The 72,089-nt window shown below is 37.7% G+C and overlaps 1 protein-coding gene across 4 annotated transcripts; it reads left to right on the top strand.

Moving 5' to 3' along the window:
* Positions 1-29,268: 29,268 nt before the first annotated feature.
* On the top strand, positions 29,269-61,972 carry LOC145981639 (uncharacterized). Of its 4 annotated transcripts, none has more exons than XM_083115027.1 (5): positions 29,269-29,550; positions 39,615-39,858; positions 41,689-41,850; positions 44,181-44,593; positions 59,226-61,972. In XM_083115027.1, exons 4-5 carry the CDS (start codon positions 44,211-44,213, stop codon positions 61,222-61,224), a joined length of 2,382 nt encoding a protein of 793 aa, XP_082971153.1. In that variant the 5' UTR covers positions 29,269-29,550; positions 39,615-39,858; positions 41,689-41,850; positions 44,181-44,210; the 3' UTR covers positions 61,225-61,972. The 4 variants fall into 4 exon arrangements, with proteins under 4 accessions (XP_082971153.1, XP_082971155.1, XP_082971156.1 ...); XM_083115029.1 differs by having other exon boundaries at positions 39,590-39,858; XM_083115030.1 differs by lacking the exon at positions 41,689-41,850.
* Positions 61,973-72,089: the final 10,117 nt, after the last annotated feature.

Here is a 72,089-nt window from a genome sequence, read left to right as displayed (position 1 = left end):
AACAGCCTCATATTAATGGGTGCATGTGGGCAATCCTGGAGGGCAAAAGCGGCCGGAGTGTGATGCTGATCACTTCGCCTCCAAAATGACCTTTCCCCCACATCCCGTAAATCTGCCTTCATGGCACTGTGTTATATGCACTTGGAACTTTACCTTTACCTAGGTTTTTAGTGCGAAATCTTTTAAGTTTGCAACCACCACTCGAGGCTGCTGTGGATTTTGAGAAGAGGGTCGCAAATGAAAGAAGGGTCTGTTTGGGCGAGAAATTTTATGACGATTGTCGCCAGTATGGTTGGAACAGGGCCGTGGAAAACAATGGCAGTGACTACCTACGGATCGTTTTGCGCAAGGATGAATGGAAGAGAGCTCTTGGGGTAGCAGATAGTTGCCAGATTTAAGGTATTCTGAGGAAATTTCAGTAGGAAGATACAGGGACACGAGGCTAATGTCTGGGCAAATTCGTTCCGGACAACGTGCGACGAATTAGGATTTTTCGAGGGGGAATCTTACAGATTCATTCATGTAATAGAAGCTGTTTTGGGTTTCCAAAGAAAATGCTTTATTCCGAATAAATAAATATTTGCAATTGATTAGATATTTTGTTTATATTTTTTCGAGACTTTCGAGACGAGACGAGACTTTTCAGGAGCCGTCGCGTCCCGTGTCGTGTCTCGTCTCGAAAACGAGACGAGGCAGGTGGTCAGTCTCGTCCCGTCTCGAATTTTAAAAAGCCTGTCCCGTCTCGTGGGCAACACTACAGAAATGAATGCATTTTTTTTAAAACCAAAGAGACACGACAAACTACACGTGTCGCTTGTCGCTCGCGTGTCACTTGGATACAGTCATTTTTCCAACATCATGCATAGTGTCGCTTCGTTGTGTTGTTCGCTCAACTGCGGTAAATATTTTGCCTTGGGAAGAATTTACACCGAAGCGACAGGCGGCACGTGTCGCTTGGGTACGAACCAATCAATAGCAACGTTTCACACAGTAGCTGATGACAGGCCGCACAAACCTGCATTCGGTTGGTGAAATCCTCAAGCGACACATGTCGCCTGTCGCTTTGGTGTGAATTCTCCCTTGGACTAAAGGGGCAGGCCCATGTCGCTTGCCACTCCGGTGTGAATTCTCAAGCGCTCGCGTGTCACATACCACTTGATTGATTGATTGATTTTAGTTTATTTTACTTCGCGTTTTGTGCCTCTTGGCTAATTTGCGAAGATGGGGATGAGTGATGAAATGATGAAATTGATGAATGGACATTCACAAACAACCAAGGGCCTCCCCCATGGCGCAGTGGTAGCGTCATTGCCTTGTAATCAAGGGGTCCCGGGTTCGATACCCGGTGGAGGCACAAGTGGTTCGGATCCCACTTTAAACTGTAGATCCAGTCCCGATTAGCCTTACTGTGCATAGAGTGGACTTAAAACACCAACTCAAACTCAAACAAACAACCAAGCCCGACCAGGATTCGAACCCGGGACCCTTGGCGTCGCAACGAGATTTGCTAACCATTCGGCCACAGGGTCGGGCACATAGCACTTGAGAACGAGCCAATCAACAGCAACGTTTCACGCTGTAAAGGCGTGACAGGTCGCACAAAGCCTGCCTTTGATTGGTGAAATCCTTAAGCTACACATGCCGCGTGTCGCTTCGGTGTAAAATCTCCCTAAAAGCAAGTATTCACCGTGCATGCGCTACAAACAGACCGGGGCGAGACGATATATGTTATTGGGAAAACGGACCAGTCTGAGTGACACATGGAAGCTTGCCGTGTCGTTTCCGGTCGAAAAGTGTCATTCTGAGGGTTTGCTTCAAAGCGCCATGTGTTTGTCGCTTCGGTATGAATAGATACAATTTCATATCGAAACAACAAGTGATAAGTACCGCTTTGAGGATTTCACCAATGCAAGCTTCTGAGGCTGGATGAACCCCAAAGTCGCTTCATGCAGGGACAAAGCCGGAAAAATTTCCGACCTTAGATCACACACATAAGGGATCGAACTCTGTCTCGTAACAATCAGACGCCCTCCCGGCCTCTATTGACATAGCTAATCCATAATTATTTCTACCACTTTTGGTTAATCGCAACGATGAGTGATAATTGGCTGAAATTGGTGAAGAACACTCATGGCCAGACCAAGACACGGGAACTTCGGTGGCGAGATCGAAAGTCGACCATTTAACGCTTTTGATTGTAATATGAAGACAATTTTGCTAGTATTATTACATGTGATATAATTGAGAACTCTTCCCGAAATATATTTCTAGATAAGCACCTACACGTCTATGCCATGCCCCAGAAATAAAGTAATAATAATAAATTTAATAATAATAAATTTTCTATATTCAGCGGGCGAGGTTCAGCCAAGGGCTGCTCTGCCACCTAACCCTTGTCAATATGATAATACATATAAGATTAGATAAACTTATGGAGCAGTAAACTAAACGTAATAATAAAAAAACAGATACAAAAAATGAAGAAAAAAATACATAGGAATTAGTTGCATACAAAAAAGTAACTAGAAATACAAAAGACAATAGTAATAATAATACAATTCCTTATAGTGAGTAAACGATATAATCAGTAAAAAATTACTTGTAACTATTGGAAAATATTGACAACTCATCGTTGTTTTCAAATGAGTTTTTCAAGGCAGAGGGAAAGCTTGCGTCCGCGATGACGTCACAAATTTACAATCCCGGCTCCTCGCGGAAAAGAGGCTGTTAAGAACAGACCTCTTCAAGGGGAGTAGGAGAAAGTCTTCATGGACATTGGCATCAAGTAACAGTTTCTCGTAGTGAAATGTTGCGTATTCTGGAGTATTCAGTTGTTGACGATTATCATTTTTATTTGATATCAAAATATATCATAAACCCACCTAAACACTGTGATTATAATACCTAAAGCGCAGAAAATAATACAAAATAAAAATATGTTCCCATTGTAAAATAATTATAATTTTAAATGCATTCCTTATGAGGGGTCAAAATATCCCCTTTCCGCTGTTCTACGGGGTATCAAATCCTTCGCCGTTCTAGTGTTAAAAACATTTTATACCTCTTTCAATTTTATACTACCTGGCACTATCATTGTGTCAGATGCCTGGAGAGTCTATAACCGTATAAACGAAATTGGAGGCGGCGTCTCCGAACATCAGGTTGTGGTCCACCAGGAAAACTTTGTAGACCCCAATGATGCACAGGTTCACACACAAAATGTTGAGAACATGTGGATGAGAGCAAAAAGTATACTTAGATGCCATTTTGGTACCTCTGAAGCCCTGTTTCCCTCATACTTGCATGAATTTATCTGGAGAAACCAGTTCCCACACACTAGCATTTTCAGTGAATTTTTAATATGTGTTAATAATAATCAGTACCCAGTGTAACGCCCGATTGTATAAAACAGTTGATCCTCGATTAGCCAGTAAAATTGATCTGCAGTCACGCTGAACTCTGATTTTGTGTTGAACTGATATTAAGTCCCTGCGATCAAAGTTGATCCGCGATTTTTCTCCGGTCAGCAGACATTGACCGTAGTTCAGCTGTTGTAACATGGCTGTACTAACGAATATTTGCTTGTAAAATGTGTTGCAAGTGGACGTATGCGGCAAGACGGGAGAATCAATTCATAAAATCCTGTTTCCATAATAATAAAGAAGAAGCATGAACAACGAGGTGAACATTGATAAATATTTCTTCCATTCTTCTTTCTTTCCATATATCGTGTATCATTGTTATTTACTGTTTAAAATACCATGTATTTTTTCCTTTAAATTTGCCTTAAATGACTGCAATAGCATATTGTAACATTGTTTAATTGCACGATCAGAGAAAAGTAACTCGAGAACAATCTAGTGTTGATACAAACCGATAATAGACCCGCTTACATTTTCTTGTTGATATATCTTTGCAAAACTTGCGTTGGGATGAAGAGGGAGTATAAAAATATTACCATTTCGCTTTACTGCATCCAGCCAAGTGTTATTGCAATTCAATGTTGTCCGCAGAATGGAACAGATCATGTAACTTTGGTTGTAGTGTATATATTATTATTATTATTATTATTATTTATGTGTTCAGCACAGGATACATTTCCCAATTATGTTGAACATAATACACTGTGAATAAATAACAAGAGAGAGGAGAAAAAATAATACATGAAAGTATGACCGTCTATGTACACAATATTTACATAAATTTATAAACTTATTGTTGTGATTATCTTTTTTTCAGCACACTACGTGAGTCTGTGAACATGTCGAAGCTTTATGAACCGAGCACGTTGCATTTTAATTGGTAAAGCTTTCTCTCCTCCCGATATATAAATGATACATATTTTACTTCAAATATTATTTGTTTTGTGCAAAATTTACATCCGAGAGGACAAGCGCCACTGTTGTTTCAATATTTCTTTCCATTCGGGAAAATGCAAACACATTTTACATTTCACAACGTAGGCTATTCAAGTGCAAGGAAAATTCCGTATATTACTACTTAGAGGAACTAATGGTCCACCTGTAGCCTAACATGTTGTCGTGTAATCACAAAATAAATATAATAAACATCTCCGTACATGAACAATAGCTCCAAATCCGAGTATAAGAAAGTTGTTATATATCTCTTTTTAGTATTTAAAATAAATACATATTTATTAAAAAATTCTATTTATGCAAGCATATTTTCTCCTCTTTGTGCATTCGCAGAAACATTAAGCAACGTGAAACTGAAAATTGGAAGACAATATATTTTACGATTCCAGATGACATTTGTTTAATGTTTGTATAATAATGTAATGCTGTTTAAATGCAGATGTATAAGTTGAAAATTGGAAGACAATAAATTTTAGGATTCCAGGTAAAAAAAAAAATCTTTATATAATAATTAGGGGTGTGCGAGACCGAATTTTCTGGGTCGGGACGGGATGGGGACGGGAAATATTTGAAATTTCCCGAATATCTGAAAATCCCGAAATTTACACATCATTTTCACCTTAGTTGATTGTTTTCTCACTTCTCGTACACTATTTAAAATGACCATTCGGTATTTCTCGACTGCTCAGGATCCAGAAAAGTCTGGATCGGGACGGGAATTTTTTTCGCGATTCCAGTCCCGACTTTTCGGAATCTCGCACATTCCTCAAATGATGTAAATGCTGTGTGCGGGATCCCGAAAAGTTGGGACCCGGATATCGGGGAAAAATCTCCCGTCCCGATCCCGAATTCGGGAAATGATTTCCCGACTTTTCGTTAACCTAATCAGTCGAGAAATACCGAATGGTCGTTTTAAAATGAAGTGTGAAAATTATCGGAAATTGTTAGTTTTTATTCCAGAAATGCGAAAACAATGACTTAAGATAAAAATGACGTGTACAGTGGGATCCATGAGTATTACCTTGCAAATTGTCCATCACCATGTTCGTGCACTTTTTTTGACACAATAAAAGCTTCAATAATTTTAAAAAAACTCAAAACAAGCTGTACATAAAAATCCATCGCTTAAAAACACACAGGTTTTAAAAAAATAATAATGAAAATAGTCATGGACAATTTGCACGGTAATACTCATGGATCCCACTGTACAATTCGAGATTTACAGAAGTTCTGGAAATTTAGACCACTTCCTTTCCGGAAAATTTCCCGACTATGTCCGGAAATGACGATTTTTTCCCATCCCGAATGCAAGGAATGTTGGGATTTTAAAAATTCCCGTCCTGACCCCAAAAAATCTTTCCCTCACACGCCTAATGACAGCGAAGATGCTAAAAAGGAGAGAACTGGCAACGTTGGAGATCTTCCACCTCGCAAAACGTGAATTTCCGAGCAAAAATCTGCAACAACAAATACCCATGATACCGGTAGATATTGGAATGTGCAATTGCTCATTAATATGCGTGCTGCCACCTACACACCCCTAATGCCATCGAAGACGCTACAAAGAGAACTGGCAACGTTGTAGATCTTCCGCCTCACAAAATGCAAAGAGAATGGGATTGTATGAGAGGGTAATGTCCGCTCAAATGTGGAAATCGCACGTCGTCTGCTAGGAGGGGAAGTGAGGGGAAGTGGGGATCTCAGCGACACTAGCGCGCTCTCGTTCATCTCCCCCAACTAACGTAGCGCTCCACTGTTGACAATTGAAGGCGGCGTTGCGTTAGTGTTTAAATTTGAAGTTGATGAGTAACCGTCTCTTGGCTTTGTTCGGGTCGGACGTTGACTTCTCGTTGTGGTCGGTGTTTAGGTTCTGTTTTGTTTGTTTTTTTGGCTGTTTTTCGCGAAATACAACGAACAGCTATGCCCCGTACGAGCGATCTACGCGTTTGTCTGATTTGCGGGCGAAATGAGCGAGATCTGAAGGTTTCGCTTTTCAGAATTCCCAAGGATCCAGACAGGTATGTAGAATAAAACTTACCGCACGTTAAGTTAATGTAGTTAGAATATTCTTAGTTTGTCAATAAATAACATTATTGACAAAGGCAAATGCAATTACATATGAGTATGTGTGTAATAGATTGTAAACATTCTACTTTGGTCCACCGTCAGGTTTCACGTGATTCCGCACTTTCCTGAAGCTTAATTGGAGTCGGGTATTCGAGAGTCTACCTAGAATTACTTCGATATTTTTTTTTTACTACTTCACTACTATAGACCTCAGAAAATTAAATTATATGTACAAATTTATAGTGGTTAGAATGTGTTCTCAAACGCTATGTGCACAATGAGTCGATAAATTTATATTTTTGGTACTTGGACACATTTATTTATTTTTACAGAAGAAACTACTTACCGTAATAAGTTCCTGTAGCATTGTCGAACATCGGGAAGGTGTTTTGTGTGATGTGGGAATGTTTCATAGTTGAAATTCATGTTGTTCGTTGAAAATTAATTTTCCGACGTGGATAGGTTAGTTCTGTTAGGTTAGGAAACATAGTTAAAATTTGGTGTCGTGTTAGTATCAGGATCTAGAAATTGGAAATAATTGTGAACCATTGGCGCTAGCCCCACGAACCATTGGCGCGTGGTTAGGTTAGTTCGTCTCAGGCAAGCGAAAAGGCCTATCAGAAAGACGTACTGGTAATGTGAGAAATTGCAATTAATTTCATCAAAACAACGTTGATACACCTTCAGGAATGTTCCGCGAAGCAGATACGTAAGTACGATTGTCAAAAATTGACGAAACTAAAAAATGAGAGGTGTCCGAGGGATAGTAAATTTTTACCGATTAGGGAAAAATAGTGAGCAGGCATATCTTTCTTTTGCATATATATCAACTTTCAGTGAAGTGAGAAATGAAGCGCATTTCTGCACATTATCAGATGTTGTTATTTTAAATTTTGATTTATTACTCCAGTATAATAATATACATTATATCAACAACCTAATTTTACAAATTCCAAAATCTGCAGATCTTGAATTCTCTATATGTACACGTGTAAGTCTAATCTAACATAGTTAGAATGCATATGTGATGTTTTTTGTGTGTGTACATGGAATGCAGTATGGTATATGGAACTATCAATTCTGAAAGTAGGTAATCTAAACTTCTGTTTTTATATTGCAGATGTTCCCAGTGGTTGAACGTAGTTGGGAGACCAGACCTGGAAGTGCACAATGTGGAAAAGTACTTCATTTGTGCACTGCATTTCCAGGACTGGTGCTTTACCTCTACGTTCAAAAACAGGCTCATATTGTCTGCCGTACCCACTTTGAGCCCAGAAGTGGAGTTCTGCCCCCCGGTGAAGCGGCAAAAAACCAGTGATGGTGGTTCGTTGATGACTACACCCAGTGCTTTTGGGGGTGGTGTATGCTTAGCAAGCACCACCTCAACCCCAGTGATTCCAAAGGTGGTGTCTGCATAGCAGACACCAGCCTAACCCCGGTGACTACAACCAGTGATTCCAAAGGTGGTGTCTGCATAGCCAGCCCAACCCCAGTGCCAACCAGTGATTTTGAAGGTGTTGTCTGCCTGGCAGGCACCACCACAACCCCAGTGCCAACCAGTGATTGTGAAGGTGGTGTCTGCATAGCAGGCGCCAGCCCAATCCCAGTGACAACCAGTGATTTTGAAGGTGGTGTCTGCCCAGCAGGCACCACCACAACCCCAGTGATTTTGAAGGTGGTGTCTGCCTAGCAGGCACCACCACAACCCCGGTAACTGTTCCCAGTGTTGCTACCCCAGTGACTACTAAAGGTAGTGAGTTTGAAGGTAAGGTAGAAGTGACACCGAAAACAAAAAAAATTAGAAGATTAAGAGTAACAGTTAGCAAACTAAAGAGGAAACTTATAAGTGCAAATGCTCCAAAAACAAACAGCAGGAAATTTGTTTTGGAGCAACTTAAAAATATGGTCCCAGTGAATTTATATAGCTTTATAGAAAAACAAATTTGCGTAAGTGCTAGGTCTCCTAGAGGTAGAAGGTGGACCTTAAAAGGTAAGTCATTAGCTTTAAGTGTGTATCTCCATGGCCCTGCTGCCTACAAAGCTTTATCCAAAATAATTATACTTCCCAGTAAGAGGACATTGATGAAGTCAATGTCTAGTCTCACCCAACGTCCCGGTTTTTGCCCAGTACTTCTGAAAACTATGTCCCTAGTTGCAAAGAAGTTACCGCAGAGGGACAGAATGTGCGTGCTGTCATTTGACGAAATGGCCATTAAAACCAGTGTTGTGTATAATCAGAAGTATGATGTTATAGATGGATATGAAAATTATGGCCCATCTGTAATGTCTGATCATGAACCAAAGTTAGCATCCAATGCACTTGTGTTCATGGTGAGGGGCCTTTGTAGTAACTGGAAGCAACCAATAGGCTATTTCTTCAGTGGTAATGGTGCTCCCGCTTCAGCTCTACAAGCTCTCTTAAAGGAAGCATGCTCAAAGATTGCTGAAGCTGGATTAACATTAGTGGCTGTTGTCTGTGATCAAGGTGTCCACAATCAAAGGCTATTTAGAGACTTAAATGTGACTCCAGATCATCCATTTTTTGAGTATGAGGGTCGAAAAATTTTTGCCATGCATGATCCGCCACACCTGCTGAAATCCGTAAGGAACAATTTCCAAAAGTACAAGGTACTCTTTGGAGAAGGGCAAGAGAAGTCTGCTTCATGGAGCTTCATTAGGAAGCTCTATGAAGTAGACTCAAAGCTAAAATATCGCACTTGTCCCAAGCTTTCAAAGCGCCATATTGATGTCAGTGGGTTTGCGGCCATGCGTGTCTCCTTGGCATCACAGGTCTTCAGCCATTCTGTGGCTGCAGGTCTGTGCCTGTTAACATCAATTGGCGAATTACCCTCAGAAGCTGCCTTCACGGCAGAGTTTTGTGCAGAAATGGATGATTTGTGGGACTCATTCAATAGCCATTCGTTAAACAATGTCAAAGTTTTGGGGCGGGCAGTGACAGATAGGTCACCACATGTGGAATTTTGGAAATCAAAGTGTGAATGGATACAAAAATGGCAGTTTGTTAAGGCAGATGGCAGTAGACTTACTCCACCCTGTAAAAAAGGGTGGTTATTGACACTGAATGCTATCATTCAGTTGTGGGAGGGTTTGAGAAGTGAAGGTCTCAAGTTCTTGATGACAAAACGGCTCAACCAGGATTGTCTTGAGAATACCTTTTCTACTGTAAGAAGAAAAGGTGGAAACAATGACAATCCTGATTGTTTGCAATTTCAGTCCTCCATGAGGGCTGTTGTTGCACACAATTTGTTAAGGCATTCTGATTCATCAAATTGTGAGGCTGATTCAGATGTCCTTTTGGCTTCTATGTGTCAGAATGAGTTTCGTGAAGTTGCAGGTACATTGTTTCCAAATGTTCAACGAGCAGGAGGGAATAATGGAACTGCTGCTAATGATGCTGGTTCTGAGGCTGGGTTTTGTCAGGACATTCTTGTAGATATCCCTCCCGTAGCTGACATTGATCGCAGTCTTCCTGAACAAAATGCCGTTGTGTATATTGCTGGATACCTTGTACGCAAGACAGCAACAATAACTAAGGAATGTCCTACTTGCCTCCAGCTATTAACAGGCCCTAAAGATGATTTGCTTTTGAGTGGTATGTTGATAGATTTTAAGGAATTTGATGGTTGCAAGTTGAAGTATCCATCATTGGCTCTGTGTGATACTATTAGTAAATTCTCTGAAAGGGCACAACAATCAGAGCATGTGCTAAAGCAGCAAGGCGTTGGCAGGACATTATATACCATCCTTGCCGCAATTGCAATTCCATGGCTGGATGGTCATACCTGTCATAACATCAAGCATTATTTAATAGGTGTATTTATTAGGGTTTTTATTTATAAGTGTGTCAAAGACATCAATGAGCGAATTAAGTGCACGTCACGTAAAAGGGGTGAGACTAATCAGTTGAAACACGTTAAACATGTTTAACATGTGAAACCAGTGAGTGGCCAGTTATGTTTTTTGTTAGTTGTTGTTGTTATTGTTGTGTTTTTTGTTAGTTTTTGTTGTTATTGTTTTTTTCTTAGTTTTTGTTGTTATTGTTGTTGGTAGTGGTGGTTTTGTGTGTGTGTGTGTCCAGAAAGTATAGATGTGTGTGCATGTTTTTTTATGGTAATTAATATTGATTGATTGAATTGTTGTTTTAAGTCCCCTTTGTGCATAGAAAGGCTAATTGGGACTGGACCTACAGTTTAAAGTGGGATCCAAACTACTGTGCCATGTACCTCTACTGGGAATCGAACCCGGGACCCCTTGATTAAAAGGCGACAACGTTACCATTACACCATTGAAGAGGCCCGGTAATTAATATTAAAATTATGGTGGATATGCTGTGCTTCTACCAGGGTTGTGCAGTTAACGTGTAAAGAAAGGTTTTCTACATGATATGTAAATTATATGTAATATACTTATATAACGTAAACTAGAATCAAACATAAAAATTAAAAGAGAACATAGTTTTTGTGATGGTTATTGTTATGCATGCCAGTGGCAAGAAAAAAAGAAAAAGGAAGGCATAAAGAAACTTCCCTTCCAATTTTGTACATGCTCTTATATTTGAATTTTACAAACTGCTATATTCACATCATAATTTGCCTGTGCAAGTCTATAATACTATATGCAACTAAAACTTTAAAGTCAAATCCAAATAAATTGTCATTAATCTTTATGTTATGTTATAAATACAAGTATTAGTGCAAGACGTACATATCAACAGTTTTCTGAATTAAAAATATGAGAAAAACAGTTCTGTTTTTCTTTTAAATATCTGTTAGTGAGGGTGAAATTTTCAATGCGGATTTTAGTTTTATGCATTGTATGAATATACTAGATATCTTAAATGATTACAGTATACCAAACTACCCCCCCGTATCACATGTTATCTGGCCATTTTTGCTTTTTAAGATTTATTTTATTACATATATACAGGTTGTTTCCATAACCTTAATTCAAACTGGCAAAGTGGACGGAGGCTGACACAAGTACCAATGTGAGATAAGGGACCCTGGTCTGGAAATGCCTCATTTAAAAGTTATAAGGCAAAACTAGTTTGGGCTGCTTATGACAGTTGAATAAGACAACTGAAAGATGCAGCTTGTAGATTTAATACGGGCATTACTACAGTGTCATATCACTCTACGACGAAAATGTTAGAATAGGTATTCAAAATGGCTTCGATGCAGACACGACAGCATCATAAGAAGCTCTGATGCATCCTTTCTAAAATGGAGTCGTTCTGATGATATTACAGGCAACAAGGATCCTTGCCAGGTGTGGATGCAAGTGGTCTCCCTTGGTGTATAGTGCTACGATACACTGTAGTAATGTCTGTATTAAATCTACAAGCCACATCTTTCAGTTGTCCTTCTACTGTCATATATATATATATATATATATTCAATATTTCAACCCCCTTTTTTGTGGTTTTGGATAAGCATTTACATTCAATAACTCCTTCTGCAAAAATATTTGGTTTCTCAGTCATTTTTTTTTTTTTTTTTTGAGAGTGCATTGCATGGTTGTTCATGTGGTTACCAGTTGAGCCTTCTTCAGGAAAGCCATTCCAACAGATAATTATAATTACTTTTCATCCAAACTCACTTTATAAGAATAACCTGAGCGCAACAGCTCATTGAGGACCCTGACCTACCTACCGGCTGCTAGCCTCACTCCCACCTGATTATACTCACTCGCCTGCCAGCAGTGGTGGTGGTTGGGTCCCAAAACTGGGGGCAAAGACAGTACATTTCCCTTTGTAGATAAGATTTAGCATAGTGCTGGGGCAAAAACCACTTACGGAGTGATATGTGCTCAGCATGACACACCTCTGCCATTGTTGTAGATTTTCATGACCAGGTTATGCTACTCTTTAGTAACTGCCCAATTTCCTCATGCCAACTGGTCCCATACACAGGCTGAAACCTCAGGAGAAAAGTTGTTACGCTTCCTCCAGGAGACTCCAATCTGCATGTATCTCCCATAGCCAGAGCCCAAAGCATATTGCCAGCACAACCACGGTGCGGGACAAAAAGCTCACATTAATAAATAAATTACATGTTTAAGGTCAGATTTTAAAATGTGTAGCTTGATTTTAGTTGAATTCATGGCTCCGCAAAAAAAAAAAAAATTGCCTGATGCCAGAATTATTTTTAGTTTTGTCTACCCCTGTTAGCAATACATTTTAATATATGGCCTGCTCTGCCATATCACTGCAGAATTCAACGTTCACTTAGCAGCAGTACAAAAATTTATAATGGCATGTTCATTAACCTGATGCAATGGTACATGTGATACAGATTTTTCCATTTCCGTAAGGGAAGACAAAATAAAGCAAAGTATTTATTAGAACTGAATTTGAAGTGAAGATTTCCATGTGCCATGGCAAGCAGGTCCAGCCTGTTCTGAGTCTAAAAATCATGAGTGTTTCTCATTATACATGACATGCAAGTAATTAAGTAATTTCGGTTCATATGAAGTGACAAGTTATGAAAATTGCAGTAAAAATATAATTTTAAGACTCCACTATGGAAAAAAGTACTGTTTCACAATACATTGTGACGCCCATAAACTCTACAGAAGGGGGAGGGGGTGTAGTTTGGTATCCTGGGCCTTTTATCAGCATATAGAATGTGTTTTGGCCAATTTGTGTTTGTGTATGTTCACAGAGGAAGCTTATTGTGAAAAATAAGGTAAATAAAACAATATGTTTTGTATATGTTTGGCCAGCTGCATTTTGTGAGGCACTGTGACAAATTACAATTGTGGTGTCTTTTTACTTTCCTTTTTGGGATGTAATGCATGATCCTTAGTTCTTGCTTATTTATTTTTATAGTGTTAGTATTTTCACCTCATATTCTCTGCATGTTTTTTATCCCAATTACAGGGTTACAAGATTTTCAAAATGTTGTAAGATTTGTGCTTTTATTATCATGGTGTGTCTTTGTGATATATACATTTTTTAGAATCTTCATTTAAACAGGTTTTAGATTATAAGTGCAATGATGGGATTATTTAACGTACATGAAATAATAATTTTCCCAGGTAAGAACATGTATGTTTCTGCAGTATCTTCTCTCATTTTAAGCAGATAAGCCATAGACTTAAATTTCTTTTATTTCCAATAAGAACACATTTTCTCATAATAAAATATGCACAACATATTTGGTTGCACAACTTCTGCAATACTTAACATTATCAGGAGGTAACATTACTGCTATAAATTGAAAATGGTGTTTTATTCATGGTTCTTTTTTATTGTGTACAAAGAGACACTGTTACTTTTTCATTTTGTCTAATAATAAATTACATGGTTTTTCATTACATATTTTTGTACTGTATAATTTGGAGACAATAATGAATTTTTTAATATCTATCTCTGTTTCTGTTATCCTTACTTGCCTGTTGTTATTACATTGCACCACAAAATACCTGCAATAGTTGTAATGAAAAGCATTAGTATTGCTGGAGGTGCATGCATATCAAGAGTCTTGTGGTGTTCCTTGGTGGCTGAGTGTTGTGTAGAAGTGGTCCGATTCGTCAAAAAATGCTTTAGTTTATCATGTAGTAATGGTTACATGGTCAATTTATCATCAGGTAATATATATATATTTTTAACTGTCTACATAGTTCAATTAGAGTTGAATTGTTGGACTTTTATGATTGTCTCTGCCCCAGGATAACGCATTTGTCTCTAACTTGATGTCTAACACAGGATGTTCACTGACTGCTGAACAGTTGATATATGTGGTTATAATGTAAAAGTTTGGCATAAACAGAGTGCCTTTATCAGTGGCAGAAACTCCACCTTGTCTTGTGGCCTAGATAACACTTGTTTTTGGTTGTAAAGTGCCTAGGAGGATTATTTTTCTAGTGGCCTTAGTTTCTCCATTTCAGAGAAATTTGTGGTTGACACTTGGAGTAATCAACTTGAAAATTTACATTAACAGTGTTAAACACAACATGAACAGTGGTTAAAAGTCCAACAAATCAACATGACTGGATCAGCTTCAAATAAGTTCTATTTATTTCAATTATTGATTGAATTTTATTATTTTTATTTATTATTATTATTATTACTATCCATGTCTGTGTTCAGAACACTCAACATGTACATCCACAAGTAGAAAATGAAAGATTATTGCATTTACATCTTCACTGATTTACTAAAAACGCCATGATTTATTTGGGATAGATGAAATTGTTCATTGATAGATACTTACACATTTACAGTAATTAATGTGTCATGAAAGGATTTTGCTGCTCTTAATGTTTAGTTTTGAATGCATTCTTGTTTTATTTTACGAAAACTTATCCGCTATTGCGTGGGGGGTATGATATTTTTATTATTTGTGTTGAAAATTATAGCTATATTATGTTCTAAGGTCCTATGGAGGGGGGGGGGGGTGTTCAACACCCATGACTTGCATATCATTTGGTAAAATATTTCGGTTCAAGTTTCATAGATCGGAGACACATTTAAATATATATATATATATATATTTTGTGTTTTGCCTAGTTCGTACTTACCAATTGTGTATTGCGAAACATAGCTCAAGGTGCCATTATGCTTTTTACACAAAGACACACACTTTTTCTACTAAAATAACACATTTTTCTACTAAAATAACACATTTTTCTAAGTGCTGCCGAACACATGTAAAGGTGCGATATCGCTTACTTTGCGAATGATATCGCGTCTTTTGTTTTCAAATATCAGTGTTTCCAACCTTCTTCACCGAAAAATACATACTATCGTGTTAGTCACGTTTGCAAATTGTACATTATGCACGGGTAGCTGACGGATAGCCCCACGAAGGTTAGGTTAGGTTTGGTTAGGCAAGCATAGTTTAAAAAAAAGGGGGGGTTGGAAACACTGACGGGGGTTACGTCATCCAACGTATGGAGCATCCGGTTCACGTAGGAAAGCAATGGCAAATGTGCATCGGTGAGATATTTCTATTGAAAAATACATGATTTCCCTGTGAAATAGATTCCACGATGAAAGAAAATACCTCGACTAACGTTGGAAACCTTAAAGAAAATCATTTCCATACGTAGTTTCTCCTGTAAAAATTAAGAAATGTGTCTCCAATGTATGAAACTGTTACCAATATTTCTTGCATGAACACCAAGATAAATTAGCATTCCAAAAATTATTAGTTATTATTAAAGTTAAATGACGTAATAAGAATCATCTTAAGTCGACAGCATTTCAGCAGATGCTCTACACTGAAACAAGTAAGTTTCTTTCTCTTTTTTGTCTTATTTTCAGGAAAAAATTGTGTTTACATTTTTATTTAAAATTACGATAGTCTGTAATGAAAAAAAATTATAAAAAACTGAATTAAAGGACACATCAATTTTTGTTAATCTCCTAAGACGTGTACATATTGCTTGCGGTGGATACCAAAATAAATTAGAATTTCGAAAATGCATGGATGCATATAAAAATCATCTTTAGTTGGTATCACTTCAGAAGATGCTCTACACTGGAACAAGTAATTTTTCTCCTTTTTTACGTGCTACTTTAAGGAAAAGGTTTGGTTTACTTTTTTATTTCTGTACTGAAAATCACAATTGCGAAGTTTTTTACACACTTTTTCTACTAAAATAACACATTTTTCTACTAAAATAACACATTTTTCTAAGTGCTGCCGAACACATGTAACGGTGCGATATCGCTTACTTTGCGAATGATATCGCGTCTTTTGTTTTCAAATATCAGTGTTTCCAACCTTCTTCACCGAAAAATACATACTATCGTGTTAGTCACGTTTGCAAATTGTACATTATGCACGGGTAGCTGACGGATAGCCCCACGAAGGTTAGGTTAGGTTTGGTTAGGCAAGCATAGTTTAAAAAAAAAGGGGGGTTGGAAACACTGACGGGGGTTACGTCATCCAACGTATGGAGCATTTGGTTCACGTAGGAAAGCAATGGCAAATGTGCATCGGTGAGATATTTCTATTGAAAAATACATGATTTCCCTGTGAAATAGATTCCACGATGAAAGAAAATACCTCGACTAACGTTGGAAACCTTAAAGAAAATCATTTCCATACGTAGTTTCTCCTGTAAAAATTAAGAAATGTGTCTCCAATGTATGAAACTGTTACCAATATTTCTTGCATGAACACCAAGATAAATTAGCATTCCAAAAATTATTAGTTATTATTAAAGTTAAATGACGTAATAAGAATCATCTTAAGTCGACAGCATTTCAGCAGATGCTCTACACTGAAACAAGTAAGTTTCTTTCTCTTTTTTGTCTTATTTTCAGGAAAAAATTGTGTTTACATTTTTATTTAAAATTACGATAGTCTGTAATGAAAAAAAATTATAAAAAACTGAATTAAAGGACACATCAATTTTTGTTAATCTCCTAAGACGTGTACATATTGCTTGCGGTGGATACCAAAATAAATTAGAATTTCGAAAATGCATGGATGCATATAAAAATCATCTTTAGTTGGTATCACTTCAGAAGATGCTCTACACTGGAACAAGTAATTTTTCTCCTTTTTTACGTGCTACTTTAAGGAAAAGGTTTGGTTTACTTTTTTATTTCTGTACTGAAAATCACAATTGCGAAGTTTTTTACACACTTTTTCTACTAAAATAACACATTTTTCTACTAAAATAACACATTTTTCTAAGTGCTGCCGAACACATGTAACGGTGCGATATCGCTTACTTTGCGAATGATATCGCGTCTTTTGTTTTCAAATATCAGTGTTTCCAACCTTCTTCACCGAAAAATACATACTATCGTGTTAGTCACGTTTGCAAATTGTACATTATGCACGGGTAGCTGACGGATAGCCCCACGAAGGTTAGGTTAGGTTTGGTTAGGCAAGCATAGTTTAAAAAAAAAGGGGGGTTGGAAACACTGACGGGGGTTACGTCATCCAACGTATGGAGCATCCGGTTCACGTAGGAAAGCAATGGCAAATGTGCATCGGTGAGATATTTCTATTGAAAAATACATGATTTCCCTGTGAAATAGATTCCACGATGAAAGAAAATACCTCGACTAACGTTGGAAACCTTAAAGAAAATCATTTCCATACGTAGTTTCTCCTGTAAAAATTAAGAAATGTGTCTCCAATGTATGAAACTGTTACCAATATTTCTTGCATGAACACCAAGATAAATTAGCATTCCAAAAATTATTAGTTATTATTAAAGTTAAATGACGTAATAAGAATCATCTTAAGTCGACAGCATTTCAGCAGATGCTCTACACTGAAACAAGTAAGTTTCTTTCTCTTTTTTGTCTTATTTTCAGGAAAAAATTGTGTTTACATTTTTATTTAAAATTACGATAGTCTGTAATGAAAAAAAATTATAAAAAACTGAATTAAAGGACACATCAATTTTTGTTAATCTCCTAAGACGTGTACATATTGCTTGCGGTGGATACCAAAATAAATTAGAATTTCGAAAATGCATGGATGCATATAAAAATCATCTTTAGTTGGTATCACTTCAGAAGATGCTCTACACTGGAACAAGTAATTTTTCTCCTTTTTTACGTGCTACTTTAAGGAAAAGGTTTGGTTTACTTTTTTATTTCTGTACTGAAAATCACAATTGCGAAGTTTTTTTGTACGATTTAAGCAAATGCATTTTATACTCGCATTACCATTTTTAATATTTTTAACGAATGTGGTCGAAATTCCTGGAAATTATGAACTGCTAACTACAAGGAATATCAAATTACCAGAACTATCGTCTGCATTTGTTGCAATATTATAACTGGTTCTGCAAGATTGCTTACGTGAACTTAACTGCGTTGGTTCTCAATATGCGCGTTGCAACATATTGGCAGACCGCGTTGCTTCCGGCGTTGCTATGGTAACCGCAGTAGTTCGGGGGAGATGCCGGTGGCGGCAGCACACGTTCTATGCTTGTTCCTTGATTGGCCGGTTTGATTTTATATTTCTCGTTCCTGATTGGTTTCTCTTGTAAGTCGGCTGCTGAAAAGTTTCTATTTCATCTCTCTTGTAATCCCATTCTCTTTGACAAAATGCATGGATCCCGCGCCTGCGTATTAATACAACCCAATGGACATTTCCACTCAATTTTTTTTACAACAATTTTAAAAACTACACCCTGGAAAAATGACCCCTGCAAGTTCTCGCGTTTCTCTGCGTCCAGTTTAAGGCAGAAACGAGACTTCCAAAGTTGGGAAGCTAGCGTTGCGCTGAAAACACGCCGCCGCCATGTTACTACGTCACTCCTTAGGGAGAGCTCGTTTGTCGTCTGCTTCGAGCGTCCAGTTCCGGATGGGTAGCCCACGGTGAGCGAACACGTGCAGCAGTTTTACAAATCTGTCCCTATTTAAATAATGGAAGATAGGAGAAAGGAAAGCTATGCTTTGTAATGATCATTCTTCTATGAAATATCCGTGCTGCTCACGTGCAAGATTAATGAAAGTGTTCAGCTGCGTGTGTGTTCTCAGGCCATGCGAAAAATATTGCTTATAAAATTGGTTGCTGACACGACACTCAAAAATATTTTTTAAACTTATATTTATCGATATTTACCGTAACCTATGTAGTGCAAAATAGGAATTTTCACATTCTTAAGCCTATTTAACTTTCTTTTCCATAAAGCAATTTCAGTTTGTGTTTCATTTCTGTTGCGCAAATTATGATCAAACATTTTTGTGCAGATAAGAGAAAACACACTGAGAAGATTACATTAGTTGCACAGTACATATCTGTACTTAGTTTATGTATAATTATTACAAGGAAATAATGTGTATAACCATGGGCGTATTTAAGGCGGATTCAACGAGTCCAACTCCTCTCTTTGTTGATTCACTAAAATTACCAGTTTCCTTGTTCTATCCGCTTGTTCATAACAAAATTCCTTCGGACTTATTTCATTCTCTTAAATTAGAGACGTATAGGACGGGATACGGATGGGAAGGAAATTTCGGTAATTCCACACACCAGATGGGACTTAAGACCAATGTCTGCAATTTCATGTTTCCGAATTTCTGCGATAAGAAACTGCATTGAGACTATCAAATCAGTTATTTTTTCCCCCTCGAATCATATTAAAGAAATTTGGTTCTTAAAAACGTAGTGACAGAAGATCAACAGAAAAGTATCAATACCTCGTGACTACAAACACACAACTTTGTCGGGTCCAACATCCCCTCCCCCCATGCTCCCCAACAGCAGTGTCCTGGATTTTCACTTACGAAATAAAGCAACCCTAATCATAACAAAAGTTGATCCATCCATCCCCCCCCCCCCCGTGAACTATATATACGCCCATGTGTATAACAATATCCCATACTGAAATGGTACGATATGATTATTTTGAATTTTGTACTGCGAAAAAAGCCGCCTCATCTCGTTACCCCGAACGCATTAATTGGTTGGTTCACAACTTCACCACTAAGGATCCTATCGAGACGAGACATGGCAGCCTTGGTCTCGGTCTCGTTCTCGTTGAGAGTTGTAAATGTCTGTCTCATTGACAGTCTCGTCTCAATTTATAAACATCCGTCTCGGTTTGGGAGGGCAATTCTCGTTCTGGTCTCAAGTCTAGAAAAATATAGAATTAACAACGTATGCAGAGGCTTATCATTATAAATACAAAAAAATCCTTTCTTAATATTTTTTTATTATTATTATTTTTGACTCCTCGTTTCGACGGTACAGCCCTCGAAAACTAAATATTATCCTGCTTATATATGCAAACCAAACTGCTGATTCAGAATTACCAGGAATGAACTGGCGTTGTAATTATTATATACAAAATTCATGATTTATCTCAGGAAGTCGCATGTTCCAGGTTTGACTCTCGACCTGGGCATGACTGTTTCCTTGTGAGTGATATTTCATTGAACTGGAAATTGTTACATGGGAGGATGTTTGCTCGAGACTTTGGGAACAGCTAGGGGGATGCTTCTATTCTTAATGTTAGTGTTGCTCACGAGACGAGGCATGTTCCGTCTCGTCTCATAAAAGGAGATGGGACAAGTGAATGTTTTCGAAATGAGATGGGACAGAAGAAAAAGTTCGTCTCTTATCATGGCAGGTTGGGTGATACTTAGATTGTGCAGTTGGTAGTAGTGTGTGTGTGGGCGGGGATGTACTCCTGCACCCCGACTTCGAATACAGCTTGTAGTTATTCATCTTCATTGTAGCGATTAGCCAAAAGTGGGAAGAAATGTGATGTTAGAGATGATAATTAATAAATAAATTATAATAAATTAACCATGCGTTCTCATCGTTGCGGTTAAACAAAGTGAACGGAAAAGCGACGTAAAAGTAGGCTAAATACAAAAATTTGCAATATATATATTAACTGAAGAAAACTGTCATTTACTGCAGGAAATTGAAAAACTCGCCGTTCCTTTTTATACCGTATCACCTCTTATATTGCAGAAATTGGCGGGTAAACCAGTGTGTTCTAAAATTATTATCTTAAAATTTGTGAAGAAAATATTATGACGAAAATAACTGTAATTCCAGAAAAGGCATTCCTATAATATTAAGTTCTTGCCAGTCAGAACTAACCTATGTATTCGCAATGAACAAGGCTTTTCACGTGTTCAGCCATTGACTGTTACAAGGTTTGCTTTGTCACCTTAATGGGAAAACCCTCTACCGAGTGGCTGAATTATAGTAAATACTACTATACTGCTAGGGCATAATTCATCTCCAAGAAATGGAGCACAGATTTTTGCACTGGAAGTTGTAAGATACTTGTTTTACACAGTAGCAAGTGAATTTTCTGTCGCTTCCGCGGCTCATGCTTAGTTGTCGGGACGAGCAGAAGCCCCGCCTGCACGCATTTCTAAGTGATGACGTCAAAGGACCTCCTGTCTGTGGAGAGGACGTTTTCAAATCCGTGACGTAGTAAGTGAATTTCAGCTGTGTTTGAAGGCGTGTTTCTCGAGAACCGAAACAAATATCGCCGAGATATTTTGCACATCTCATGTTTGTGTCATTATCAGTAAAATGAATGGATTTAAAACGTTTTTCATGTCAAAGTGGAAATGTCCATTGTACATGATTACCCAAATGTCAGTTATTCTAAGTAACGTAACCTATCCTTAACGTCAATGAATCGTGGAAGAAACATGTAATCCAAACTTTTCAAGACACCATTTTCTCACATGCAAATGAATGCTCCATGCAATTCACATATTACATGCAATTGGTATAACTATACGGCTGTTCGTAAACTCCAGCCAAGTCAGACGAAGCCGGCTACATCTGTACGTAAACTCAATCCAAGTACGGCTAGCTCCGCCCACTTCCGGTTCCGGGACGTCACGGTGACGTATCCGGCTTACTTGGCTCGTAAGATTTGTAACCGTTCTCGATGCGACTGCAGACGAAAACTAGCAGAAAGCACGACGCGACTGCTTTCAATGGCCGGCAATCATTTATTTGATGCCTTCGTAAGTCAGAAAGGCAGCTGAAGGAAAAGATGTAGTTAATATTATCTTATCATTCAGACACGTATCCAGGAATTCCTATCGGGGGGGGGGGGCTGAATACCTTTTTTTAAAAGGGGTATAGATAAGAACCTCACAATTGTATGTTTAAGGCCAGTGTTGCAATTTGGTTCCAAAACCGGGGGGGTGGGGGGGTTGCACGAAAAGTTTACTTTCTCTTGGTAGACAAGGCTTAGCATTAAGAGGCCATAGTATGGAGGCAAAACAATGGGGAGCAACTTTCCCCTAAATCGTCGCCACTGTTTAAGGCTGCCATTTTAATCAGAACGTGAAATCCGGACATTATTTACTACTCAACTCCTCTGTTTCCATGCATTAGAGTGCCACACACGTAAATTTGCCGTTGCGTAGAAACGAATTTTCGTTTCGTCTCCCTCTCTCTTAGCATCACGTGTTCTACCCTGCTCGAAAACCTTCGCTATTGTTGCCATATTGTCATTCCATTCCTGGACACACTCGCGCAAACTTCATTGAAAACAATTGAACAGCGCTCCAGCTCGCGGTTCCCACCGGTCAGCAGGGACGGCAATGTGGCAATATAGCACGGCGTAGTCGTTGCTTCTTTTATGCAGTGCATGTTCATTGGCTAGCTAGTAACTAGTGTTGCCAACTGTAATAATGAAGCACTATTTCTGTCACGGGAGGGGAAAGCAGGTAAAGTGGCGGTGAGTTTTGTTGGATTGGAAGCACCATATTTTTATTTTATACTAAGTATTTGACCGGTTTGACGTTGTGTGCGTGTATTGCGTGTGTGTATGTAAAAGTGTGTGTTTGCTAATGAACGTTAAATTAGGGTGACCAGATATTTGTTGACCAAAAAGAGTATAGTCTATAGGTTGAAGGTGCGCATGCACAAAACATAAAAATAAAAATAAAATACGGGTGGTTATTTGTTATTGCTTCTATTATAGCCCCTATAAAATAGGCCTACACTCTACAGATTCAAATTACTTATGGGTCTAATGTAATTAGCTAATTACAATTACTTCCTCACCAATGGAACCATAATTCATACTTCTGGGATGATTTTGCTTTCTTGAGTATGTTTAATTTGTCCTTTATTGCCAGTCCAAACTCTTCACAGGTCATGTCCACATTGAATTTCACTTTCATTACTTGTTCGAGTGTTGACATGAAGAGTGTACTTTATCCTCTCGCCAATAAGTTTTAATAACACTGAAGAGTCTTCCACACTCAACATTTGTACCAGGCAGAGTAAACAAGATTTTTATAAGCGTCACAATCACTTTCAAATTTGACCCAGCCTGTACTGACCTCCACTTACCCTCATTGCTTCTTTTCTTTCTGTGGATTTTTACGCGTAAAATAATGAATGAAATTAAATAGCAAGGAAAAGAGTATAGTTGGGGATTTTTGCAAATTGAAAAGAGTATAGAGTATATGAACCTCTAAAAGAGTATATATAATACTCTTAAAAAGAGTATGTCTGGTCACCCTAGTTAAATTCCATAATGCCTCCAGTTCTGTCGAAGTTGAAATCAAAAACCTTGCATAGCCAAGCTCGGGAAATTCTAAGCAATTCAACTCTGGCTCCGGCAGGTGTTCTTGTAGAAATTGCATAGAGGAGGCTGTCATTTTTGCTGCTTAATGCGATACATATTGTTTTCTGTGTTAAAATTGCCATGCTTTGATGGGTGACCAAGTTCATAGCAGGGCCGTCGGAAGGGGAGGGCGAACCGAGCGGCAAAATTTGAAGAGAAGAAAAAAATAAGCCTATTGAAAACTGTGATCGAGCGAGATATTCTTTTGCACTGAATAGTATTGAAATAGCATAAGAAGTCTCATTATTTATTTTATATTTTGATGTTTTAGTTAGGAATATATTGATTTTCAATTTTCCGTTGCTGCGTAATGACCGGGGGGGGGGGGGTCGAAATAGAGCGGCATCTGCCGCCACCTCCCAGGGAGGCAAAATGACTAGCGCCGGCCCTGGTTCATAACAAAAGAAAAAGCCGCGCAGCTTATCGTCTAGTGGCAGTATATGTACTTGTTATTGTTGTCGAAGCCGGCATCCTTTGTAAATGTACAACAAAGGCAACCGACTGTCGCAGATCTCAGAGAGGAAATAATAATACTGTTTGAGGAGGAGTGTTATGGTGCAATTGTAGCGGTTTAACACGTTGGCATGTTATTATCTGCCGTTGCAGTTCCATACCAGTGTATACGGGTTTTGGGAGTGAAAAGTTAGAACGCCACCAGTGCATTAATGCAATGAAAAATAATATATACGTATATATATTTTTTTATTTTGTTTGAAATCACTCAAATAAGGAATCGTATGAAGAAGTCTTCTTTGCAGCATTTTTGGTAATTGTACTTATGTGTTAGTTCATATTTTGCGAATTTTTAGTCCATATGTATGTAGCTACATACAAAGCCACTTGTTAGTACATATTAATCCTAGTCCTGGTATAATGCATGACGTTTAAAACTCAACGTTAGATAGACCTGAATTCTCTAATTTTATTGTTGTACGTAACAGCTGTGCATCGGAGCACTGCAGCGATTTTTCTATCTGCTCCATTAGCAACACTGCTTCTTTAGTTGTTTCGCGCATCGCACGGCAGAAATAGCTGTGCTGGACTCTAACATTGTGTGCCGGAACCATCTCAGTATGTGTGCTTGTCCATTTCTTCTCATCAGGCATCAAACCATCTGTGTACCAGAAGTGTTTTTATAAAGCTGTTACACATGCACGGGGATGGACAATCCACTCGGCAATGCGAGATTCAAACTGTGGGCTGCGAACTGGACGCAGACAGTTCTCTATTTCTCTCTGATTCGAGCCTGAACACCACTAATGTGTCTTGTCCTCCCATGTTTGCAGCTCTTATAAAAACCGAAACCCACCAAATTGTTCATATTCAGGCCTAAGCATCTCGCAAGTGTTCAAAATTATCTGTCACAGCTTCCGCAGTCTTGTCACACATCAGCACGAAGCAGTTAAAGGAAGTCTTCTAGAATACAGCTGGATCGCGAAACAATTAATGCACAGTGAAAACCCTTCCGTTCCCAACACATCTAATGTTTCGTCTCCCAATATGATTAAATGCTTACTCATGTATCTCCAGTGACGTGCTCAAGGGAATGTTGGTGGGGTCATAACCTCATTTGACCCAGTATTCCTTAAAAAAAAAAAAGAACGTTAAAGACAGGAAAACATGGCAAAATGAGGACTGACCACCAAACATAGTATGCGTAACCCATCTCCCTTCCGAGAATCCTGGAAACGCCACTCTTTATCTCGTATACATTTTTTTTTAAATCAAGTCACCAGAAGTTTTTATCATTTCGTATTGGAGACTGAAGTAAAGCGCCTTGTACACAATCAAATAAATCATGAACAAGTCCTTGAATTGGACGCTTAAAAGGAAATGACGTCAGAGACAACGCCATTTTTCTCATTGGATCCAAGGTTCGGTCAAAGAATATCTATATAGGAATGGTTTTAATTAACGCATATGTATATCCTCATTATATTCTAGAATCTTCCGCAGATAAACGATTCATAAATATTGCCTCTTATTCAAGAACATTCCCTCTCGAGCCTTCCAGAGATTACAAATTACAACGAATCGCCCTACGTGTGGAGCTACCTTTGTTGTGCATCTTCCAAATGCTGACAAGTCTCTACATAATGCTCATGTTCGCTGAGACAACACTGAAAGCTCAATAAAAGATTACGTGCAATATTTATTATCAATTATCAACAAGAGGGTTAAAGAACATTCTCAATCTTGTCTTGATAAGTATTTCTCTCCTTAAATTATCGTCACATTATTCAAGAAGACAAAAACCTAATTTTATGTAGTGTAAACAGAAAAATTTCCTGAAATGGGGGGAGGGGCGCCTCAAGCCCCCTGATCCCCACCTTGGATACGTCCTATTAACAATAATAGGGTTATACAACATTCTCCGTCTTGTTTTGATAAGTATTTCTCTCCTTAAATTATTGTCACATTATTCAAGAAGACAAAAACCTAATTTTATGTATAATGTAAACTGAAAAATTTCCTGATGGGGCTCGAGTAACCTGATCCCCACCTTGGATACGCACTAGTACCAATAACAGGGTTATAGAACATTCTCCGTTTTTCTCGATAATTACTTCTCCCAAATTATCATCACATTATTCAAGAAGCCGAAATCGTAATTTTATCTAGTGTAAACAGAAAAAAATCCTGAAAGGGGTGGGAGGGCTCGAGCCCCCTTATTCCCACCTTGGATACCAGTGGCGTGCGGTGACATTTAAACTAGGGTACGCAACAAGTGGCCAACCGAAATGAATTATGGGGGCCAGAACCCCCCCCCCCCTCCCTGGCCATCATGTTATTCAGAAAATAACTTTTTTCTACAATTTTATAATGGGAAATTTCTCATCCTTGTATCAATATCCAAATGTAACGAGGTAAAATATATGTATGATATTTTATATTCGCAAATATATTCTGATAGTAGCTACGTAGAGTCCAACAATTCAACTTTGATTATTTCCTTCATGCAGTGCGATGAACATTGAACGGGAAGGAAATGGCTCAATCATTTTCCGTCCTTTCAAATTTCATGTAATAAATTTGATAAATCTCAGTATCCTGTACTATTTCACAACATCTTTCGCAGAGGAAACCAACGAATAAGGACAACAATAAAGTTTCACTGTTTTTCTACTCAGTCAATCACTCTGTAGAGATATTTTTTCTTCTTCTCAAAAATCAAAATGACTAATATACTGCTTACCATCCTTCACAACTCCTGCCTGAAACAATTTTTCCAAATCAGGAAACAGACCTTCCATTTCGGATTATTTACACTTTTTTCGTAAATTCCGAAAATCCCTTCTCCAGTATGTCATCAATAACTCCCGGTCCCCCTATTTTATCACTTCACAGCACCGACAAACAATAGAGATCCTGTAATGTAAATAATATGAACGAAACACTAGCTGCAAATTTCACACGACAGAAGAAAGCAAAAGTCAACCTCCCACAGTACGTTGTGTCCGGTCCGCTATGCCCGAAAACCACGCGTTCTTGTGGACGAATGAATCGGAGTTGCCAGTCGACAAAGTATTTTGTAGAAGGGAGATAATTAAGGACAAGTAGAAAATACGTCAGCATACATCCCAGAACACTTCAAAAGCTAAACTACCGTACATCACTTTGCAATGTCTGGCGGAAGAAGGGGGGAGGGGCTCATTCTAATCCCATTGTAAGCATTGTGTTTTATTATGTTTTTCTTTTATCATTCATTCATATCGTTGGGTCAACAATCAACACCCATGCTATGGAACTCAAAGGAAATGTTGATCCCGAAAGGAGATAAACAGATACTCTCATACTCTGAGAATTGTGCGAAACTTGCAAATTGTTCACATATTTTCCCCTCGACACAGTGACAGTCCATTCTGGTCCTCACCTCCCTATACGAAAAAAAAAACTTGCTAGTGTAACTTTAACCTCACATAAATATTTTATATGTGATAGTTTACGCGTATATTAAATATGATCTTCCACCACTACATATTCTTGCCCTCCTGTCTGATTCCTGTATCACTTTTTATAATGTATTTTTATTGCAACCCAACAGTGATCTATCTACGCGTGGCTGCTAAATGCTAGTAAGCTAAGCATTCCAGAAAAAAATATGTTGACTACTGTCAACACTGCATACGCTGTCAAAATCTTGGGTACCCTCGATGCTTAGAACCTGGAAAGAAGTGGGAGAGAGGGTAAGCGCGGGCAGACCCAAACACGTGGTCGGGCTGATATGAGCCAATGGGGTTACCTTCCGAATTTCTAGGGTACCAAGCAGAAGAAACAGCGTCTTTCTGCGGAAATCGGCAGGAACGCGGATCGGGTGGGTGTCGGTCACAATCGGTATCATTCGGGATTGCCTTCAGGAAGGCAGCAGCGTGTTCGTGCGGAAATCGGAATTTCTTGCAGTGGAACTGCTTTCGGAGCGATAATTGTTGAATTTTCATGTTCGGGGAAGACGAAAAAATGTTTATTTTTTCTTACTGTGTTGTGGGTACGCAGTGAGTACCTTGCGTATCCTGAATGCACGCCGCTGTTGGATACATGCTATTAACAATAACAAGGTTATAGAACTCTCGCTTTTTCTCGATAATTATTTCTCTCAAATTATCATTACATTATTCAAGAAGCAGAAATCCTAATTTTATCTAGTGTAAACAAAAAAAATCTTGAAAATGGGGGGAGGCTCGAGCCCCCTGATTTCCACCTTGGATACGTGCTATTAACAATAACAAGGTTATAGAACATTCTCCGTCTTGCCTCGATAATTATTTCTCTCCATAAATTATTAGTCACATTATTCAAGAAGCCGAAAACCTAATTTTATCTAATGTAAACTGAAAAAATTCCTGGACGGAGGGGGGCTCAAGTTCCCTGTACCCCACCTCGATTTCTATTATCAATAACAGGGATACAGAACATTCTCCGTCTTGCCTCGATAATTATTTATCTCCTTAAATTATCGTCACATTATCTTATTTCACAACACAAGAAACCAAAAACCTCATTTTATCTAGTGTCAACCGAAAACTTTCGGGGGGGCTCGAGCCCCCTAAGCCCCCTCCCTGGATACGTGCCTGTTATCATTCTTTCCGTAGATGTATATATATGGGAAAAATATGCAAAAACTGGCATCCGAATAGAAAAAAGTATAAAACAATGAAAACTAATTTTTGATCTGAACTGTAATGAAATAAATATTTTTGAAACCATTTCATTTACCATAATTCAACGTTATTAGTTGGTGTTAACACACGGTATACTAAACTAAATTCACCAACCAATAAAATACTACAAAATAATAATTTTTGATGTGTAGGAATACGTATGATAATATTTTTTCGGTTATTTTTTGTGTCAATTTCTAAATCTTGTCAAAATATTCTATTAATTTATATTAATGTAGCCGAGCTTTATATAGAAGTGAGATTTAGTACCATTTGCACCTAATACTACTTCCAAAGAAATTCAACTGCTTTTAAACATGCTCAAGAGTCAAGCAGACGAGACGATCCACCACGCCATAATCCATGCTGTTCGTAAACTGCAGCGTGGAACAGCTTGGCTAGGACGTCGACATGACGTTTCGTGTGACGTCTGCGTAATCCACTCGTAAGATCTGCGCTGAGTTGGCTGGAGTTTACGAACAGCCGTTATTCGTACAACATTCTAGGAACCGCACCGTTGCCAAACTTATCTCTATTGGAAGCCGCAATCCACAACATCTTCTCCCTCCACACTGTCATCGTCACTATCGCCATTCTCCTCCGAGCTTATTGGATTATACAAAATTCCAGCAAGTTTAAAAAATTCCAAAGTTTGATCTGCTACGATCAATCATCCCCAGATGAGAAAGTAACAATGCGGCAACGCTGTAGACACAGCAACAAGTATGCAACGAATACCGAACCTCACTTGTCAACATCAAACATGGCTACCACAGGAGTGTATTGACAATCATACCGGTGTTAATTCCACATAATTCAGGAATTTCTATACGTGAGTGCCAAATTTTAAGTGCAGATTCGTGATTAGGAGACCCAAATTAGTAAGTATCCGAAATTTCAAACAAATTGGAGAAATTCCCTGTATTGTTAAATTATACCAAATGTATTGCATGCTATGAACCTATAAATGGCGCACAAGCTATTCACAAAACATTTTTATTCGAAAATTGTTCCACAAACCATTCACGTAAGGTTAGGTTAGGAAAATTTCGAAAAAAAAAATTAACATCTTGTCAAACTACCGCGTGGTTGCTACACTGACAGGGGTTATATAACCGAACGCACGGAACATTTGATTCACGTAGTCGACGGCAATGGTGGCACGAGCTATCGTGCCACGGAGATGCATGAATGACGAAAAATACCTTACTTACAGGCCAAACATGTTGAACGATTCGAAAAAACTATTTCCCTGGCTTCAGAAAGTCCACAAGAACGCAATTCCGTAAGTACTTTCTTGTCTTTTCTCCTGTAAATTTGAAGAAATCCGTCTCCGGCTTATCTGATGGTTACCAGGAAATTTACCCCTGACATTGGTTTTCACTCCCACATAATCCTGTACTTGGTAACCGGCATTTGCTTACTATCGTCTTGGTTACGAACTGCTGCTGTCTTCTTCTTCTTCACGTGTGTGAGGTACGAAGAGTTTTCCGGTATCGGTTCACGAATTCTAACCATTTAGATTTTCTCTTATCGCACAACACTACGACAACTCTGCGTTCAGTCGTCAGACGAGGATTGGCTACGTGGGAAATGCTCCTTTTGTGGCTACGTCTGGTATCCATAGCATTTCCTTCATGATCCTATTTGCAAAATTACTATTCACTTGATACGTTCAGTTGTATTATCTCAGAGTTGTCACTACTGCTGTTCTCAAACACGAAACCCCTTCGAGCCTCCTGTGAACACTCAAGAAGAGCTTCCGGTAGTAGTCTGTGTTATGCATCAAGTTTACAAAAGAGGAATTTTTGCGAAAGGTAATTTCAACATCTCATTTCACCTATACTTCGGACTTCATCGAAATGTAAACTGTGATAATTACTTTCAGTAAGGTTCCACATTACATTCATTTTCGTTCACAGTTCTTTCCGGTACTTCCTGACGTGTTTATAAATAGAACATAACTTACGAATCGGAAGAAAACATGCAGGGCGATTCAGGAAATGTTTATAGTAGGGTATGTGCAGAGGGGTGCACTACGCGACTTGCACGTCATTGGGCTAGAGCTTGTGACGTCACCAAGAGGACATGAGCGGAAGAAAGTTATGTGGAGAATGTATCAGATGGCCCATGAAACACTGTTTTCATGCATCTTTTGATTTTATACATCAAATCTGTTAATTTGATTTGACAACAAGAGATGAAATACGCGATAGAAGAATACATTTATTCCGCAACAATGGATAGTTTCTTTTTCAGACATTATTTGCGTGATATCTTGTCTCTGTAGGCTGTGGCCCAGTGCCGGCTTTTCTTTCCAGCTAACTTATTACGTTTATTTTAACCCTAGAACACTACCGTGTTCCAATGTTACACTGTAACTACTGCTACGAAAATTTTACGTACATGAAGGAATCTATTTTTAAAACAACCTCTACATCATGAAAACAAAGTTCTATTCATTGTGAACATTATTTTGTATATTTTTCCTTATACTGGAATTTTATTCTTCATTTAAAATGTATAAAAATGGTTTTATTAAACATAGAATATTTTAAGAAAAGGTCTTGCTTGACAAGCTTGTCCGTACATTAAGAATGAAGGCGAAAAGTTCGAACAATCAAAAGCAAACAATAATAATATTCATAACGCTGTAAATAAGGAACAAATGTAATTTTAAAGTCTTACAAGAAAATAGTGTATGCTTCTAAACTTTCGTCTTCAAAATCTAAGTATCCAAATCGAATTACAAATGTCAAAATTACGTGAAAGATATTTCTCGTTTTACACAACTACGAAAATTGACGTACAGTCCACAACATAACAAACCAAATCAAGACGTTCAGCGCTTGCACCCTCCTTACCACAGTGCTGCCTTATGTCAGACAGACAACTTGAGGCACTGCTAGGCAGAGGGGTGAGTGGGTGCGAGGTGGGAGGTAGGGGAGGGATTTGAGCGCAAAGAATACGTAAATTTTACGTACGGTAGTGTTCCACAAATTGAGTTCCCACAGGAGCAGTACGTAGCTGTCATCCTCCTTTTCTTGTACTTGCAGAAACTGCAATACTTTCTGTTCCCTTGTGACGTGGCTGCTACTGTACTTGTCTCTTCCTTCCCCAGTACCTTCAAAATTAACTTTCTTAACTCTTGTGACAGTCCCGGATTTATTAGCCTTTGCTCCTGCCAGATCTTGGTCAAGTTCTCATGGAGGTGAAGAATGAACTGAATTTGTGAGAATGGTCTCTTTTCTAAGTTGCCCTGATTTTTGTAGAAGTTGTGAGTGTGAATAATGTATCCATTGATCGCTGCGATGTTGATCATATTATAGAAAAATGAGATATTATAGAAAAATTCACGCAAATCTTACGTCAATTCAAATGGCGTTATTACTACATGTACGTCAAAATTACGTGCAAGATTTTTCTTCTGTTACTATCGCTACGTATTATTGACATACAGAGTCCCACATAACGCACAAACTAAAGACTTTCACTGCTTCCGCCCTCCTCACCACAGTGCTGCCACGTGCCTGACAGAATGCCCGTGGAATACCATAGACGGAGGGGTAGGTGGGTGCGATGAGGGAGGTAGGGGAGGGAATTGAGAGCGAAGCAGACTAAAATTTTACGTACCGTAGTGTTCTAGGGTTAAATGTCTAATTCTAAGGAAAGTTTTTGTGCTGGCATATTCTGATATGACTTTTTCCTGAATATCCTGGAATATTACTTTAATATTTTTACGTTACTTTTCAGATTCTCCAAGTCGACCGTAAGGATGAGGATAAATTTGTATTAGTGTTTTTGTTATTTAGTGTCGCTTTTCTTCCACTTTTGGCTCGTCGCGATGAACAGGATGAATGATGATTAGTTTAATTTGATGACGGAACACTCGGAGAGAACCCCTATGCCCATGCTGGGACATGAACCTGGGATCTTTAGAGGTGAAAACAAAAGTCTACCACTTAACGCCCACGGCTATCGAGCCTGTGAATGAATTGGATGATGGCTATTGCATAAAGGGTGTCTCTTCGGGAAGCATTCAAACGTCTTCCACATAATAATAATATATCCTAGGATCTTCATTATTGCGGGCTTACTAGGCTCTGCCATGTGGGCCAACAATCTGATTATTACTATGTAGGGTTTGTGTTCTTTGTCTTGTGATCTTCCCTTCATCAATTTCATCTACTCACCATTCATTTGTATCATTGTGATTAGCCAATTGGTGAATTATACGTAAAACGAAACAAAATCAATACAAACACAAAATAAAAATAATGGAACGATTATGCTGTTAGGTTTTTCTGTATTTTAGGCACGTTGCACTAATCAGCCAAGAGTCAGAGATTGCTTTTCAGTCCTATGATTCTTCTAATAATGGGAGGTAAATGTAAGCTGAGAATTATAATTTGGTCTTTTATCCACCTGACTTGAGGACCTTAATGTTTAGATTTTATTTGTAACGATATTTTAAGGTGAATAAGGGAAAGTGAGGGTACGACCGGGTAGTTAGAGTGTCAGATTTAAGTAAAATATGCATTGTTTAACTGAGTACACTATATTTCTTTCCTGAAAAGTCATAGTTGCACTACTTTTTTTTATCAATGATTGTTTTCTGAAAAAAGGCAAATCACCGGGTATTACCCCACTGGTGGGGTAAGACCGGGTGCATATGTTAACTTTATAGGAAAATAGAAAAATGGGATTTTCAGTGGAAAAGTAGCAGAAATTTTTATTTTATACCTATGACAAGTTTGTTCATGCCTTAGCTGAACAATTCAAGAATATTAGTTACAGAAGTCACAAGTAAAGAAGTTGTCTTCTTCCTCCGCTCCACTGCAGCTTTCGTGGGCCCAGCCAAGGCACTTTCCACTTTGGATTCACCCTTCTCCGATCCACCCTTCTCCTTGTTCTGGGTTATAAAATACAGGGTGGCTCAATAAGCCACTTAACACCCCCAGTACAAGGCCACTGCGGCATGGAACGTGAAAATGGAAATGACCAATCGATGCCTGGCCAAAGGGGAACCACATTGACGTCACCCGCATGGTTGGCAGCCATCTTGATGTCCGCCATCTTGAATTCAACTTCAGAAATTTAAATGGGAAGGGGGTCATTCGACATATCAAAATGGGCTAGAATTTCACCAGGAAAACAACTGTGACATTTGTTTTCACCTAACTTTAAATTTAAGGGCGATTTCCGCATGGGAGAGTGACACGTCCTTTCCTTTTTGCTTAAATGTTTATTGTTCAAATAATCGTTAGTATGTGATTATGTGGTATTTATTGTTAGACAAATCACTGAAAATGTCCGGATATTGACTTACCGGTATGTACATATCTTGTAGTATTGGTTGGCATGGGAATTACGATTGTGTTTTGTCTTTACATAAAAGTTTAAAAGAGTGATGATGTGAATTGATCGTGTCAAGAGTAGCATATTTCCTTTTTCACTGATCTGAACGAAAATGCCACTAACACGTGAGGAACCGATTGCCATCATATTGATGTCAGGGGAGAGAAGTACGTGTGACATTGCCGCAGACTTCAATAACCGCAACCCTGCAAGACAACCGGTGTCACATGTGGCCGTCAGCCAGTTGCTGGCAAAGTTTCAAGATACTGGATCTGTGGACGACAAGCCGCGACATGGACGTCCGAAAACAGCCACGGATGAGGGTACTGCTGTAGCGGTGTTGGCATCATTTGCAAAGTCCCCAACCCATAGCACACGGAGACTGGCGCTGGAAAGCGGTGTCAGCAGGGGTTCAATTCAAAGGATTGTACGTGACCACCACTGGCATCCATATAACATACAGCTGCAGCAGCTGTATGTGAGGACGATCCAGACAGGCGTTTGCAGTTTTGTGAGTGGGCTATAGCACAACTGCAACGTGACCCTGCCGTCGGTAGCAAGTTTCTGTTCAGTGATAAGGCTAATTTTTATGTGTCGGGAGAGGTGAATAAGCAAAATCTGCGGTACTGGTCACCCGAAAATCCACATTGGACAGATCCCAGCAAGGTGACGGGAGGCGGGAAGCTAATGGTGTGGTGTGGTACTTGTGGTTCCCGACTTGTTGGTCCATTTTTCATTGAGGGCTACTTGCTTCTGCTACGGGAGCAGATCTTACCTTCCTTACTGTCTGAGGATGGGAGCTATTCTGAATGGTTCCAGCAAGATGGTGCTCCACGGCACTATGGGATGATAGTCCGTCAGTACCTGGATCAACAATTCCCTAACCACTGGATTGGTCGCCGAGGGACTGTGGAATGGCCTGCACGCTCACCTGACCTGACACCATTGGACTTTTACCTCTGGGTACACCTGAAAGCCATGGTGAATGCTACGAAAATCAGGGATCTGGCCCACTTGCGCACACGCATTGTGGATGCCTGTACTGCAATAACTCCTGAGGTTCTTCAGAATGTGGTAAGGTCATGGGAGAGACGATTACATGTGTGTGTTGCGCAAGAGGGATGTCATATTGAGCATGTGTTATAACTTTGTGGTATTGTTAACTCTGCAACAATTAAAGTTAGGTGAAAACAAATGTCACAGTTGTTTTCCTGGTGAAATTCTAGCCAATTTTGATATGTCGCACGACCCCCTTCCCATTTAAATTTCTGAAGTTGAATTCAAGATGGCGGACATCAAGATGGGTGACGTCAATGTGGTTCCCCCTTGGCCAGGCAATGATTGGTCATCGCCATTTTCACGTTCCATGCCGCAGTGGCCTTGTACTGGGGGTGTTAAGTGACTTATTGAGCCATTACTTTGTGGTATAGTTAACTCTGCAACAATTAAAGTTAGGTGAAACAAATGTCACAGTTGTTTTCCTGGTGAAATTCTAGCCCATTTTTATATGTCGCACGACCCCCTTCCCATTTAAATTTCTGAAGTTGAATTCAAGATGGCAGACATCAAGATGGCTGCCGACCATGCGGGTGACGTCAATGTGGTTCCCCCTTGGCCAGTCAACGATTGGTCATCGCCATTTTCACGTTCCACGCTGCAGTGTCCTTGTACTGGGGGTGTTAAGAGACTTATTGAGCCACCCTGTACATCATTACAAAAAAATATAATTTACTGTTAAAGGATGGGACAATGATGGGTAGTACCCGGTCTTGCACCGCTGCTTGTACTCGGTCTTACCCCGAGTGCAGAGGTTATAAAAACTAAACAGTACCAAGCTACTATTGGACTATATCCGTATTGTTTGTTAGGGTATAAATCCTTAGTAAACATATAATAAGCTGAGCTAAAGAGCATTTTATAACTGTAATGACTATTAAATAAGGATGGTTTAGAAACAAAAGGAACATTTGAGAGATGACATCGTAAAACAAACTAACCTACACAGACGCCGTGAATTAAACAGCAACAACACGCCAATATGGTCGCTCCTTCTTTTAACTAGTGTAGTGTAGTTCACAATCTTTCCGCTAAAGAGGAGAACTAATGACGCCAGAACCAAGGTACCCAGTTTCACCCACTACCCAATCTTACCCCACCTTCCCCTACTAATGCGAGGAATTATAAAAAACTTACGGCTAATTTCGCACTGGCTTCCTATCACATTCTGAAATACTTACATTTGTTGTAAGACCATACTTAATACATTAATTTACTTTGTATAAATATTATATTATCAATTGCTTTTCCTAATTAAATGTCATACCATATCAAACACACACATGAAATGTGTTTTCCTAATACTAATAGACCTAGTAGTCCGCAATTAGAAAATAAGTCTTGTGAAGCAACACAAAAATGGCCTCCCCAATGGCGTAGTAGGTGCGACGTTTCCTTGTAATCAAGGGGTCCCAGGTTCGATACCCGATGTAGGCACATAGTGGTTCGGATCCCACTTTAAATTGTTAGTCCAGTCACAATTAACCTTTCTGTGCATAAAGTGAACATAAAACACCAATTCAATCAAGCAATGCAAATATGAAATATTAAATCTAGTTTCTGTATTTTTATTTGGTTTATTTTACTTCACTTTTCTGCCACTTTTGGCTAATTGCGAAGTTGGGGATGAGTGATGATATGATGAAATTGATGAATGGACACTCACCAAAATCCATACCCGGCTGGGATTCGAAACAGGAACCTCTGGCGTCGCAGTGCGATGTGCTAACCACTCTGCCACAGAGGTCGTCTATTAAATCTACGTGAAAAGAGTTTCTGCAGTGTGATTGAGTTGTCAAAAAATTTCCTAATGTGTCAGTATTCTTGCGGCATGTATCCCTATATGTACTAATACATTGGATGGTTAAGGTCTACCTACCTACTGCTGGCCACACTTCCACCTGCCAAGGCAGAAGACCTGTTACAAGGTGACGTGTGGTCAGCACAAAGAGCGCACAGTCATTTTTGTAAGTCTCCATTACCGGATTACGCTACTCATTCATAGCTCTCGGATTTTCTCACAATGGTGGGGGCCACCGGTCTCATACACAGTCAGAAACCTCAGAAGGAAAGTTGTTACGCTTCCCCTAGGAGACTTGAACCTGCGCGTTCTGTAGCCGGAGCCATAAAGCATGACGTCTTAGACTGAACGGTCACGGTGTGCAACTAAATATGTACTAAGTTTTAAAAGCAAAAGTGCCTTCTGCACGTTGCAACATTCCATGAATAAATATAGGTATTATGATTCACAATCTTGGCCATTTATAAAGGTGGTATCATCATCACGTTTCGGCCCCCAAAACACTATTTTTTTAGACCCCTGGGGAACCTCAAAGCAGTTTTGATGCAAGGACGTTGCTGAGAAAATCCCCTTTGAGGCCAACCACACAGGGAACAGAATCCTCCAGACTATTTACCGACTGAACCACCGCGACTTTTTAAAGCACATACGAAATAAATTAAAGCTAGCAAATTAGTATTATATTTGTATGATATCTTTAAATTATAATATAATAGATGTGTATACAACATATTATATTGATAACACAAAAATCATTGAAAAATTTTTCCTTGCTTTCATAAGCATGCGTTACATTGAATAGCTTCTTTGGGCATTATTTACATGACAGCTGTTCTCATTGTTTGACGAGAAGGTTGAAAGTACGTGCAAGGGCAAATCTTCTGTCCTGGAAGACGTACATTATATTTTCAGAACGTAAAGTAAAGTAACACAGTGCAATTGTCAATTTGTGTTTACTACCTACGAGATGTTCAAAGTATTATTTTCGCGGGCGATGTTTCAACTTCAAAGCTTAAAAGATCTTATCTTCTTCTCAATATTCAATAAAGCAATAATTAGAACCTGAGTTCCGATTGTGTAATGGCTTTTGAAAGTTGCATATGTGATGATGCAGAAGGCGAGTGTGGAAGTTAGTAGTTTTGAGGAACAAATTGAATCAATCCTGGTGCAGCAACATGATTTTTGGGAAGCGATTGTTACTTTATTCCAGGCGATTTTCTTCTGTGATTATTGCACGTGGCAAGAGCACAAATAGGATGATTTGTACTCATTCTAACGGCATTCGAGAAAAGGTGTGTATAAGTAAAAAAAATCGACCCATTTATTTCTCGCTTCCATATACGCTAACGAAGTAAGTTCCATTCTGTCCTCTTAATGACATCATAGCGCGCACAGAATCATGGGAGAAAATCTCGGAACCTTGGGAATCGCTTACCTAATAAAGGTACCTTGCTATATGTGGTCTAATATGTAGCCACGACAGGCTTGTGGTCAAATTTGTAGTCATTTCCTCAAATACGCTGGTAAAGTAAACGTCACTTCCGGCAATGTCACCATAGCAATGGAAGACCTGTCTTAATACAATGCGCTCCCCTTACATTCCCCATGCAGGTAGTATGGAAACAGATCCCGAGGGACACATTTTGTTGTAAGTGACAGTGCTTATCAAAGTAAATGGTAATATGTATCTTACACCATTAGAAAGATTAGATTCAGAAGAATACGTAGATAAAATACAGGTTGCTTACAGGCGAGAAGTTAAAGAAAAAATGGAGAAACAAAAGCATGCATTTTCCAAAAAGTGACCGACAAACAATTGGCCGGAACTTCGATTTCTTCGAATTAGCTACCATAGGCTTGCTGGCGAGTAAAGGAACGTGAAGTCAAATTGTTCTTTGTCTGCTGTCAGATATTCTATTATTGCTTTGTGTGTGATTGCAAATATTAGACACATTTGCTGCCTTCTACACCACTGCGCATTAAAATAAAGTACAATTCAAGGGAAACTTTCTGTTTCTGGGAAACAGATTTCTTAAAATTTACAGGAGAAATTACTTACCGAATGCAGTTTCTTTAGACTTGTGGAAGTTTGGGGAAGTGTTTTCTCGCATTGTTCATTGAATTTTGCCGGTAAATCATCTATTTTTCGATATAAATGTGTGACCGATGCACAAAAGCTGTTGCATCCATTTCCTTCTAGCCGGATGTTGCCTGTGTGTGATGACGTAATCCCGGTCAATCCCGTTCAGTGTTTCCAAACACGTGTTTTTGTAACTGAAGAATGTACATTTCCGCAAATGGTTTGTAGGGCTATGTGTCAATGGTTCATAGGGCTATGGGGCTATGTAGCCACTTGGTTGACCAAGAATAAAAGTAACCATATTCAAGTCTACACATATCACCCATTGATGTTCATGGTATTTTATATTTGCCAAGAATAAGGAGATGGTCTTGGACTATTCTTTCATCCTGTTGGGATGACTTATTGGAAATGAACCATATTTGTTGCTGTTATTTAAAATAACACATTTCAAACTACATTTGAACTGTCAATAAAAATACTCCACTCACTCGTTTTATATTCTGAAAGACCAGTTTTGTTCAGAATGTTTTCCATGTCATTGCAGAATACTAAGTTTTTTCTTCAGTAAAAAATGACAGCAAATCTTTTTTTTCCATTTGATAAAATGTAATTCTTGTTTCAGGCTGAAGTACTTTCTTTTCCTTTAGTCTGGAGGCAAGCAATTCCAAAGACTCCTTGGAAAGATGTAAGTCCTTCATCAGATCACTCAATTCATTCTGGTCAACTATGTGAAGTTGTTTGGAAATCAGTGACACTAAGCCTACTGTCTTTATCTTGTGCAGTATCAGACATACAAGACTCATCCCCTGAGAGCTGTGGTAGTTCATGGATAGGTGGAATGGGTACAAGATCCAAATGCGGAACAGGTCTTCTGACTGAAGGTAGATTAGGGTAAGACCACTTGTCACAATTATGTTGATTGATGCCTGTGATATTAACAATACAAAAATAACATTGTCATTGAAGCATTTTTTCTGTTCCCTCTATACCATTGGTACTTCAAATCTCAAGCAGCTTCTCTATCCATTTGTCCACTGGCATAAATGCTCTCTACAAGTTTTGCATGCAATATGAAGAGCCCATGGCTTATCCTGATCTCCAAGCTTGACGCCAAAATGAGCTACATATGCTATTTTCACGAACTCAGAAATATTTTTCCTAATTGCTTTCAGTGTGTACTCCCCACAAATATAGTGAAATACACTGGGATGATTCAAGCAGGTCCATCTTGAAGTAGCCATAACTTCTGTAGTGTTCGATCTGCAGAAATGAAATGATATGAGTGGGAATAGTTGTGAAACATGGATCAATTATACATACGAAATGTGGGTAGTTTAAATATATTAATTGCGAAATCAATTAACAAAGCTTGTTATGATATCCCTATTCTGCAGAGGAGATCTTTCAAAGAATTGACTAACATTTTATGCATTCATATCTATCATAAATCTGTATCTAAGAAACCGGAACTGATACAGTCTATCAGATGCAATTTTCTGAATCAGCCCCCAAAACCCCAGGAACAGGCTTAAAATCCAAGAGACACATACAAGAAGTTGAGCAATGTTATCTATACCTTCACCTGCAAAATCAGGGGAGGGGCACATCGAAGGCCTTCAACCTCAGGATAAACACCCACCCCTTCTCAACCCACAACCTGGACTGAAATTATTTTTGTCACTACCAACCATCAAAACATCCCTTTCAATTAACACCTTGGTACGAAAAAGATGGGAGAGGGCCATATTAGCCATGAATGCAACCAACCTCTGGCCTGAAAGATTGATTGATTGATTTGTTGTTTTAAGTCCACTTTATGCACAGAATGGTTAATCGAGACAGGACCTACAGTTCAAAGTGGGATCCGAACCACTATGAGACTCCACGGGTATTGAACCCAGGATCCCTTGTTTACAAGGCGGTGAAGCTACCACTGTGTGATCGTGGAGGCCACTGGCCTGAAAGACGCCACCCAGTAACTTTCCAACTAATCCATCACTAGCCCTATCCCTTTCTAACCATCATTTTCAAATTTACACAGCTTGCATTTCCACAAACTTTTTCTACCACTGGAGATGCAGCTGTAAATGTTCGAGTTTTTCCAGTGTCTGGTGAGGGTTTCCCTTTCCTTTTTACACACACACACACACACACATGTATTTTATCTTCTATAGAGGAGCCCAACTTAAGAGTTCAGTATGGTCTGTTATGAGCTTTTGCCTTTGTTGCCACCACCCCCAAATAACAGTGTTTCTGTCAGAAAGGAAAATGCTTAACATTTGAAGAGTAAAAAAGAAATATGCAATAAGCAGAGGAAATGTAAGGTTTTGAAATTCTGCACCTTCTTTTACAAGTCAGACCATCGAATAAAGACATATTCTTTTCTTGTGTTTACGTGATTTGGGGAGCTAAAAATAACAGCCCTCCGAATGTTACCAGTTGCTGCAAACACATGTTGGGAAGAGGGAAATGGGGAGGGGGGGGGGAATGTCCAGGCAAAAGTTCGTCAAGAGACTTCTGTCCTTCCGTCCCGTGGGGTCAAGAGGTTTATTGTGTGCATGCTTTTTTGTTTTGGCTAGTCCTTCAAGGAGTTCATTATTAGCTCTATTATTATTGTACAACAGCAAAATGTCAAGTGGAAGTGTTATTAAGCAAAAAAGTGGCCAGTGTCTTAAAAGTAAAGAGAGACAAATTGTAATAAATATTTTTTATTATTTAAAGCAGAAAAATCATGGCAAAAGTGTTACTTGGATTGAGTGAAAGTATTGAAGCAACTGGAATTTCATGTAAAACTGTTTACAAAATTCACAGCAAAGCGGTTCAAGGAATTCTTACAACACCAAACAAAAGGAGACAGAGGAGAAAAACGCCAAATAACAGCAGGTATGTAAAATACAACGACTTTGTTCAAAGAGCTGTGTGGCAGAAAGTCCAAGAGTTATTTTTCAAAAATTGTCCTCCAACCCTTCAATCTGTGCTGCAATCAGTAAATGCTGACCCTTCATTGCCAAATTTAAAGAGGACAATATTTCATCGTTTGTTGAAAGAACTTGATTTTATGTATGAAAAAAGGGGAAGCAAGAAATGCTCATTGAAAGGGAAGATGTTGTGTCTAAGCGTCACAAATATCTGCGTCAAATTAGACAATTTAGGACCGAAAACAGGTACATTGTATACACGAACGAGTCATGGGTTAATGCTGGTGCTACTGTGCAAAAAGAGTGGAGGGACAAGACAATAAAGACTGCACAATGCCTTTTTCTGTGGCCTTTCCAGTGTGCTTGCAGCACCTACAGGTGGGGGGAGCGAGATTTGCTTTGGTTCATGCCAGTAATGAACACAGTTTTGTTCTAAATGCGAAACTCGTTTTTGTGTACCGGAAAAAACACCACCGACGAACACGATGAAATGGACAGGGAGACCTACGAAAAGTATAGTCTGGATTATATTTCCAAATCTCCCTCCACGGTCCATCATCGTTCTGGACAAACCATGGACCCAGCCCCGGACACAGGATATGAAGATTAGATGCTTAAAAGAGATCTGATGGACATCCGGTGCAAGTATGATACGTATAAAATAGACAAAATGGCAAAAGATCTTGGCCACACAATTCTGCGGTTACCCCCCTATCACTGCGAGTTGAACCCCATAGAACTTATCTGGGCCCAGGTCAAACACTATGTGAGTTCAAGAAACAACACATGTAAAATAAAAGACATGGAGTGACTGATTTGTAAAGGTTTCGATGAAGTGACAAGTGAACTGTGGAAAAAGTGTCTGGAGCATGTAAGAAGAATTGAAAGTGAAATGTGGGATGCAGATGAACTTCAGGATGACATCGAACCCATAATTATACAGCTAAACGAGGATTCTTTGGATTAAGAGATGACCACCAATGACGATTCCTCAGGCAGTGGTGACCCAATAGACAGTGTTGTGCGTTTGGAATAAGAATTTAGTAGCATTGTAAGTACATACATCATTATAATTATTTTGCTATTCCCTATTATTTTCTCCTTTTTCTTAAAGGGAGGTTTCTTTGTTTTATGAATTTGTGCTCTTGTATTATACAGTAACCATGGACCCAACCCAGGACACAGGATATTTGGGGGGGGGGGGAGTAATTGAAAAAATATGGAAAAAAAAGTAAAGTGTTCCCCTGTGTTAGGCACCACTCCATGAAGCCGTATAGGGAGTGTGGGGTAACGCCCCACACTTTCTTGATCCGGTCGTGAGTGGGGATGATGTGATCAGCATCACCCCCCTGACCACCTTTACCCCCCAGGATTTCCCCCAGGTACCCATGTTATTCGATGCTGGGTGGGCATCGGGGCCGCTACCAACGTCAGAAAAGTCCCCGGATTTGAACTGGCTGGGGATCGAACCCAGGACCTTTAGCATGGTAGTCAGATGCGTTACCGACTGAGCCACTGCGGCCACCGAAAAAATGTGGAAGGCAATTTTTTATTTGGTATATTGGTTTATTATAATATACATATTTATTATGTTACGTACAGAAGTAAATTGCTAAACATTATGCATAAAGGAATTAATTTGTTACTTTTATATAGTATTTCAAATATTTAAAAAGTTGAAAGTAGCAAACTAACTGGTTAAAATGCCAGATTGCAAAATGTAGTTGAAATGCTTTTATTATGTTTAAGTTCTGCTTTCTATTAATATAGTCAATTAATATTCCATTCTTATATTTATCTTGCATTCTTATTTTACTTTTATTGCTTACAGTGGTGATGATTATGGGGTCTTGGTGGGCATTGCCCCCCCCCCCCTGCTATGGATGGCTACTTAATGTTAAGCCTTGTCCACCAAGAGAAAGTAAACTGTATTCCGCAAAGTAGCGATATTTTAAAATTTCTTTTAATACTCATTTATCAGTACCACCGAACGGCCATTATAATTCTATGTTTAGAAAATAATATATTTATAAATTAAATGATACGTATTAGCAAAGATTCTTGTAATCTTTGAGGGAGGGACATGGCTCCCATGCCCCCTTGGGTATGGGCCTGCATGCACCACTAACTTTTGTGTTGGCATGTACTACAGCAAACACTCAACGTGCAAAGGAACAATCTTCTGCTGCGCACCATGCGGCAACGCTGTCGTCATAAGCCCCATACTGAACTCTTAAGTTGGGCTCACCAATATTTGAGCACCATCTGATGTTCGTGTGTAAAATGTCTTTTCAGATTGCAAGTGCCTCACCCTCATCAACACAGATGGAGTTCCATGATCACTCTTTGTCCAACCTCCTGAAGGCAGAACCTCATTTCATGAGTTGTTCAATCAAGTGTGAACCAAATGAAGAGTCAACTGAAAACACTTGGCAGCCAGCATCATCATCATCAGTTATTAAATCTGAACCAAAGTTGGAACAAATGAAATTCAAAGAACCAGGGAATGTTACCTTTCACGTACAATTGAACTCTGGTGCTGGGATGACTGAATTTTTGCAGAATGATAGTAAAGATTTGGATGTGAGTGCAGAGTTTGGTGCTGTTGCATGCAAAAGTGATGAGAGTGACAATGTTAATGTAGAGCCTGAAGATGTGAAGAGTGAACTCACAATTGAAGATCAATGTCCATCTGCAGAGACAGAAAGGTGAGTGCATGAAATATTTTGACATTAATGAAACTGAGTATCATAAGACTTTGATCATAGGTCCTCAAAATTTCCTCAACTTGAATATTTAGTCATTGTCAGAATTGCTTCTTGTATATGGGCAAAGTCATGAATTTTTCCATGAAGCAATTAAACAATGAAGCTTGGATTTCAAGTCTCCCATATTTAAGAACAAAATATGGTTTATTTATGAATAGTTTTACATATGAACACTTTCTGTTGTTTTTGATTGCTTGGTTTGGTTTATTTTACATCACTTTTCTGCCACTTTTGGTTAATCGTGGAGATGAGTGTTGAAAGGTTGAAATGGATGGAGTCACACTCACAGAGAACACACATTCCCAGGCAGAGATTGGAACCCAGGACATGCCTAACCACTTCACCATTGAGGTCGGCCTCTGTTGTTTTAGTTTGCAGAGATGTGTTGTAGCAATGAAATGAGTGCTTTTTATGTTATACTATATATATGTCATTTCATCATTGCCAACTCTTTGTGATGTGTTCTGCATGTGGAGGGTTACTTATTATATACCATGTTTCAAAATTATTTGAATGATTTCAACTTGTTAAATTTTTTCATATATTGTCAAAATAGGATAGAATTTTACACATGTGTAATGTAACTGTCCATGTTTAAGTGCCAGTGGTTATCGCAAAGTTAACTCACAAATGCTAATGTCAGCACCCTTTGTTACTCTGCACAGGTCAATATGGTAATCCAACTCCATTCAGACAGATTTCAGTATGCACCTCAGCACTAAATCAATGGAGTTCTTAGGTGGTGGATCTTAATTAAATTTTGTATGAAACTGACATTGCACACTCACGACTGACCTATTCTCACAAAATTATTTCTTCTAACCACTGGCACATGGCGGTGGAATTTAGAACTATTGGGACCTTTCCAAAAAAGAAAACTTAAGGATATGCTTCATGTATTTCACAGGATCATCGTATTGTGAAATTTGTATGCACATATGTAATTCTATTTCATAATGTACAGAAACTTTTATTCAGATTGCTTAAACATTACAAAAACTTCAGCAAATTTTCATTACCTAGTTATTTCTCGCCCACACTGTAGTTCTATCATCCATATGTTGAAATGCTTATTCATGTTATTTGAAAATCTCTCATGTTAAGCATATTTGGCATAGTCTACATCATTACCAGTTTGCAATGGCCCACTCGTTTACACAATGGCTACACCATGGTGAAAGCATTACATTTTATTGGAAATGCAAAATGTTCTGATTGTTTGGTAGCTATATATGGCTGCCATCAACTTCCTAAAAATTTATGGGCTTTTTTTATTGTTATTGTTATTTTTTTTTCCGTGCTCCATACAATATTATTTCATGTTCTGACTGGCTGGTATAGAATTATTCAGTCCCATTATGAATGTTACCAAATAATCTCAGTCTATCAGTCCCTTTACCATATGTTACCTGTTTTACAAACATAAAATAAGGAGCACAAGAATGTGTGCAGTTGAAACACTGAACAGGATCTCCTGCACTTGGAATGAATTGTTCACATTTGAAAGCAAAGAGCAAATTTTTTACAATTGTAGGTGTGATATCAGTAAATATATCTTGCACAATACTATGCAGTTCTGTACAATGCACCTTTTCCTTGATCTGTGGTGAAAAATTATTCAGAACTCTGGCATGAGTTTCTTTCCAGTGAGATGAACATGTTTTACAGAGTTTCTTGTGAGTAATCTCGCGTAGCAGTTTGGTTAGTCATCCTGTTATAGTTTTTCATCAAGATTGAAACATCCTAGGTTCAAATCCTACCCCCTCCTGTTTCTTTTTTCTTTTTACGTACCAAGTGCAAAGTGTTGTAATAATGTAATACAAGATTATGGGGTCATTCCATGCCAAATCAACCGGGATCTGAACCTTGACATCCCAGTAATTAATAATTTTTGGTGCAGTTGTAGTACCAGTGAAGTTGACAAAAAGTGCCAAATTTCAGATTTTTTTTGGGCTCTTAGTTTTAGAGTTATTGACTTTCAAGGAAGCAAATATCCCAAAATTTGCCAACATTCTGAAATCTTTAAACAGTTCTAGATCAAAAGCTATTTTACCTAGAGAGCTCAAATTGGAGTAATTCTGTTCTGCTTTTATTGAGCTTTAATTTGAAATGCAACATGACTGTGGTGTTTGAATTTCTTAATTTTTAAAAAGCTTGAGAAGAAGTATTTTCAAAATTTCATAAACACCATTTTTAATTTTTTTGAAAAACATATATGATTTTGAATACATCAATTGACTATTTGTGAGCAAAATTTCATAATGGGACGGCAATGGGTTCCTATGAAAATTACATTTTTGTAATGTAATGTGTGCGAAATTTGCTAAATTTGTTGACTTCCATGTTATAACCACAACTATATGCTGAGTAGATGATGTTATAACGATACCGTCAAGTGTACATTATATGTGGCCAAGGTTTTACAACCTTTAATTTTTAAATTACATTTTTGTGGAATGTGATTTATCTCATTGTTCGACCTGTCAGATTTCTTCATTATATTTCAAATTTCATGAAAATCGATACATTAAATCAAAAGTTACCGACCTCAGAAAATTAATAAATAAATCACAATACTTCCTTGCAGTCTTGCATGCTTTGCACAGAACTAAATGTTGCATGTTAATAGACTTTGTATTTACCTGGTTTTTCACAATGAATAGAGTTTGCTCTTGCTTTCTTGGTTATTTTAATTCATTTTTCATTAACTACAGTGTGTTTTGAACTCAATTTTTGTATTCTGCATGGTAAAAATGCTGAATAATAATTGTAAGCAATGTCTCATTGACTGTTGATTTCAGTGTGGCAAAATACCTATGTAGGGAAAAATTGGAATAGTACAAAAATATCCTTTTTCCCTCTATATTGCACAAACATGTATAGTATTTTTTTTCTTGTTAAAGGTAAGAAATAGTGAAGCATATTTAAATCTGTTGCCAAGTTGCCTTTTGTTAGGTTTAGAAGGAATTACAATGTAAATATCTCTACAATACTGTTACAAAATTGTTATTTCTATTCATGTAAATTTGATAGTTAGTAATCTGTAAATACGGAAAAAGGATGGGGTATTGGATACACTTGTGAGGATACCGTGATGAAGAAAAAGTGATGGTTTGGTGCAGGACAATACAATCCATGATTTTCTTGTTCAAAAAGGCTTTATTTTCAATATTTTAAGTCTGAAAGTGGAGCACGGTGATTAATCTCTCTTTTACGTGAAAGTTTAACAAGTGTGATAAGCGAAGTGGACTAGCTGTTCTTGGTTGTACATGGATACATTACACATGGTTGGCAAAGACACAACCTCAAAGCATTAAAATGTCAGGATATGTATTGGTTCTTCGAACTTCTTTTGAGCGGAAATTATTTATTCCTCCATAATCTTGTGATAATTGACTTAGAAGATCATAATTTGGTAACTCCTAACTATAACTGTTAGAAGTAGTGAACATGATATTGGGCATCAGTTTTGGCCAACGTGGAAAAAATTACGATTTCTATATATAAGGTAGTTGGCATATAGGTCGTCTGCTAAGATTTCTTCCCTGAAAGGAAAAAAGGGGAATAAAAGAAATTGCGCCAGATTATTTTTATATTGAGTCCTACACGAATGCCTGAAAAAGTCATTAAGTGAATTTTAATACTTGTTAAATTAAAATTATCTTGTACGCTAATGTGGTTTGTAAGTACTTGGCCAAGTCATAAGGTTATAATTGTCTATTATTTTTAGATGTTTTTAAATACATCTATAACTGACAATGTTTTATTGACCTAGAATGGGTTTCATGAAAGTTCATCTATAACCACATCTTATTGCATAGTTTGCCTTGTTGTCAATGTTTGATTAATGTTGGAATGAGCATACACATTTATGTTTATATATACGAAATGTGAGGTAAAAATGAAACATGATGATGAATTCATTGCCTTAGAATATGCTGTTAGGAAGGTAAAAGAAACTAAAGAAGGACTAAAATTAAATGGTGTGACTCAGTTGTTAGCATATGCAGATGATGTAGACTTACTGGGGGATGATGTGAATACAATTAAGAATAATGCTAAGATATTTTTCAAAACTGCTAAAGAGATAGGTTTGGAAGTTAACAAAGAGAAAACTAAATATATGCTTACAGGCCGAAACCAAGTGTTAGGTAATAATCAAAATCTAATTATTGATAACAACTCGTTTGAACCAGTTTCCAAATTCAAATACTTAGGAGTAATATTAGCAAATGAAAATTATATTAAAGAGGAAATAAAAAGTAGGCTTAATTCAGGAAATGCATGTTACTTCTCTCTTCATAAACTTTTGTCTTCTCGTTTAATATCTAAGAAACTAAAAGTTAAAATATACAAAACCGTAATTTTGGCTGTAGTATTATATGGATGTGAAACTTGGTCCCTTACATTGAAAGAGGAACATAAATTGAGAGTATTTGAAAATAAGATCCTTAGGAAAATCTTTGGACCTAAAAGGGATGAGGAGACAGGTGAGTGGAGAAGGTTACATAATTTAGAACTACATAATTTGTATTCATGTCCAGATATTATTAGAATAATTAAATCAAGAAGACTTAGGTGGGCAGGCCATGTGGCACGAATAGGAGAGGAAAGAGGAGTTTACAGGATTCTTGTTGGGAAACCTGATGGTAAGAGACCTATAGGAAGGCCAAGAAGAAGATGGAGGGACAACGTTGAGATTGACCTAAGGGAAATCAGTAGGGATGGAAAAGAGTATATAGAACTTGCTCAAGATAGGGAAAGATGGAAGGCCTGTGTTGCTCAGCCATGAACCTTCGGGTTTAAGAAGGCTAGGGAGTTAGTTAGTTTACTTAGATGATGAATTCATATGTGTAGTTAATTTAATAGTTGCACAACCATTTTGTAAGCATTTCTCACAGTAATGCATCTCCTGTACACTTTATTTTTTTTTAATTAAAATTTTCAAACTTTAATCTATTGTTGTTAATTTGAGGCTGGTGCCCAAGACCAAACGATTAAATTCTATTTTTTTGGACCCCTCATGATGTTGAAGTCTTCATATTAGTCTATTTTATAATTTTTATACTACAAATAACATGAAAATACCTAAAACTTATCACTTTTAATATCAGGTAAGCTAATTGAAATATATACTAAGGGACATTATTAAATAACAGGAATTTATTCTAAACTTCATCTATATTTATGCACAACAAAAATGTGTGTTTTGGCACTCAAGAAAGTTCCTTAGCAACACACCATAAAGGTGTCGTGACAATGGCAAAGTATGCATCTGCACAGTAGCAAATACAGCATAGCCGCTCCATTGTTGACTTGCACTGTAGAAGAGCAGCAAAGTGTAATTCATTTTTTGTGTTCAGAGGGAGTGAAACCTTCTAGAATCCAAAGGCGTGCGCTAATACTCTTGCTTAGGAATTTAGTGCAGAGGAATTTTATTGCTGTTATTAAACGATATTATGCTCTTTACATAATTAAGTATTTTCAAGCCAATGAAAGTACCAAGCAACTACGTAAGATGCATTATTTTTTATTTAATTGAACTATCCAACTTAGTTCTCTAGCAAATGTCTTGTTATTATCACTTGCATACAGTTTATTCGTTAGTTTTGTTACCTATGTGTTTGCAAGATAAATTGCCCATACATTAGAAATCATCAGCAGCAATTGAGTGACAAAAGTGGGGAGGAGGGCAACGACAGTTTACTTTTTCTTTGCAGATGAGGCTTAGCATTAACAGGCTATAGTTTTGGGGGCAAAAAGTGAAGAAGCAACCCCCCCCCCCCCCCCTAATGGCCATTACTGTTGGAAATGAACTTATTATATGCAGTTGTTTTAAATCTGCTGTCTGAAACCATGTTCATATGTAAATTAGTGAGAATAATGGAGGGAGCAAAGGACATCGGTGTCACGTAAGTGTGTATTCTTCTAATACAGTTATTTTCAGTGGTTCGGGACCCACTCTATATATGCTCTTGTTCCATACATATCAATACAGTAAAACAGTGAGATGAAATGAGGTTTTTCTTTCTCCAAATAAACTATCATCAAGGCTCCCCCCCCCCTAATCAGAGGGTCTGTGCATGCTTGTGTTGAAATCTACAGCAGAATGAAGGCTCAGTACAAAGATAATTGTTTGTCAAAAGAGAGTGTACTAAATTAATGGATTCGCTAATTGATCTGCTGTTTTACTGTGTTAGTTGCCACACAAAATGGCTTGTCTTCCGTCTTTAAACCTTTCCACCCATTCATATACTTTCCCCTGACTTAAACAATTGTCTCGTACTGAACCTTCATTCAGCTCTAGATTTCAGAAGGTTTCACTCCATCTGACTACAAAAAACGAAAAACACTTTGTAGCTCTTCTACAGTGCAAGTCAACAGTGGAGTGGCCATGGTGTATGAACTACTGTGCAGGCACATACTTCTCCATTGTCACGACACCTTTATGGCATGTTGCTAAGGAACTTTTTTGATGAATAAAATCACTGTTATTTAATGACTCCCCACGCACATTTTTCAATTTGCTTACCTGATATTAAAGGTAATAAATAATGCGAATTTTCATATTATGTGTAGTCCAAAAATTATAAAATAGACTGTTATGAAGAATTCTACATCAACTACTCAGCATATAGTTGTGGTTATAACATGGAAGTCAACAAATTTAGCAAATTTTGCATACATTACAATACAAAAAATTAATTTCCATCGGAACCCATTGCCGTCCCACTATGAAATTTTGCACACAAATAGTCAATTGATGTCTTCAAATCATATATATTTTTCAAAAATATTAAAAATGGTTCAAGTTCAAGTTTCTTAAAAATTAAGACATTCAAACACCATAGTCATGTTGCATTTCAAATTAAAGCTCTTTAACAGCAGAAGAGAATGACTCCAATTTGAGCTCTCTATGTCAAATAGTTTTTGATCTAGAACTGTTTAAAGATTTCAAAATGTCTTCAAATGTTGGGATTTTTGCTTTTTTGAAAGTCAATAACTCGAAAACTAAGAGCCAAAAATAATCTGAAATTTGGCAGTTTTTGTCCTCTTGATAGGTGCAATGTATAAACAAAAAAATCTAAAAAATCTGAATCCCTAAGGTTCAAAAATATTTTTTATCGGTTGATTTGACATGTAATGAGCCTACGTTAAATCCTATCTATTCATTCCTCGAGAAATGCTTCTGCTCAGCTTGCTTGATTTTTATCTGGCACAGTATTCATTGCGAGCTCAATTATATTAATCTGTCATAAATTATGTCAACACACATTAAGAATTTATATGACATAAATATCTGTTGTTAAGAGCAATTATTTTGAAATTCGAACAAAGTGAGATAGATGTATTTTTTTTGTTCCCCTTAATTTGTTTATATGTTGAAGTAGGTATTGAGAAATGAATATTGTGCAAATTTGAAACCCTGAAATAATTTTCCATCCCCTGTAGAAAATGTTAAAGTTCAAGGTCATACCCTCCATTTTTCATGAAAAGTGAAACTTGACTAAGTTTGAAGTGCTGTTTCTTTGGAAAGCAACAACATCCCAAACTTTTGATGAAAAGATTATCTCGGGCTATCAACTAAGTGAGTTGCAAAAAAACATTCCAAGCTTTCGAGAGGTAACATCACTCTCATCTTCAGGGTAGAAGTTCAGTTCTGAGCGTATATATATTTGTGGAGGGGAGATACCGGTGAAGGTGGCGGACCAATAAGGTGGTGTGTCTGCTGCATGCACGCTTCTGGTTAACTAAAGCTAACCAAGCTGGGTCCAGTTCGAGTCCAGTGTCGCGATTAAGATTATAATTTTCTTCATGAACGGCTATTGTTTCCTTGATGATGCGGAAACCGACTCTCACCGATTTATATCTCAATGCCAACAGTTTTCACCATCCGTCTCAACGAGCTCCAGTACTCTCTACCTTATTTCACTGGGTCATCTCTATCAGCAACGCGGAGCATCTTCGGACAGCTTTCAAACAGAATGGGTACTCGGAACACAACATCAATAAAACATAAAGACGAGTACTGTCCATTAAGACCAGCACAATAGGGAAGCCGGATGTATCAGGGAATCTGGACACACCGGGGAATCCGAATACATCAGGGGACGTGGACACTCCAGGGAACCCGGACAAAGCTGACCAGAAGATAGCCATTGTTCCTTACACCAGAAATCTCTCCGGAGTTATTAGCCAAATTCTCAATAAAAATAACATAAAAACCATTCCCAAACCACCTCCAAAGATCAGAAGCCTACTATGCAACCCCAAGGATGAGTTAGGACTCAACACACTGGGAGTCTACCGTATTATCTGCAAATGCGGGAAATCATACATTGGGCAAATGGGTAGGGCAATAAAACCACTGTAAAGAACACCAATTTACATCAAGTATTACCATCCTGAAAAGTCGGGACTAGCAGAACATTCAATCAATGACAGACACAGACCAGATTTCAGCAACACAGAAATCATAGCAAAGACTTCAAACTACTGGGACCACATCATCAAGGAAGAAAGCTGCTATTCATGAAGAAAATGATAATCGCGACACGGGACTCGAACTGGACCCAGCTTGGTTAGCTTTAGTTAACCAGAAGCGTGCATGCAGCAGACATGCCACCCCATTGGTCCGCCATCTTCACCGGTATCCTCCCTCTACAAACTTATATACACTGGGTTGATGCTCAGAACTGAACTTCAACCCTGAAGATGAGAGTGACGTTAGTTCTCGAAAGCTTGGAATGTTTTCCGCACCTCACCTGGTCGATAGCCCGAGATAATCTTTTTTTATCATTCGTCGCCAGGAAAGCTTCAAGACGTACTAATCCCAAACTTGTGTTTTGATATACTGTTAATATAAGACTGTTTGCTTATATCCATTCAATTGTTTTGTTAGGGCATTGTTTCTTTCCATTGTTATGCAGCAACAAAGAGGGTCCAAAAATGCAGTTTTTGCCTGATTTTGCCCCTTAATAACTTGGTTAAGCAACAGTACCCCAAAGATTTGTTTACTGGGCATTCAAGTTCACTATTAGGATAAACTACCTGCTATAGCACATTACTTGGATATTGATGCTGTTAGCAGATAATACCCTTTGAATACTTAAAAGTTGCGAAATCCACAACTTTAGAATTAAGCTTATCTCAAAACAGTATCAACCATAAATTAAACGAACTATGCCATTTTGTATCTGAATGTATGTACTAACACATGGAAATGAAAAAAGTAAAACATTGGACCCTCGTACCATTTTTTTTTTAATATTAAGAAATATCAACGTAAATTATCACACTTCCTCCCCTATCAGAATGTGGGAGAGCCCTTTCTCTTCCCTTTTTGGTTCCAAATGGAACAGTCTGTGTCGTGAGAAGTTGTGGGACAGTTTTCATTTTTCTTCCGTTGGTGGATAGCATAATAGTTATGACCTCCCACGTAAATTACCTCTATAGATGAAGCAACTTACGAGCAAACGTCTTACCACACAATGAAAAGTTATACTGGGCCCCCATTTTCCTTCAGCCATATAACTGCGTACTTAGTAGTAAGAGGAACAGACCTTATCAATAAAGCATAAATTATAACCAAAGCTACCTTTTCATTTTTTAGGTTTATTACAATCAACATATTAACAGTAAATAGAATAATAACAACTATTCTAACATCATTCACGTATATATCCAGTAAATAACCTTGAACAATTGGCACCTAGATTTAGTGTTTCACCCTTGTGTATATTAAAGTAGATCAATATTAATTCTTGCATTAATACCCATACTGTTATCGGCCATGCAAATCTATGAAAGTTTAGTTTTCAAAAATATAATAAACCCCGAAATTAGTTATGTTAGTTTTAGCCCTAATGGCAGATAAGCTTACTAAAGCAGTTTACGTTATTAATTAATTAATGGTTCATTTGAAATATTTAAGTGCAATAGAGATTTCCCCCAGTGTATGTGTGTATAGCTTTCCTACCCAGAGACCAAGTGGGCGAGCCATTCTCCTGGCTCGGACACGAGGCCTCGAGATTACGTAGCATGACTTCATTCCATATGATGTTGTGTTGCCAAATCGTACAGCTGTGAAATGGGGTGGTGATAACCTCCCCCTCTTCCCTCAAAGATATACAATACCATATAACAACACCTTTTCTAGCTGTAAAGATACCAATTTATGCCTTGATCTTCTGGTAGCGCTGAGTGCACGTGTAGTTGTTCTATGTCGACTTGATACCAGCATATCTCTTGAAATACACAAGGACAAGAAACAGTATCTAAGCACACTTTTGACTAATACATGAATATGAATTCCTTTTTAGTTTACGATATTCCTGTTTGCAGATAAAGGTGAAATTGATTTCTAAGTCCATTCATTATCCGGTACCATTCAAACTGATTTACATAAAACACGTGATTACGTAAATGTAAACAAACAACGAATCTAACAAGAAAAACAGAAGTACGTACTCTTCACAGATATACAAGATAAAACACAAACTTGTCGGTCTCTAGTAGCTGAGCCTAAAGCTATGAATTCAGGCGAGGAAGATATCTTTTAAGAAAGCTTACATGTGACCTTCGCAAATTCTTGGTGTGTCTAAAGTCTTCCAGCAGAACAGTGTTTCCACCTAAGAACTTTTGAACCAAATATGGTCCCTGATATTTCAAACATAAAGATTTAGTAATTTTATCTGACAATTTGCAAATTTCCTGAGACTGTATCAGAACTAGATCACCAACCGAAAATGTGATATCAGAATATCTTTTCTGTACAACGCATTAGATTTTTTCCACATTTTCACCATATTTCTAATAGCAATTTCCCATTTTGAAGCAAGTCGTTTATATTCGTATCTTCCTCAAATTGAAAAAGTTTCCATTTAATTTCCAGTGGCGAATGTAATGGATGGCCCAAAAATAATTCTGCTGGCGACATTTTCAATATTTCGTGATACACAGAATTAACGCTAAATTGAATTTCTTTTAATATTGTGCTCCATTTTATCTGAGTATTATGAATGTAAGTTTTTAATGCACCTTTAATGGTGGCAATGCATCGTTCACTAAATTAGCTGTGGCATGATATGAAGAGGTAGTTATGTCTTATTCCCATTTGAAACAAATATGAAGCAAAATACTCACTCCTTGAAATACGCAGCATTATGTGTGATGCATTCAAAAGGTATGCCATGTAACATAAACGAATTATGCATAATTTTTACAGAACTTTTAGCACTTAATTGTGTCATAGGTTGGCACATGCAGAATTTTGAAGCCCCGTCTGCACAAATAAGAATATATTTAAAATTATTAGACATTAGCAGAGGGCAAACCACATCTACATACAATCTTTGCAATGCTTTCGTGACAATTTCTGACTTTAGAACATTAAATGGTAATACATTTCTCTTTTTTGCTTTTTGGCAAATATCGCAAGAAGATACAAAGGCTTTGATTGTTCTTTCATACCAGTCCAAGTGAACTTCCGTTGTATCTTTTTCAAGGCTTTAACAAAGAATCACACATCTTACCATGCAGACAGGAGTAAATTTAACCCCCAGCAAGTTTGGAGCAGTTTCACCTTGCTTCCATTACTCACATATTGAAGGAGTGATCCTGACCTTTGAATGAGAATGTTTTAGGAAGGTATTAGTAAGCTAGCAATGTGACCAGTCCGCAAGTGTCTGGGCATAAATGAAATATCTACTTGGGGTCAAATTGACCCCCACATGCCTACTTAAAGGTTAACCTTTAGCTGCCGGACCTCTCTTGTACCTCTATTCTCGTTCACGCCGCCGCATTTCCAAGCATGCACTTTACAAACTTACCACGAAGTACAAGAAAAATCACAACTCAAGAACTAATTGTCGTAGACAGATGAAATTTCTTTTTTTTTTCGTAAAGACAGGGTTTTTAGTGCAGGTAAAATTTATACATTGTGCCTTGCAAAAACTAGTGTTAAATGAAGAAAAACAAAAATTAAGTTTAATTGTTTAAGAAAACGTTGGCATACTTTACTCCCCTGTACCCCCTTAATAGACCGAAGCGAATGAAAAATGTAGTACGTAGCGGCGGTACATTCCAACAATGGTGCAAATTTGGTTGAAATGAGACTGATACTTTTGGAGTAAAGAAAAAAGACAACCTTATATAAAGTGGCAATGTTGCCAGCTTCGGGACAATGCCGGGATTTCACACAGAATCGGCCCAATGAACTCTCGATTGACCAAATTTGGAGGGAAGCACAACAAAAGACCATACTGTGAAAATATGTAATTCTTGTGCCAGCACTGCGAAAGAGAAACTCAAATATCAAAGTTCGAAAATTTTGCGTAATTATGGAAGAGTTTGAATTTTGGGCCTTTGTCCCCGTTTCCCCTCTGGACATTCAATTTTCAGATGTTACTTAAAATGTTGGTTTTTACTAATTCTTACATTTAGAATTTAAATTGTTAAAAGAGATGCAGTAGATCAGCAGTTATAGCCTTTTATCCCATAGTAACAAAAGAGACATGAAAGCTTTTTCAAACGGCGGTTGTTAATAATAGTAACAATGGACGTATTGTTTTGCAATTACAGTATCTATGACCTTTATACGTAAACTAGTAATAAAGAAGAACTGAAATACAGTGTACAGTTTTTATGGAATGATGCGTTAATTCCTGCCATGTGCTAACATGTGGTTGGGGCAAATTTCAACAATCGGCCTTTGCCCCTATGTCCCCCCTGAATTCTTAATTGTCGGACGCTGCTTAAAAAGTTGCTTTTTTACTCATTCTTGCTTGTAGAATTTATTTTTCAAAATAGATGTAGTAGTTTACAAGTAATAACTGCTTTTAGAAATCTATCCCATAATAATATGGTGGTAACAAACAAACAACTGAAATACAGTGTACAGTTTTTATGGAATGATGCGTTAATTCCTGCCATGTGCTAACACGTGGTTGAGGCAAATTTCAACAATCGGCCTTTGTCCCTATGTCCCCCCTGAATCCTTAATTGTCGGATGCTGCTTAAAAAGTTGCTTTTTACTCATTCTTGCTTGTAGAATTTATTTTTCAAAATAGATGTAGTAGTTTACAAGTAATAACTGCTTTTAGAAATCTATCCCATAATAATATGGTGGTAACAAAGTGAAAGGAAGATAAACAAAGGACTTTTTTTAAACTTTGCTTGCTAATAGTAGTAACAATGAATGTTTTGCAATTTGAGTACGTGGGTCGTTCAATATAAGTTTCCACATGCTGTAAAAGAAAAATATTTTTATGATACATTAGAAAACTATACATACATGTGTAGGATGTTCCTTCCTCACTTCTCCACATAATCCCCATAGAGATTCAGGCATTGTCCCACCATTGCACCAACCCTTTGCAAGAAAATCAGGGCTCTGGCTATTGAGCACTATTCTCACATTCCACTTCACTTCTTCATCTGTATCGAAACTGTAACCTTGCAATTCAGACTTTAACACCGGAAAAAGATGGAAATCACTCCGTGATAAATCTGGGCTGTATGGAGGGTGGGCCAGCTGTTCCCACCTCAATTCTTCAACTTTTTGTTGTGTTTGCACTGCTGAGTGGGGGCGAGTGTTGGTTTCCTCATCCACTGTGTCGCGATAATCGACTGATGAGCATGGGCTGCAGCCTTGAAGGTTTAATGCAATACCAGCAAGATGGCAATGCATTCCTCATGCGCATTGTGACAGGGGATGTTTACTCCAGCTTTCCAACACGCGTGCACCATCCATGCTTCTGAACTCCTTATGTTTTCCGAACAAGCATTTACTTTTCGCCCTTGAGCGCATGCACCTTCATGTCTGATAATGAATCGATTGTTGTTCCTTGTAGACGAAGGGTGGCGCTTGTTAATCATGTGCTTCTTTTTAATGGCATTGCTTTATACAATATTTTATAGCACAGGGAAACATATATTGAACGTCCCAAGTATGTCATACCTTTATATGTATATTAAACATACATAAGCCAGAGTTCAAATATTGTGTGTATTTTGTGAGAAATTGCATGATAATTGCTGCCGCGTGCTGCTGGTCGAAATATCGACCATCCAGCATTAAGGCTCGACTGGACCTTTGGCAGCCATAAGGGTGTATTTTTTCAAATTTTCCTCTTTACTCGAAAATCCGCTGTGGTATTTCAAAATATGAAAAATTACGTACGTTTAGAACTCCATCTAGAGCATTGACATGAATTTTCAAGTAGTCTTGTTTCACTGTTATCTAGATATTCCCAAAATTTCACAATTATGTAAGTCTGTTAAACTATTGAGAATATCTAGATAACAGTTAAAGCAATCTACATGAAAATTCATGATAATGCTGTAGATGGATTTCTAAGCGTATGTAGTTTTCTTTTATTTTGGAATATCAAAGAGGCTTTTCGAATAGAGGAAGAAATTTGAAAATAAATTCACCCTTACTGTTGTGTGTGTGTGTGTGTATGTGTGTAAAATACTTGGATAATGCTGCACATTCATATCTTCGACAGACTCATGTTACAAATCAAAACTTTATTTCCAAATCACTTCCAATAGCATTTCTTTCTTGCAGCTCGACACTAGCGACAACATTCTACTCTGCAACAAAGATTAGTGGAACTAATCTAGAATCTACAAGGGAAGAAGAGTCTACAAAATCTTCGAACTCAGAAGGTTATGCCATTTTGAATGATGGAAGTAATTTGTATTATGATAAGTGTGAATTTGTGGATCATGTGCAAAATCATACTAGAAGAATATCTTTTGAATGCTCAATGTGCAAGGAATCATTAAAATTAAAGGAGATAAAAAGCCTCATGGAATATACAGGAGTTTGTAGTGTTGAAAAGTCATTGTTGTGTTCCAATTGTATCAATCCTTCAGCATTTAAACATAGTCTTAAAAAGAATTGGAAAACTCATAGTGTTGTGAGCAAGCAAGATCCTCGAAAGCATTCCAGAACTCATACTGGAGATAATCCCTTTGCATGCTCAGTTTGTAATAAAGCATTTGCACAGAAGTCAAATCTCAGGAAACATTTAAGAATTCATACTGGAGAGAAGCCCTATGTGTGTTCAACATGCAACAAATCATTTGCATGTAAGGATGGTCTTGAAAAACATTTAAAAAATCATACTGGAGAGAAACCCTATGTGTGTTCAACATGTAACAAATCATTTACACAGAAAAAAGTTCTCAGACTACATTCACTAATTCATACTGGAGAGAAGCCCTATGTGTGTTCAACATGCAACAAATCATTTACATTGAAGAGTGGTCTTGAAAGACATTTAAGAATTCATACTGGAGAGAAGCCCTATGTGTGTTCAACATGCAACAAATCATTTACATTGAAGAGTGGTCTTGAAAGACATTTAAGAATTCATACTGGAGAGAAGCCCTATGTGTGTTCAACGTGCAACAAATCATTTACATGGAAGAATGGTCTTGAACAACATTTAAGAATTCATACTGGAGAGAAGCCCTATGTGTGTTCAACATGCAACAAATTATTCAAACGGAAGAAAGGTCTTGAAAATCATTTAGGAATACATACTGGAGAGAAACCCTATGTGTGTTCAACATGTAAAAAATCATTTACACAGAAACAAGTTCTGAGGCAACATTCACTTATTCATACAGGAGAGAAGCCCTATGTGTGTTCAACATGTAAAAAATCATTTACACAGAAACAAGTTCTGAGAAAACATTCACTTATTCATACAGGAGAGAAGCCCTATGTGTGTTCAACATGCAACAAATCATTTACATTGAAGAGTGGTCTTGAACAACATTTAAGAATTCATACTGGAGAGAAGCCCTATGTGTGTTCAACGTGCAACAAATCATTTACATGGAAGGATTGTCTTGAAAAACATTTAAAAATTCATACTGAGGAGAAGCCCTATGTGTGTTCAACGTGCAACAAATTATTCAAAGGGAAGGAAGGTCTTAAAAATCATTTAGGAATTCATACTGGAGAGAAACCCTATGTGTGCTCAACATGCAACAAATCATTTACAAGGAAGAATAGTCTTGAACAACATTTAAACATTCATTCTGGAGAGAAGCCCTATGTGTGTTCAACATGCAACAAATCATTTACATGGAAGGATGGCCTTGAAATACATTTAAAAATTCATACTGGAGAGAAACCCTATGTGTGTTCAACATGTAAAAAATCATTTACACAGAAAAAAGTTCTCAGACGACATTCACTTATTCATACAGGAGAGAAGCCCTATGTGTGTTCAACATGCAACAAATCATTTACATTGAAGAGAGGTCTTGAACAACATTTAAGAATTCATACTGGAGACAAGCCCTATGTATGTTCAACATGCAACAAATCATTTAGATGGAATAATGGTCTTGAAAAACATTTAAAAATTCATACTGGAGAGAAGCCCTATGTGTGTTCAACATGCAACAAAACATTTACATTGAAGAGTTATCTTGGAAAACATTTAAAAATTCATACTGGAGAGAAGCCCTATGTGTGTTCAACATGCAACAAATCATTTATATGGAAGGATGGTCTTGTACAACATATAAAAATTCATACTGGTTAGAAATCCTGTGTGTGTTCAACATGCAACAAATCATTTACTTGGAAGGATGGTCTTGAAAAACATTTAAAAATTCATACTGGAGAGAAACCCTATGTGTGTTCAACATATAACAAATAATTTATACAGAAAGAAGTTCTCAGACAACATTCAGTAATTCATACTGGAGAGGTGCCCTATGTGTGTTCAACATGCAACAAATCATTTACATTGAAGGGTGGTCTTGAACAACATTTAAGAATTCATACTGGAGAGAAGCCCTATATGTGTTCAACGTGCAACAAATTATTCAAACGGAAGAAAGGTCTTGAAAATCATTCAGGAATTCATACTGGAGAGAAACCCCTATGTGTGCTCAACATGCAACAATTCATTTACAAGGAAGGATAGTCTTGAACAACATTTAAACATTCATTTTGAAGAGAAGCCCTATGTGTGTTCAACGTGCAACAAATTATTCAAAGGGAAGGAAGGTCTTGATAATCATTTAGGAATTCATACTGTAGAGAAGCCCTATTTGTGTTCAACATGTATGAAGTTATTTGCACAGAAGCAGGTTCTTAGATGACATTCAGAAAGTCATACAGCTTAAATGCCTATTTTATATTCAACATTTAATATATTTTTTTTCAGAATCTAAATAATTCGAGATATTCAAGGTTTGATACTTGTGTAGCCTTTTGTGTTGTGGCATGTATTTAATGTGCAATAAATAATTTGAATAATGTGATTTTTTAAAAAAAAAACAGAATATGGTGTAAAGAAGTTTCTGTCACAATGAGTTTGTTCTTTCACCTTATTCGGAGGTGCTTCTATCAGACTTCAACTTACTTTGTTTTGCCAGGACCACTCCAGGATCAGCAGTCACTATGACACCGTCAGCATGGAATCCCTTGTTTTCTGACTGTTGTCGTAGATACTTCAACATGTACATCCTAATTTACTAGATAAAGGACTTTTCAATGTGTTTTGGGAGCATCCATCATCTAGCGTAAGCGATAGAACCCAATTGCACTTCCAAGATGAAGTCTTAATAATTGCATATCTTCAGATCAGAAAACATAAAGAAAATGAACTAATAAATTTACAACTCTTATACAGTTTAGATTAATAATACATTTTGTGAATGATACATAATTTGAGTAACATGCAGGCTTCCATTAATCTGCTCTTTTTATGTTTACATTATACTTCAATACTTGTAATCATAAATTATTTAAGATTGGGGATACCATGTGTTTATTTTGTTCACATGGCTAAGGGATCATATCTATAAAATATAATGACGATCTGCAAGTAAATGTTCCTACTTTAGATTCCTATTTCTGATGACATGCAGTTCTGTTGTACTGAACAATACACATTTCGTAGACTCATAAAAACTATAACTTCACTAGACAATAGGTCAACCTTTGCTATGTTCGTTAATGCATGAAACTGTGTTACATATTCATAACTGGAGGCAACTTATCCCAGGCATGACTCCTTAGACTCAGATTGCATGTCTGGATATGAAATTCGACTCTGTGTTCAAATGGGAATTATCCTTTTTGTTGATTTGGTGTTTTAAGTCCACTTAATGCACAGTAAGGCTAATCGGGACTGGACCTACAGTTTAAAGTGGATCTGAACTAGTGCCTCCACCGAGTATCGAACCTAAGACCCCTTGGTTACAAGGCAATGATGCTACCACTGCGCCATCGGGAGGCCCTGTTTTTCTTGAAATCTTTTTTTTTTCTATAGTCATACGATATAGGGGAATTCAGCTTACATAGGATTCTATTATTTCCAAATTACATCAAAATCGAAATATATGTGGTATTGTACTAAAGTAACATATTCAGAAAAGCCATATAAAGTTATTTAGGTTTATTTTCACTTCCAGCCTTGATTTTTAAAAGGAAAAGAAAACTTGTGAAGTTGTATTTTTGTTGTCCTTTGTTTATGACATAACATCTGTAGAAACTGTCACATACTAGTTTTCCACACAATGATCACGTTCAATGGAAATACATCTGGTTGTTCCATGGTGAGCATTTGACCCTAACTCCAAAATCATTTAGTTAAAAAAAGCAACCGTTTTCTTTGCAAATATATGAATTAGAAACAAATTACTGTCAAGTTTTTTCCTGCAAAAAAAAAAAAAAAAAAAAAACATATGTCACTATATAATCTCCCTAATATATAAGTTGTTCATCTCTGTACACCCAGATTTCGACCACATCTTAAATACATCCTTTTAGAAAGAATTCTTAATAATTTTCATCATTAACTTGAATACTTGTGTGAAATTCACTTGCACGTGATCACATGTTTCAGATGTTTTGCTCTGCCCGAACACCTGCCTGGTTGACATTACTACCTATGTAAATTGTTGTTTATTGCACAATATGTTAGCAATAAGCTTGTTATTGCACAAAATGCAGGGAAGCACTTATGGAACTGCCAGTTGCCATGACGCATTATGCTCGTGTAACTTTAGAAAAGCACCCATGGAAAGGAAAAGCTCGTGCATCTGCTAGACATATCATTTTGTCAAGACTGTGTATTCGTTTTAATCCCAATGCATGCCATTTTCTATTAAAAAAAATAAAGTTTTTGCATTAAGGTTGTTCTAGAGCCATACTAAAGCATAGGTCCCGTTTATTTTTGGATAACCGTACAACTAATATAGATTCAGTAACTAAGTAATTTTCTGATATAAAATATTGTTTTATTCAGTAGAACCTGTAATCCTTATAATTTTGTTATGGTGGAAGGTATATGAATAAATATCAGAAAATAAAAGGTCTGTCATGTTCAAACTTCTGCGTACAGATGGCTCTGAAGAGGTATTTTTGTCAATACAGGTACATTTCTTTCTTTTTATGACCAGTAAGGAAGATTTCGATGTTAAACACTATGTGAAAAAATTAAAACATTTCGTACCTTCAGAAAGTAGAGGTTATCATTAAGATTTTTGAAGTGGCATTTCGTCGCAATACACTCCGTGGTGAAGATTTTAGCCAACATTGTTGCCATGATTTTCCTCCGCTTTTTCTTGATCAGTGTGAGTGCTTGATTGGATAGGGACATGTAAGCACTTGCTCAAAAGAGATGGTGTGGTCCAGTGACTATGATACTTGCCCACCACACAAAGGTCTCCGGTTCGAGTCTCCACTACAACATTTTTTCTTAAAACGATAAATTGCAAACTAATGTAAGTCTGTAAAATTTTAATTGCAAATTTGATGACAAATAATTTTATTTTTTATTCAAATTGCAAATGTTTTTGAGACTACTAAATACCAAAATACTTTAATAAAATTGAAGCCATGAAATGAAACATAAATAAAATAAACTCTTAAGTGTAGTCTGTCATTTGAATCTAGTGTTTTGCATGGAATTGACATAACTAGATTATTTGCTTATATTAGGCTATAGATATGCTATTGAATCTTACCTCTAAATCCATACTCGGACACAAAGGATAATGTTGGAATTGTTAGCAACCTTGTGGCAAGCTCTCATTTCATAAAATGACGTCTCTTGGAGATTACCATTTATTCTTTCTATGAAAATTATAAATGATATATGTTGTTTTACACCTTGAAAAATTGTGTAAGTTTTGACATTGTGTACCATGCCTAGTGAGAGAAGAAGATATCGACTTTGCATCACTACATTTATCAGTCCCTAACTACGCACAAACACTCCTAAAAATTTGAGAGATCGTCATCATTCCCCCCCCCCCCTCTATAATATTATTTTCTTCAGAAATGAAAGTGTGCAATAAAATGCTGTGGAAATATGACTTTATTGCCAAGTCGGTATGATAAGTTGCCGAGATGCTAAATGGTCCCTGGTTTGTTTCTCATCAAGAGTATAATTATTTTTGATGTGCAGTGGCAACTAGTGTATGCCTAGAATGGAATTTATTACACATTTAGAAACGTCTGATATTTTTAATAAAAATGTACTGGTTTTCAGAGTAACTACTTGACATTAAATCTCTTAGAAAATGGCATGTGGACGAGCCATAAATACAAAAAAGACATAGAGAGTTGATAGGAGGATATTGTTGTGTATGGAATTGATTTCACTATAATTCTTGCTTGGTGTTGAAACGTATATGTGAAAATCCTTAACAACCACGTCATTATAATGTTTTATATCTGTAGCTATGTATAAGAATAACGAAACAAAATATTCTCATGACCACCTCTAGCACATTGTTTTTCGACCGATCAGTTTCGCTACTACATTTGTAGTATGGATACGTTGTGTAAAAGTATAAATGTCTGTTTCTTTCTCATTTTAGGATTCGAGGACAATATCTATTTACATACAGGTTAAATTATTTCTAATTTTTGGACTTTTAACCACTGTTATTTTTCAAGAGAGATTTGCCTACGTTTCGGAGGTTGAATCTGCCTCCGTCTTCAGGGTAGCGTGTAGTCAGTTAGATCATATAAATGGTTGCCTTGGAGGATTATTCTTGGTGGCCTCCGAAACGTAGGTAAATCTCTATTAAAAAATAACAGTGGTTAAAAATCTAAAAAACTGGAATGAGTAAGTCACCACTGATTAGCTACAAAGAAGATTAAATTAAACATACAAGGGTTGATCAAATAAAAAGGTACGAAACGTCGTAACAACGGAATCGTTTATATAATACCAATGCCGCAATGGGAGAATGTAGCGTGATATCAAGGGGTGCGATTGGAGTCGCCACGCGGCATCAGAGCATGCAGGGGAACCCGCATGTGCAGGAGAGAGCATATGCTTTGATACAGAACACCCTCCAAGTGACGTGGCAGTGCGTGTTCGGACAGGATGGCGTTAACATTGGCAAATTCGACTGTTGAGGAGCAGCGAGGCGTTATCCGTTTTCTGACAGCGGAAGGTGTTAAACCGGCCGTTATTCATCGCCGGATGGTGCACGTTTACAGGGAAGATGGACGACTGGGGCTGCTCACGGAGGGGGTGGTTCTGCTCCATGATAACGGACGTCCACACGCGGAACTGGCCAGGTTCAAGTGGGAGCAGCTAGACCATCCACCCTACAGTCCGGACTTATCCCCCTGTGACTTCCATGTGTTTGGTCCCCTGAAAAAGCATCTCAAAGGAAAGCGCTTCACCTTGGACGATGAACTCAAGGACGCTGTGAAGAACTGGGTTGCCAAAGAAATTCTGGGAAAAAGGAATCATTCAGCTCGTTCATCAATGGGATCAATGTGCTCTGGCCTATGGAGGATACTTTGAATAAAGTATTCATTTACACCGACAGTGTCGTTTTGTGCCTTTTCATTTGATCAACCCTTGTATTAATAGGTGAAAATCCAAACTTGTGAAAACAAACTCAAAATCTTCTGTAGATTAAAATGAAGAGGCATGTTATTTACAGCCTGGCTGAAAGCAGGTATGGTCTAACAGCTCCAGGTTTGGTTCCCAAGTATAAAATGATTTTGTAAAGAATAAAACATGTAAGACGTTTTTAGAAATTAGCAGGTCAAATCATGGATTGAAAATGCATGTCGTATGCACTTTCCCATGTTTTCAAGAATATGCATAGTTACACAAGATTTAAAAAAGTTACAATGTCCAATTGCAGATTCATACACACACATGTTGGAGTCTCATTGGTAACTACAAAATATAAAAATCTTCTTTGACCGGGCTCAAACACTCAACCTTCAGAACGTGAAGCCGTAACACGGCTTTTTTTAAAATTATTATTTCAGAAACAACATACAATCATATTTGACGGGAAATCACATATGTGTGACTACAATTTTAGCATGTTAACATTCAGTAAGAACTGACAAAAAGTTACTATAGAAAGTTTTCTTCTTATTTTCACTATTTTGATAATATTCGTGTTTTATATACTGCAAGAATTGCTTATGAAAATCCATTTCCTTATATTTGCATACAAACTATATATAATAACCAAAGATCCACTGCACACTTTTCAATTTAGTCTCGGGATAGTAATGAGAGGTAGGTAACAATAGAAATTGTTCAGTAATGCAATGAGTTGGCAATCGACACATTTTACCTTCTAGGACACACAAATATTTTCAAGTTTCTCTAGTTCTTTTACATTCACTTAACCAATGTTGTATCGTCCCTTCACATTTACAATGAATTCACAAGTTATCATCCGATAACCGAATTTTACATAATTTCGTCTCAGTGACCACCAAATCATGTACAACACTATACCACATAGACATAATAAGAAGGCATATGTTTTGCATGGACATTTTTCCAAATTTGACCCCAGTCCACTGTTGGGTTTTGGAGAGTGACTTACACGTTATCATACTAGACAAGCAGAAATGCTTATAAAGAGCTTCCACTGTAGGTGATGCAAAATCGTTCGAATAGAGTAATAAATAGCAAATTTCTACGATCGAGTCTCGCAAATGTTTATATGTTTTAGGGATGCGTGCAACATAAATGGGCAATATCAGTTCGATATCATTAAGCATTTCTTTCATGATGACAGCAGTTAAAGAAGAAAGGTGATTCACTAGTGTTGCAATATCGTTTCGTATTCGAAGAGCTTGACTCTTCTGCTCAATATTGGTCAAAGTTAAACCTCCGTGTTGCATAGGTAAAGAAAGTGTCTTGTGGCTGTACTTTGCCCACACAAACCAATTTATCGCACTTCTTATCTTTTTGTAGTCCATTTTCCTCATTGAAAGTAACTTTGCAAGGAACCATAGTTTCGAGCAAGCATACATGTTTACGAATGTAACACGAGACTTTAGACTAAGATCACGAGATTTGTGTTGCCACAAAATAGCTTTCAGCGAGTTTATACACTAAGCATAGTTACGTTCTATCATCTCATTGAATGATGTAGAAAAATGAATACCAAGAATTTTAAGAGACGTAACTTCTCTGAACGGTAATAACATAGAAGTAAATGGTGTGTCGCTAAGTGGCAAATATTGAGTTTTATTTTAATTAATATGTAATCCTGATGCTGATTCATATCGATCTAGTAATTTATACAATATCGTCAAATCCTGAGGCAACTTCATACATAGAGTTACATCATCAGCATATCCTAATACTTTCAAGGTTACAGAAGGCAAGGTGACACCGTGTAACTTGTGTTGCAGTTCCTGTAAAAAAACTGAAACTTAATCCTCAGAAATGTACCACCATGACCTTCTCCTTAAAGATAAATACATTTAATACGCAATATTTCATAGAAAATAATTGCGTTCAAAGGGTTGCTGCACAGAAGGACTTAGGCGTCATATTTGATGAGAAATTCTCCTTTTCTGACCACATCTCTGCAGTCACGAAGGGTTCCATGTGTATGCTGGGTCTCCTCTATCGTTTTACTGAAATAAACAACCTGTCTGCTCTCGGCAGTTTTTACAAATCTTTCGTTTCACCTAAACTTGAATACTGTTCTCCGATCTGGTCTATGGCCTACCCCTCAAAATTAGATAGACTAAATTCTGTTCTAAATTTCTTCCTGGCCATTGTTCGCCAACGAATTCCATCCACAAAACATTTACAAAAGTCCATCGTTCTGAAAATGCTGAATATCCATACCCCTCATGATAGACACATACTTGCAGACCATATTTTCCTCCATAAAATAACCAATGGGAACATTAGAAGGGATCGCCTTCTTCAAGAAATTCACTTTCGAGTACCGTTCCGCACCACAAGGAGCACTCAGCTTTTCACATATCAGAAACCCAGATTAAGCCTAATACAGCGTTCTCTCTTCCACAGACTACCCGGCCAATACAACACTACCAAACCAAGTTGATATTTTTGAAAACCAGTCATGTTTTAAAAAGCTACTGTGTAACAACATGTAATCCACTTTATCTCATATGTATGTATGCACAAACGTGAAGTATGAAGAAAAAGTATGTATTTTACTATATGTTATTATTATTTATTGTTACTTCCATTGCTATTTTTTGTTATTTCCATTGTTATTACACTCCAATGTAAAATGGCCAGAGCTGTATTTGGAATTCTCTGGTAAATAAATTAATAAATAACATTTTTGCTATCTACATAGTGTGTCGATATATTACCAGCTGTATCTGTACTACAATGAATCATTTTTTTTTTTTTTTTGCCACGAGCACGTTCACGTAACACATGGGTTAATAACACTTTTTCATGTAAATCAAATGGCAAAATTCGACTTCGAATTTTTATACCTGCTCTTTTTTGTGCATGCATTCGCAACAATATAGCTTGTACATGTTTCAGTTCAGTGGAAACCTTTTTAGCTTTCAATGCCTCATTATGCATTTCACGCAACACACTATAATAAAAATCATAATTTACATTCCAATCACGTGCACTGTTACAATATTGAATACAGAAACGTTTGATTGCTGGCTTTAAATAGGTATCCCACCACATAGGTAAATCACGTTGTTTCTGACTAAGAGCTTCCCAATATTCCCATTTTTTACTAAATTCCTCAATCGTGAAGGTATTTAATTTCCAATATCCATATCCATGTTGTATAGTAGGCAAGTTAATATTACAAGACACAACTACTGCAGTGTGATCAGAAAAACAGACCGGCTGAATTTGAATAGCAGACAGATTACATTTCAGAGATTGAGTTACATATATTCTATCTAATCTAGAGGCACAATTATCTCTCATATATGCAAAACCAGTTACTGCTGGGTGAATGGCAGTCGTCACATCAGAAAATTTAAACCTACTAACAATATTTTGGAAGGCAATTGATGTATTAAATCCCCCGATAATATGTACAGCACAGCTTGGAATTTCAGGTGCAAGATCATTCATAAAGAAAGTGTTACGTGTTTGGCGCTGTTGATTCCCTGATGGAATATTCATTAAAAATCCAAATATTATGTATCTTAACACTTATGATTCATCCACTGGGATGCATGATAACATCCGTTATTGGAGTATTGTCCTTTACTATTATTACAGCGCCTTGAATAACGTAGTGTGGAAAACGACCCAAGAAACTGGTTCCCCGAGACGATGACAAGTAGATGTCAGTGCGATCGACCCAGGTGCTAATTTTGTTATGAAAGTAATGCGGCTTAGTTAGATTTTGGAATATATTGTGTAGATTTGTTTCTCTAGAAAGGCGGTAAGTGAATTGATGGAAACAGTTATATTTGTGGAGTGATTTGCAGTCACGAAATGGCATTAATTTGGAAAGAAAAGTAAAATAAAATTAATAAATAAATAGCATGCGTAACACAACAAGAAACATCGCAATGTGATTCCGGACGTCAGGTGTTGGACTATGTATTAGAGTTTATTTTTCTATGTTATTAGAATATAAATAGTATCCTGAGAGATATTTCATACGGAGGCGACAAACCACAAATGTCGCTTAAAAGCGAGCAGTCGGAAATCAATGCAGCCATTCGAACCGTACGGACAAAAGCTCTGACTGCACCGTTTCCTCAAGGAGATTTTACACCAAAGCGACACGTGACAAACGATACGAGGATTTCACACCAAAGCGACACGGGTCATTTGGTCCAAGGCAACTTTCATACCGAAGTGACCCATGTTGCTTGGAAACGAGCCAATCAAGAGCAACATTTCACATCGTAGGGGCATGACGGGAAGCACAGGCAAGCGTTCGGTTGGTGAAATCCTCAAGCGATAAGTGTCGCGTGCCGCTTGTCGCTTTGATGCGCAATCTCACTAAAGCAAGACACTCATTGCATCGCGTATGCGCGAACAACAAACCACAGCAACATGTGCCAAGCTATTGAGGAAATGGCCCAGTTTGAGCGACACAGAAACGACAAAGCGACACGTGTGGCTTATCGTGTCGCCTAGATCTGTTGTTGTAATGTGCGGTTTATTGTGTCGCTTATCTGTTGTTCGCAAGCAACGCTTGCTAATAGACTGAAGGCACCATGTCGCTTGTCACCTAGTTGGGAACTTCCCATGTAGCGCGTCGCTTCGGTCTGAGCACCCTTCCTTTAAGGAGCTTTCCGACCGAAGTAACAAGTAGCACGTGAATATGCCATATGAACGTGTCATTTGCTGTTTGGACCCTCATGTGCAATGAATGCTATTTTACAGTCTGGAAGTGTGTGTCACTAGTGTGACAGTGTGAACATCCTGTGTCGCTTGTCCCATTAGTTTGAAAGTTGCCTTACACTCATGTCGATGGCACTAAGAAAGTTTTGTGGGGTTCCCCTTGTCGTTTCATGCAATCATCATTATCATCATCGCCGCGATTAGTTTAAAGCGGAAGAAAAGAGACAGTAAATATAAAAAATGCAAATGCTTCAATGTGTATATCTTTAAAAGAAATGATGATGATGATGATAATAATAATGAACCTAATTCATACACAAACATTTAGTTGCCAAGAACATTCCAAGCATATTTTTTCTCCCGTATTATTAACGAAAGTATGACGATAACAGGACGTGGTCGACTATCTAGAATGTTCGTTAATATCCTTGCGACCACTGTACCAAATATCATAGCAATTATCACATTCATAGAAATGCTTCATGTAAAAGAATCAGACGTTGCAGCGAAAACTCCATTTACTTCCATTATAAGCAGTCGAACACCAAGCACCGGGGTCTACACCAGCGCCTCTAGCGGATCATTTTCGAGTGGAACCAGCCAGAGAGCGCAGAACCATGCCGTTTTCCACACTACGTTATTCTAGGCGCTGTACTATTATGGCAGTTCTTTGTGCCCGGGAAGTAGCATTATTATATACACGAAGGGAAAATGGTAAGTCAAATTGCAGAACCGACACTTCTGAAACAATGCAATGTCAATACATAATTGCAAAATAAAATCACCCAGATCATGTTGCTTACATTGGTTCTGCAGTTTATTAATATTAATGGTTGCAA

Source organism: Lepisma saccharinum, chromosome 29, assembly GCF_977018435.1.
Source record: "Lepisma saccharinum chromosome 29, izLepSacc3.1, whole genome shotgun sequence".
In the NCBI taxonomy this organism is placed as follows: Eukaryota; Metazoa; Arthropoda; class Insecta; order Zygentoma; family Lepismatidae; genus Lepisma; species Lepisma saccharinum.
Note: the sequence above shows the minus strand (reverse complement) of the source record. Positions and strands in the feature narration are given on the sequence as shown.

Excerpts from the sequence above, each read along its gene's own strand:
- LOC145981639 (XM_083115028.1), top strand. The coding sequence starts at position 44,211 with ATGGAGTTCCATGATCACTCTTTGTCCAACCTCCTGAAGGCAGAACCT. Across the intron at positions 44,594-59,225 it reads CCATCTGCAGAGACAGAAAG|CTCGACACTAGCGACAACAT; the intron begins GTGAGTGCATGA and ends TCTTTCTTGCAG.